Below are 72,089 nucleotides of genomic sequence, written 5' to 3'. Positions count from 1 at the left end.
CACTTTTCACATTTACAGGTCTCTCCTGCAGTATAAATCCTCTGATACTTAACAAGTAACTTTTCACTAAAAGTTTTTTCTCATTCTTTAAATTTGTATAATTCATCACTGTCATAGTATCTGCTGTGTTTAAAAAATATGTCAAAGCATTTGCTTGCTTAATATCTTCTATACATATTGGGCTTTCTTTCTCTATAAATTTTGTTGTATTAAGCAAGCTCTCCACTGTGGTTATGAGCCCTTTCACATATCTTCCACTTGCAGGTTTTGTCTTGGCTATGAACATTTTAATGAATACTAGTTTTTGATCACTAAAGCAAGACTTTCCTACATTTTTCATCTTGGTAAATTTCCTTTAGAAAAGGACAAGGATTTCCCTATATTCATAATTTTTATCACCAATGTAAATATACTTGTCATTACTCAGGGTACAGACATGGCTTATTATGTTACTTCTAGCATCATCTATAAAGTGCACTTTCCAGAAATCTGTATCAAAATTGTCATTGAGCAATAGTGGGGAAGTAGAAACTTTTCTAAAATTTTTAATATTGTCCATTTGGGCACAAGGAGAAATTAATCTTTTGTTTCAGAAAAATGGACATTTTATAAAGAAACTCCCAAAAGGATCACTTTTAGAAATATCTTTTCTGTGCAAATGTTTGACTGGAATTTTAACTCAGTGCTACTTTTATAATTGGTCAAGTTAAAAACTGAAACATGGGTTAGATTTCAAATTTTCCACATTGCCTTTAATTTCAAAAATGGCTGTGGATTTATTCTTAAAGACATATAAAACTCCTAAAAATATTTGTAATGCATTGAATTTTTGTTTCAGATATTAATTGTCTCTAGTGTCTTTTGATCATAAAATTTTTATCATAAATAGGGACTACTGATTGATTTTGTCTATTATAATACAATTTTTGAACGTTACTCTCACCTATATTTTCCCATTGTTTTCTTGGTTGTAAATAGTCAAAGTCACACTTTCCATATCTTCCCTCTCTGTATTTTATTCCCTGCTCTGATAAAATTTGTCTAGGATGATGAGAAGTCATGGCTGTAATAAATAAAAAATAACAAACATGTTTACTTACTGTACTAGGGTGAGTATATTTTGCAGACCTTAGAAATTACAGCAAAAAATAACATCAGAAGGGGAGTGGATTATTAAATCCAAGTCTATTATTACTGTAGAAATATATATATCAAATAAAAATACACACAGAAAATTACATTGAAAATTTTCCTAATCATCTTTGTGTTCACAGTATCTAAGATGAGTACATTACTATGGAGAGTAATATAGTAGAGAAAAAAACATTGTGTTACACAAAGATTTTCCTCCTTCAGAATATATTTTCAAAATCTACCAACTTTTTTCTGTTTCATGTAAATATAAAAATATAAAACATGTGAATATTTGGGGACTGTTCAAAAAGGGCTTCCTGCTTACCAACAGAAAAAGAAACATGGCTAAATAAACTGTAAGCAAAGTTATGAATTACTCAATGGGAATAGTCAATTATCATTTAAAAGAAGTTTACTGAACTAACCCAACACACAAAAAACAGAATAAAAATTAGTCAAGAATTGTTAATAGTAATAAGCAGAGAATGTATGTTTAAAGACTTTCTTTAGAAAAATGTCTGAAAGAGTCAGGGGTGGTTGTACATAGCAACATAGGAGGTTGATCTAGAGCATCAAAATTTGAAGGCCAGACAAAGTAAAAAATGCAAAGTGCTAAATCGCCCTTAAATTCCTTTCCAGTACTAATAAACACATATCAGAAAATAGGAAAAATGAAACATCCAAGCAGCTCAGTTTTCTCCAAGTGGTAAAGACTCAAAGTAGGTTGTAATCCAAGTTTAAAAACTCAGGATACTGACAGCATCCAAGAGAATAAGATGGGTCACCTAGAAATGTGTAATTATATAATTGTGAAATCCTTAGTCGAATCTTCACAACACAGAAAGGAATTTGAGTCTATCTATATTCAAGGGATGAAAGAATAAAAGTATCAACCAAGACATTATATTCACAGCTACTACCTTTCAAAAGAGAAGGAAATAAAGACTTTAAACATATAAAAATACACACACTATTCATCAACACTGGATCTCTTCTCCAAAATGTACTAAAGGTAATCCTTCATAATAAAATGTAAGTGCACAGCATCATAAGTCATATGAAATTTTAAAGATTTCTTCGCAAAAACAATTCTATTTTATTGTAATGAAGGGTCTCCAAACATATAATTTTGCAATAGAATTTAAAAGAAAAAAGCATAACAACAATACTGTTAATAGGCATATATATACCTGTAACAATAATATAATTTTAAAAGGACATATAAATATATTCAGTTTTTTAATAAAGTGAAGTCAAGTTGATACTCATACAAAGTATGAGTAGGAGATTCTTCATTTTTAGAGTTTTTTGTTGGCAAATGCAAGATTACAAAATTCTGATAAAAACAAAACTTGAATATCTGAAATAACTGTAAATATTGCAACTGTGGTTAGTCTACAGGATACTCTAAATCTAAGAACGCACACATACTGAAAGCAAAAGGATATAATAATGGCACATACAAAAGTGATCAAACAAAACCTGGGCTGTCTAAATTATAGTACAAAAAACATAGTTTAATAAAGTTATAGGACACAGAAGACGTTTGAAATTAAAAAAAAAAAACTTTGAAAAGAAGCAAAAGAGAGAAAAGGACCCTTTCTCTAGGTTCTGAATTAAGAGTAAATGCATTCGCTATGTACTTCATACTTCCAAAACACACAAAGAAAACACTGAGAGGGTTGAATGAAAACAAAGAATCACTGTCATACTAAGAGACATAAATCCCCACTTACTGAAAAGGGAAATACAGTGAAGCAAAATGGTAATTGCAAAGCATAAAACTTTGAAAATATTTTGAAACTACTATAGACTTATAGAATCCCTTTTCTTAATAACAAGTGGGATATTATCCTGGTTAGATCAATTTTATATATTAAAACAAAGGTTAATAAATATTTAAGTGATAGCTATTTTTTAACCAATATGGAATGAATATTTGAAGTCAAAAGTGGTAGGGTTTTTCAAAAGTCCCTAAATATGTGTCAGTTGATTGAACACTCTTTTGCATGCTGTTGTTCAAAATTGAAAGATTAAATTTAAAGATGTTTATGCTGCTTAAAGTTAACTAGAGTCCCCATGTAGTATTCATCAACCTCCCATTGCTAATTTTTTTTGCAGAGAAATCTATACTTTAAATTGTAAGAATATCCCCCCAAAACACAAATAAGACTATTTCCCTGCTAAAAAAAATATACTGTAAGTCACAGCATTCAATTGTAAATGCAAACATAGAGTCAGGTAGATGGAGTTCTTAGTGAGTGTGGCAAGAAGCCCTCGCATCAGTAGCAAATTAAAAACATTGCACACCAGTGTTGTTACATTGTTATTCAACAGTGCCATCATGGGGAATGCAAACCAAATATCCCTTGAAAAGAATGATGAGCCATATTGGAATATAGAAACTATAGAACTTTGAATTTATTCTAATTATATATTTTACAAAATGTATGTACATTAGGTTAACTGAAATGTCACAGAAAGAATACTGCAGAATTCTACGAACATGACATCTCTAAACTAAAAAAGAAGCTTTCTGAAAAGAAGATAATAGTTTTGTGATGAGGAGACAGAATTGAGTCCTTGATTTCTAGGCATTATTTTTTTTTGAGATGTAACCTTTGTATAGATATATAGCATAACAATTTAAATTAATGATACTGAAGTGTATATTTAAAATTTTGAAGACAGTATGTTTTATTTTGTGGTTTTGATTACAATAAAAATTAAAAGATAAAGAGAATTGCAACATTTCTCAAAGCTACATTTAAAATAATGTGGTCTTTATTGTATAAATAGAACAAGCTCATCCATATACAAATGATGGGCATGCATGTAATCTCAGCTACTAGAAAGTCTGAGGCAATTGAATTGCAAATTCAAGACATCCTCAATAAGTTAGTGAGAACCACTCTCAAAATATGAATGAAAAGAAGCTTGGGGTGTAGTTTAGCATGAGAGTATCACTGCCATCAATCCTCATTACACTTATACATAGAAAACTTCAATTTTATATACATGAGCAGAATGAAAAGCCAATCAAGATACAATACAAAAGTCATGGAAAAAAGAGGCTTAATATTTATACAAGCAAAAGCACATATAATATTATTGGCAATACAAACAAGAATCATACATATCTTAGTTTGTGAAGCAATTAACTGATATGAGGAAACCCAGTCCTTAACATGGATCCTACAGTAAAACAATTAAAAAAAACAAGCAAATTGTAAATATCTACCAATGTATTATTTTACAAATTCTCTAACTCAAATAAAGCTTACACCATCTCTCGAAACAGCTGTCTTTGTCCAACTTGACATTCATTCCATGGCAGATAATTTCACAGAAAATCCATTACACTTATCAGAAAAAACACTGATAAAGAAATTTTAGTGAAAAATGTACAAATAAGATTAGAGAAACTGACTTATGATAGTAATGTATTACAATGGGTGGACCTAGTGGTCTCCAGAAATGTGAAAAACTTTCCTGCAAATAATGGAAGAAGGGCTTGAGTTGTAGAGTAGTGTTAGAGAGCTTGCCTAGCATGTGTGAGGCCCTGGGTTCAATTCTCAGCACCATATATGGATAAATAGAAAATTCATTAACAACTAAAAATATTTTTAAATTATGGAAGAGCTGTCAGATAATATTGACACTCACAAGGCAAGGGGAGTGTTTTGTTGTGAACTTGAATGTATGGAGACATTACTGGAGGAAAAGCAGGATACTACATAATTTTAAAGCACAAAACACAGGACAAGTTTTTCTGATAACAAGAGAAAGAATTCAAAGATTCTCAAAAATATGTTCTGCTGGATAATGTCTCAATGAACCTTTCTGAATATAGGCTTTCTCCCCTACCTCAACCATGTCCTCTGCTATATGCGGGCCACAGGATTTGACATCACTGCATTCCTCTAAGTCAACCATATGTCAAGTGAAAGATATATATCATGCCACCAAAGGAAAACATTAAGGATGAAAATAAACACCATTAACATTTTCTTATCAGCACCAAGAACTACCCCATCTTCTTTATTGAAAGCATAAATCTGCAACACATTCTTGTGGAGAAGTTCCCAAAATATATACTTCAAGTGAAGAAAACTAAATAATGATAATTAGGAATTTTGAAGGATTGTTATGCTCACCCACAAAGACTAGGTTGCTGTAGTTCTCCAACATCACTTCTCTATATAAATTCTGATGAGCAGAATCCAGGCATTCCCATTCTTCCTCAGAAAAATCAATAGCCACATCCCCGAATGTCAATGGCTCCTGAAATAAAAATTGTTAGATCAACAGAACATGGACCAAACCATTATTCAGTTTTTAATTTGAATTAATAGTTTGTAAAACTCAGTGTCATGTAGGATAGTGACTTTAATTATGTAATAAGATATTTTCCATTATCTAATTCAGAGGAAAATACATAAGTCCAAAAACAGTATATATATTCCATATCAGAGTGAAGTGAAAGATATATACCATAACCAAAGCACTGAATAAAAACCCAACTCCTAACTTTTCTGCCATCAGGGAATGTGATATTTGGTGGACATTCCAGATACAAATCAGACTTGTAAAAGATATTCTCATAAAGAGATTGTGCACAAGGGATAAAAAAAGACTGGTAAAAAAGCTTTTGAAAACAGTCTGTTTCCTATTCTCTCTGCTTTCTATCTATGAGATAGATTGAGATCCCCAATACAATTAGTTTCAAGTATCATCCATGACAAATTCCCAATGTGTAAAATATTCATGAAATATTAATGTTTGGAGACATAAAAAGTGACACTTCCACCTTGTGAAAAGACAAACTTGAAATATTTCAAGTTCTATAAGCAGTTCAATGAGTGAATGAATTTGATACAATAGAATGAACAATGGGTTACAGAAGACTTCTAGGAGGAGATTTAAAAATTCTTAGAGGTAAACAAGAACATAGACACAACATATCAAATTCTCTTGAAGTATGTACAATGAAAGCAGTACTAGGAGGATACTTCATTGCATGGAGTTCATTCATTAGAAGAAGAAAAAGTCAATAGTTGATCTCATACTTCATGTCAAAGCCCTAGAAGAACAAATCAACAGCAAAAGCAGTCAAAGGCAAGAAATAATTGAAATTAGAACTGAAATTAAATTAAAAGAAACAAAATAAACCTTTACAAAAAGTTGGTTCTTTGACAGATCCCTAGCTATGCTAATAAAAAGAAGAAGAGAGAAAATTCAAATTACCACCATACATGATGAAAAAGGCAATATCCCAACAGACACTACAGAAATAGAGAGGATATTTAGAAATTATCTTGGAAATGTATATTTTAATAAAATAAAAGAAACTAAAGGCATAAACAAATTTCTTAAGTCATATGACATGCCCAGATTGAATCAGGAAGATATAATTTAAGCACAATTTAAACAGACCAATATTAAATGATGAAATACAAGATTCCATCAGAAGCTTATCAACCAAGAAAATCCCAGGCACAGATGGATACACTGCCGAGTTAAAACGACTTTTAAAGAAGAAATTCAAAATTCCAATATTCTTCAATTTATTTCAGAAAATACAAAAAGAACGAGAACTTCCAAACTCATTCAAGGAGGCCAGTATCACCCTGATTCACAAACCAGGCAGGGACAAATGAAAGAAAGAAAACTTAAGGCCAATATCTTGAATGAACATAGATACAAAATTCTGAATAAAATTCTGCCAAATTAAATACAAAAACATATTTAAAAAGTCGTGCACCAAGATCAAGTGGGGTTTGTCCAGGAATACAGGATTGATTCAACATATAGAGATCAATAAAGGTAATTCATCATCAATAGGCTTAAAAATAAAAATCATATGATCATCTCAAGAGACACAGAAAAACCATTTGACAAAATACAGCACCCTTTCATGTTCAAAAATAATACTGGCTATCTACATTAAGCATAAGGCCAATATCATTCTAGAGGGAGAAAAAAAACACTAAAGACATTCCCTCTGAAAACTGGAACAAGACATGGGTTCTCTCTCTCACCATTTCTTTCAACATATTTCTTGAAACATTGGCCAGAGTAATTAGATGAAAGAAATTAAAGGAGTAACTACAGGAAAACAACTTAAATTAGCACTATTTGCTGACAATATGATTCTATACCTAGAAGACCCCAAAAGCACCACCAGAAAACTTCTAGAACTAAAAAATGAATTTAGCAAAGGAGCATAATATAAAATTAACACACATTAAAAAAGGCATTTTTGTATATCAGTGACAAAGCCTCAAGAAAGAAATAAGAAAAACTACCCAATTTACAGTAACTTCAAAAAAAATAAGATATTTAGGAATCAACTTAATGAAAGAGGTGAAAGATCTATACAAGGAAACCTACAGAACCCTAAAGAAAAAAGTCAAAGAAGACCTTAGAAGATGGAAAGATATACCTTACTTTTGCATAGGCAGAATTAATATTATCAAAATGACCATACAACCAAAAGCAGTATACTGATTTAATGCAATTCTGATCAAAATCCCAATGACATTTCTCATAGAAATAGAAAAAGCAATCAAGAAATTTATCTGGAAAAATAAGAATTCCAGAATAGCTAAAGCAATTATAAGCAAGAAGAATAAAGCAGGTGGTATCACTATACCAGACCTTAAACTATTCTATAGAGCAATAGTAACAAAACCAGCATGGTATTAGCACTAAAACAGGCCGTTAGACCAATGATACAGATTAGAGGACACATAGACTAACTCACAAAATTACAATTATCTTACATTAGACAAAGGTGCCAAGAACATGCATTGGAGAAATGATAGCCTCTTCAACAAACGGTGCTGAAAAAACTGGAAATCCATTTTCAAAAAAATGAAATTAAAACCCTATTTCTCACCATGCACAAAACTCAACTCAAAGTGCATCAAGGACCTACAATTTAAACCAGAGACTCTGCATCTAATAGATGAAAAAGTAGGCCATAATCTTCATCGCATGGGGCTAGGCTGCCCCAACGTCCTTAATAAGAGGCCTATAGCACAAGAATTAAAACCAAGAATCAACAAATGGAATGGATTCAAATTAAAAAGATTCTTCTCAGAAAAAAAAATCTGAGGTGAACAGAGAGCCTACATCCCGGTAGTAGATGTTTACCCCTCACACATCAGATAGAGAACTAATATCTAGTATATAAAGAACTCAAAATGCTAAGCACCAAAATATCCCAATAATCCAACCAACAAATTGGCCAAGGACCTGAACAGACACTTCTCAGAAAAGGATGTAGAATCAATCAACAAATATTTTTTAAAAAGTTCATCATCTCTTGCAATTAGAGAAATGCAAATCAAAACCACTCTAAGATATCATCTCTCTCCAGTCAGAATGGCAGCTATCATAAAGACAAACAACAAGTGTTGGAAAGGAAGTGGGGAAAAAGGGACACTCATACACTGCTGATGGGACTGCAAATTGCTGCAAAGAACATGGAAAACTGTATAGAGATTTTTTTGAAATCTGGGAATGAAATCACCATTTGACCCAGCTATTCCTCTTCTCGGACTATTCTCAAAGGACTTGAAAACAGCATACTACAGGGTCACACCCATGTCAATGTTTATAGCAGCACAATGCAGAATAGCAAACTGTGGATCCAACCCAGATGCCCTTCAGTGGATGAATGGATAAAAATATGAAGCATATATACACAATGCAATTTTACTCAGCAATAATAAAATCATGGCAATTGCACATAAGTGGATGGTATTGGAGAATTGAAGTTAGGCAAACCCAAAAAATAAATGTTGAATGGTTTCTCTGATATAAGGAGGCTGACTATAGTGGGGTAGGGAGGGGGAACACGGGAGGAATAGATGAATTCTACATAGGGCAGAGGGGATGAAGGGGAGGGGGAGAGGCAGGGGATTAGCAGTGATTGTGGAATGTGATGACACCATTATCCAAAGTACATGTATGAAGACATAAATTGGTGCCAACATACATTATATACAACCAGAGATATGAAAAAATGTGATATATATGTGTATTAAGAGTTGTATTGCAGGAAGAAATGGGTACATATATAATGGCATAAATTAGCATGAATATACTTTCTATACAGGGATATTAAAAATTGTGCTTTATGTGTGTAATAAGAATTGGAATGCATTCTGCTGTTGTCATGTATTTAAAAAAAATAAACAAAATTTTTTTAAAAAAAATGTATTGAAACACATTTGGGACACTATAAGCCTACATGACTATATATCTTAAAAACACAGAGTTGAAAGGGAAGATGCATGTACAACATGAGATACCAAGAAAGAACGTGCCACAAACAAAGATGCTATATTATTAGAATCCATGGTCAGAATAGCAGGATAAATAGGAGAAGGTACATAATTTTCTGTGAATTAAAGTATGATATGAGAGCAAATACAGGCAGCAAAGGATCATTTTGATAAAGAGCTACATAAGCAAATAGAGAAAGCAAATATTCCTTCAATAAGGAGATAGACATTTTGAAAAAAAAAACAGAGATCCTTGAAATGAAGGAAAGAGTAAACCAAATTAAGAACTCAATAGGAAGCATCTCCAACAGAATAGATCACTTGGAAGGCAGAACCTCTGACACTGAAGGCAAAATATATAATCTTGAAAAAAATAAAGTTGAACCCAGTGAAGATGGTAAGAAACCATGAGCAGAAGATTGAAGAATTGTGAGATAATATGAAAAGACCAAATTTAACAACTATTGGGATAGATGAAGGCATAGAGGTGTAAACTACAGAAATGGTCAATTTATTCAATGAAATAATACCAGAAAAATTTCCACACATGTAGAGTGAATTGGGAAATCAAATACAAGGATCATACAGGACACCAAATGAAGAAGATCACTACAGGTCTACACCATTGCACATCATAAAGAAAATACCTAGCATAAAAAGAAGCAGAGCATTTCAAAAGCCACGAGAGAAAGGAATCAAATTACACATGGGGGAAAACCAATCAGGATCTCTGATTTCTGAACTGAGACCCTGAAATCTACAAGATCCTGCAACAATATAAACCAAGCCCTGAAAGAAATGGATGCCAATCAAGAATAATACCCAGCAAAATTAAATTTTGATTAGCAATTAGATTTCGATTCAGATGTGATTTTATGACAAAATATAAACTTTCCATCATAAGAAAATTGAAAAGAATTTACAACAAGAAACCTGCACTTCAGAACATCCTTGGCAAAATATTCCATGAGGAGGAAATGAACAATAAAATATCAGAAGAGGGTCGTATCACTCTAAAGTGTAATCCTATCAAAGAGAAACTGACTTAGTTAAATACCAAAACTAAAAAAAAGTAACTGGGAATTCAAATCTTGTCTCAATAATAACCCTGAAAGTTTAGTTCCAACTCAGCCATCAAGACAGGCAGATTGGTTAAAAAAAAAAAAAAGACCAACAATATGCTGCCTCCAAGAAACTCATCTCATAGGAAAAGACACCCACAGACTGAAGGTGACAGGTTGAAAAAAAATATATCACTCTGGCTGTGGCTGGGGCTCAGTGGTAGAACACACACCTAGCACATGTGAGGCCCTGAATTCGATCCTCAGCACCACATAAAACTAAATAATAAAGGTATTGTGTCCATATACAAAAAAATAAACATTAAACAACCTACCACTCACATGGACTGTGGAGGCAAGCAGGGGTTTCCATTCTTATATCAAATAATGTGGACTTCAAGTGAAAGTTAATCAAAAGGAATAGAGAAGGACACTACATACTGCTTAAAGGAACCATACACCAACAAGACAGAACAATTATAAATATACACACCCCCAAAACAATGGAGCATTTTGTTCAAGCAGACTCTTCTCAAGTTTAAGGGCCATGTAGACAATAAGACAATAATTCTGGGTGATTTAACACACCTCTTTTACCACTGGATACATATTCCAAACAATATCCAGACAGAAACTAGAGAACTCATAATACAATCAACAACTTAGATTTAACTGACATACATAGACTATTTCATCCTTCAACAGGTAAAGACACTTTCTTCTCAGCAGCAAATGGATCCTTCTCTAAAATACACCATATGTCCATGCCAAACATGAACTCTAAGCAACACAGAAAAGTAAAGATACTACCCTGCATTCTATCAGATCATAATGGAACGAAATTAGAAATCAATGATAAAAATAGAAGTTACTCCTATACCTGAGACTAAATAATATGCTACTGAATGAACAATGGTTTGCAGAAAACATCAAAGAGGAAATTTTAAAATTCTTAGAGGTGAAGGAGGACAGATACAACATATAAAAATTTCTGGGACACTATGAAGGCATTACTAAGAGGAAAGTTTATTGCATGGAGTTCATTCCTTACAAAAAAAATGAAATAAGTGACATAAAATTACATCTCAAAGCCCTAGGAAAAACAACTAATCAACACCAAAAGCAGTAAAGGACAGAAAATAATTAAAATCAGAGCTGAGATCAATAAAATTGGAACAAAAGAAGCAAATAAAAATTGACAAAGTGACTAGGAATGGAACCACCATTTGACCCAGCTATACCACTCCCCGGTCTATACCCAAAAGGACTTAAAAACAGCATACTAGAGAGGCACAGTAACAATGTTTTTACCAGCACAATTCACAAGAGTTAAACTGTGGAGCCAACATAGATGCCCTTCAGTGGATGAATTGATAAAGAAAACGTGGAATTTGTACACAATGGAATATTACTCAGCAATAAAAGAAAATAAAATCATGGCATTTGCAGGTAAATTGATAGCACTGGAGAAGATAATGCTAAGTGAAGTTAGCCAAACCTGTAATAATAAATGCTGAATGTTTTCTCTCATATAAGGAGGCTGACTCATAGTGCGGTAGGGAGGGCGAGCATTGGAGGAATAGATGAATTCTATTTAGGGCAGAGTGGTAGGAGGAATAGGGAAGGGAAAGGGATTATCAAGGATGGATAATGTTGTCTATTATATTCCACCAAAGTACATGTATGAACACACGAATTGATGTCAACCTACTTTATATACTGAGATATGAAAAATTGTGCTGTATATGTGTAATAAGAATTGTAATATATTCCGCTGCCATATATTTTTAATATTTTTTAAAATTTTTCAAATGAAAAGTTGTCTCTTTGAAAAACAAATACATTTGATAAAACCTTATCCATACTACTGTAGAGAAGGAGAGAAATACTCCAATTACTAAAATCCATGGTGAAAAAGGAAATATCACCATGAACACTAGAGAAATACAGAAGATAATTAGAAATTATTTTGAAAATCTGTACTGCAATAAAACAGAAAATATTGAAGTCATCAACAAATGTCTAGAATTATGTGACTTACCCAAACTGAGTATGTTAAACAGATCATTTTCAATCAATGAAATAGAAGACACCATCAAAAGCCTACCAACCAAAAAAAATAAATAGATAAAGCCCAGAACTCAATGGATACAAGACCTTCAAAGAAGAACTAACACCAATACTCCTCAAATTATCCCATGAAATATAAAAAGGGAAAGCACTTCCAAACTCACTGTATAAGGCCAATATCTCCTTGATTCTAAAATCAGACAAACACAGAAAAGTGTACTTCAGACCAATACCTCTAAAAAGCAGAAGCAAAATTTCTGAATAAAATTATGGCAAATCAAATACAAAAACATATCAAAAAGATGGTTCATCATGATGAAGTGGGATACATCCCAGGGATGCAAGGTTGGTTCAATATACATAAGTGAATAAATGTAATTCATCACATCAGTATATTTAAAGATAAGAACCCTATGATCACCTCAACAAATGTAGAAATAGCATTTGACAAAATACAGCACCCCTTCATGTTCAAAACAGTACAAAAACTAGGGAGAACAAGAACTTACCTCAACATTTTCAAGGCTATCTATGCTAAGTCTCAGGCCAACATCATTCTAAATGGAGAAAAACTGAAGGCATTCCTGCTAACATGAGAAAAAAGACAGGGATGCCCTCTCTCACCGCTTCTATTCAATATAGTTCTTGAAAAACTGGCCAGAGCAATTAAATAGATGAAAGAAATTAAAAGAATATATATAGGAAAAGAAGAACTTAAACTAGCACTATTTGCTGATAACATGATTCTGTACCTAGAAGACTAAAAAAACTCCACTAGAAAACTTATAGAAATAGAATTCAGCAAAGTAAAAGGATATAGAATCAACACCCACAAATCAAAGGCATTTCTGTATATCAGTGACAAATCCTCTGAGAGAGAAATGAGAAAAACTACCCCATTCACAATATCTTCAAAAAATAAAAAGAAACTAGGAAATCAACAAAAGGTGAATAATCTATACAATGAAAACTACGACACACTAAAGAGAAATCAAAGACCTTAGAAGATGGAAAGATTTAACAATATTAGTTCTGCCTATTCAAGATCATCAAAATGGAACTACTACCAAAAGCACTCTACAGATTTAATGCAATTCTGATCAAAATCCCAATGGCATTCTTCATAGAAATAGAAAAAGCAATCATGAAATTTATCTGGAAAAATAAGAGACCCAGAATAGCTAACGCAATCCTTAGCAGGAAAAGGGAGGCAGGTAGCATTGCTATACCAGACCTTAAACTATACTACAGAGCCATAGTAACAAAAACAGCATGGTACTGGCATCAAAACAGGCTGGTAGACCAATAGTACAGAATAGAGGACACAGAGACCAACCCACAAAACCACAATTGTCTTATATTAGAGAAAGGTGCTAAAAATATGCACTGGAAAAAAGATAGCATCTTCAAAAAATGGTGCTGGGAAAACTGGAAATAAATAGGCAGCAAAATAAAATTGAATCCCTCTCTCTCACCATGCATAAAAGTTAACTCAAAGTGGATCAAGGGTCTAGGAATTAAACCAGAGACTCTACAAATAGAAGAAAAAGTAGGCCCTAATCTCCATCATGTGGGATTAGGCCACTACTTCCTTAATAACACTCTTATAGCACAGGAATTAAAATCATGAATCAACACATGGGATAAATTTAATCTAAAGATTTTTATTTAAAAAAAATAGAATAGAGAGCCTACTTTCTGGGAGCAAATCTTTACCGCTCACACATCAGTTAGAGTTCTAATCTCTAGGGTATATAAAGAACTCAAACATCTTAACACCAAAAAACCCAAATAATCCAATCAATAAATGAGCCAAGGACCCGAACAGACAATTCTCAGATGAGAATACACAATCAATCAACAATTATATGAAAAAACGCTCATCATCTCTAGCAATCAGACAAGTGCAAATTAAAATCACTCTAAGATACCATCTCACTCTAGTCAGATGGGCAGCTATTATGAAGACAAACAACAATAAGTGTTGCCAAGGATGTGGGGGAAAGGTACACTCATACACTGCTGGTGGTACTGCAAATTGGTGCAGCCAATTTGGAAATTAGTATGGAGATTCCTTGGAAATTGGAGAATGGAACCACCATTTGACCCAACTATTTCTCTTCTCGGACTATACCAAAAAACTTAAAAACAGCACACTACAGGGACATAGCCAGGTCAATGTTTATAGCAGCACAATTCACAATAGCTAAACTATGGAGTTAACCTAGATTCCCTTCAGTGGATGACTGGATAAAAAATGTGGCTTATATCCACAATGGAATATTACTCGTCATTAAAAAAAGAACAAAATCATGGCACTTGCATGTAAATGGATAGTTTGGAGAAGATAATGCTAAGTAAAATCAGCCAACCCCCCCAAAAAAAATGCCAATAGTTTTCTCTGATAAAAGTAGGCTGGCTCATAGTGAGTTAGGAAGCAGGAGCATGGGAGGAATAGATGAATTCTAAATAAGACAGAGGGGTGGATGGGAAAGTGAGGGCACAGAGGATTAGCAAGGATGATGGAATGTGATGGACATCTTTATACAAAGTTCATGTATGAAGACTTGAGTTGGGTGTCAACATACCTTATATACAAAGAGAGATGAAAAATTGTGATATATATGTATATTAAGAGTTGTAATGCAAAAACACATGTATAATGGCATAAATTGATGTGAACATACTTTATATACAGAAAGATGAAAAATTGTGCTCTATGTGAAATAAGGATTATGATGCATTACACTGTTGTCATGCATTTTAAAAAAATAAAACCCAGAAAAAATTCATGATATCAAAAACATCAAGAAAGAGAGAAAGAAAGAAAGAAAGAAAGAAAGAAAGAAAGAAAGAAAGAAAGATACTGAGATAAGATGCATTTGGTGCTACATACCTGATATATCCAGTGGTCTGGAGGCTGAGGGAGGGGGATCACAATTGTGAAGCTTACCCTAGCAACAGAGTGAAACTCTGCCTAAATTTAAAAATAAATAGGTAGTAATAACTTTTAAAAAATTAAGAAAAAATTAAATTTTTTAAATAAAATTTTTAAAAGGACTGAGGATAGTGTACAGTAATAGCAGACCCTGGTTCCAATCCCCAGTTTCACAAAAAAAAGAACAAACAAAATCCTTTTCAAAGTTGCAGAAAAAATATTTAAAAATTTATAAATTGTATATATGAAAACAAAAATCTATTCCTCAAATGACTCCATTAAAGAGAACAAGGAGAAGTGACAGATGAAAGAAACAAATTGTCTCACCTTTAACCAAATTCTTCTAAGAAAGTAGAACAGAGACTACAAGGTAAATGCAGGAAAGAGCCGTGAACAGCCCCTTCAAATAGCAGGTATCTAAATGTCTCTTCATCACAAAGCAATCAACGTCTTTAGAAAGGAGGGACTGTACATTAAAGTCACATGGAACACAAATTGAGACAGTCTTGAAGAACATGTGGGGTTTTCATGAAGGTCCACAGAAACAGATTTGGGCCCTATAGCACCTGTTCATATGAGGACACAGCATGATCCTCCAGAGCTTTGTGACAGAGGATGTCCATTTGGTAATAGATAAATAATAAACTATGGAAAATAACCATTTCTGGCAATCAGCCACATTTTGTTTGCCATATTTCATACAGTTTGACAAATACCATGAAACACCATGTCAGTTTTATATAGCTGTCACATAAATGTCACATTTCACATATAAGCATACTTAAATAGTACATCTGCAGAATTTGAAAAAATGCAAATACAGATCAGCATATAAAAGACTGAATTACACATCCTGGGTATAGATGATAGGACTCCTCATTATACAGAGGACAGCTTCCCTCAGGTTCATCTATGAAAACACCCCATCAAAATTTCACCATTATTTCCTTTTCATTGTAGACAGAACCAAAGCAAACAGATTGAAAATTCTCCTGGAAGGTTGAATTGATATGAAATTAGCCAGGAATCCTGAACTCTAAGAGGAAAAGCAGGAGCTATCATCACCAGGCACTAATGCATGTTATAAAATTATCATATTGCAGTAATTTGAGGACCAAAAAAATCACAATGCATAAATTTCATAGATGAGTCTACATGTATGTAAATGTCAATTTTATTATAAAGTGCAATGAAAAGGCCTAGCTAAATGCAACCATCTCTAGCAAAGGATTTAATGTGAATGAATAAGACAATCCAACATGAAGGGAGGTGTGGGAACTGGAGGCGCAGAGCACTGGTAGGACTTGGGAGCAGGACGTGTGTGGTACTGGATTATACTCCAGCACCCTGAAGAAGCACATATTGAGGAGGATTATGTTTCAAAATTATACCAGAATAGGAGGCTCCTGGATTCTCTTCACACATGGATACACCAAATAAACACCTACTTCTGTTTTGAGTCCCCCTAAAATAAAGTTATACACAGATTGAGAGACATACGCATTGGACCACTGAGAAAATCTCTAGCATTCAAAGGGCAGGCAAAGTTGAGGGACACGTAGGCTTTAGTCCTGCCTTGAGCAATGTGCCCCATAATTGGGACAGAATACCCAATCCAATGTCACCCAGGGTACAGGAAGACTGATTGGGGTCACAAATGGAGCACATTGAACACTAAATGACTTGTAGCTGGAAACGCAATTTGTCTGGTGCTCATAGAAGAAAGAGCTGGATATACACAAGTATCAGGAGGAAAGGAAAGGGGTGGTTTTCTATGGCTGTGGAGGGTCATGAGCTTTATCCTAGGGACCAGGGCAAAAGGGGAGTGAGGTCTCAAGTATCCCAGTTTATCCCTAGAAGAGATTTGCCAGCATGATCTGTAAACTGTAGTTGCTAACATCCCTCATACTATTTATGATTTATCTTGAGACAAAGGCTGTGTCTGGCCTTGAACTTGTGCTCAGCCTCCCGAGTGGCTTGAATTACAGCCACTCAGCAGCCCTGCCTGAGTCCTCTCCCCCCTACCTCAGTAATAACTCCAGGCCTGAACAGTTCTTTCTGGAAGGAGTATGCCCAGGCACTCAGAGTCCAACATTTTTCCCATCTCATGGACTCCATCCTAACCCACCAAGCTTTGGGAGCAATGGCAACTGTGCATGTGCAAATCTCCCTGGATCATAAAGGAGGGGCTTCACATTGATGTCTGAGTATTTCTCTGTGCTACAATCCACATCAGGAGTTAAGCAAAAGGGGTCAAAACCCTGTTTCTTTCTAGAACAAGCACACACCACCTTCTTGCAGTGAGCACAGGCAGCCTGGGTTCTATCCAATTGCATCAGGAATTGAGCCCCCAGCCAAGTAGGAGAGCTTCTGCAGCCTGAGTCTAGCTGTGGGAAAGGCTCCTATCAAACAGGCAAAGGAGCTAGTTCTTCAACGACCAGGGTATGGAGAAAGAGACCCGCTCAAATGGGCCTAGAATATCAGTTTAGTGCAGCCATTTTTAAAAATAGCATGGAGTTCTTTAAAAGCTAACAACCACTCTGGAAGCATTTCCAAAGGAACTTGAACCCATGTGTTAATAAATGGCTGCATGCCTACTGATGTTTCAGGATCCACAGGAGCCAGGAGGAGGGAACATCTGAAGTGGCTTCTGGGTAAGGAGACTCCTCCCAGCCCCAGAGTAGTCACCTGCTCCCCTGAGAAACTACTTCCCCTAAATGCACCTGCTCATAGGTCAACAGGTGGCTGAGATTTACCAGATGCTCAGGATACCTCAGATGTGCCAGTTGTGGGATCCTCGAGTCAGGCAGAGCCAAACCAGGACCAGGTAAATATCACAGAGGGCATGAGACCCCTGGGACATGCAGTCCACAGGGGGGACACTGAGCCAAAGATATTCTGACAAGGTGTTCGGCCTGGGAGAGAAAGAGGGAGTACACATGCGCAGCGCACGCACACACACGTGTACACCCCCCCCCACACACACACACACTCACAAATATTTACTGGGAATGGGGACAGCGGGCTGGAATTTGAGGAATTGATATATTTGTACAGCTTTTGTCTGGGAGACGGGGTTCTGGATCTGACATTTTGCTTCCCTTACATTTAGAACATTCAGGGAGACCCAGGCAGGAGGGCACACACCTGTAATCCCAGCCACTTGGGAGCCTGAGCACAAGTTCAAGGCTAGACTCAGCCTTTGTCTCAAGATAAATGATAAAAAATAGAAGGGATGTAGCTCAGTGAGAAAGGAGCTCTGCATTCAATCCACTATGCCACCCATGCCCCACAAAAAATGAATGCTCAGGAGAAAAAAAAACCTGAGACCCCTGCAGATCTCAGCCCCCTTGGGTAGGAAAGGGGCCACGGTCCCAACACTCTGAAATCCATCAAAGAAGAAATTCAGGGAAGAGACGTGCCAATTTGTACAGGAGATACCCATATGTTCAATAATAAGAATAAAAAGAATCCAACATCTTTAGTAAACTAAAACCTATCAGAGAGAAAATTAAATAGTATCAATGAAGATAGGAAACAAAAGAATTCTAATAAACTCAAGGAGTTTAAGTGCTTCTTAATTATTTGTGGAAACTGTTTTGCTATTAAAGACACATGATAGTCCCCCACCACAGGGACTTGCCGAAATTAGTTCATATGACCAGGATAATACATTAATAGTCATGGTACAATCATCTTAAAAATAGTATAAAATACCATGGGTAAGTTTTATACGGGTGTCATATGCATGTGGCATTATGTATAACTCTGATGCACTAATAAACAATCCAGCATGCTTTACTCAATGGAAGCATCCAGTCCTAAAATTCATCCACAAAGTTAAATATATGTAAACTTGACCAAGAAACTTTTGAATTATAAGAGAAAAAAAAAAGTTATTACCTAACATGTGCATTGTGAAGTGGTACTGTTACAATTGTCATCAAGGAATTACGACGTCAACAAAGTCCATCCACGAGCCCATGAGTGTGTAAAAATCGTACACTTGATTGCAATGGAAAAGTCATTATCAATCAAACCTTAACCAGGCCAATCTCAGCAACTTAGCTAGACCAGGGGTCAGAATAAAAACTAAAAACTACCAGGGACAGAGTTGAGTGGTAAAGCACCCTTCTGTTAACTACAAAACAAAAACAAACAAACAAAAACAAATAAACTCAACAAGGTAGCTCAGGAATAAGTGAGGTCCCTGTACACCGCAGCTCCCCTCCTGCAGAAAAACGGTGTTTGGAGATTTTTTTTTTTTCTTTTGGTACCTGGCATTGAACTCAGGGGCATTTGACCACTGAGCCCCATCCCCAGCCATATTTTGCATTTTATTTAGAGGCAGCCTCTCCCCGAGTCTCTAATTGCTTCACCCACTTGCTGAGGCTGGCCTTGACCTAGCAATCCTTCTGCATCAGCCCCCACCCCAGCCACTCGGATGACAGGTTTGCAGGATACCCTGGCTTGGAACTGGATTCTTATCCTGGTCCCACCTGTCAATCACCACAGCCCTGGAAGATGCCAGGCAGCTGCGCTCACTTCCCAGATAGATAGGACTCAAGCAGGGGCTGAGGCTGCCCCAGGGGATGGGGAGGCTGCAAGGGGTCTCTGCCACTGTCACGCTCTCCACCCCGCTGGCCAGGGGGACTGAGGGGCGCTGTCCACAATGGGCTCAGACCTGTGGACGCAGAGAGCACCCAGAGTCCAGGTCAGCCAACTCGGATTCCCGCCACAGCAGGACCCGCCAGACCGCCTCCCTGCCCCATCTCCCTCCGGAGCCTCCCTGTCCAGGCACCAGGTGCCACTGCACACTCACCATTTCCTGGTGCCCAGCAGCCAAGCTTGCCCTGAGGAGCTTCAGTCTCTGCATGGCAGGGCCACCTGGGATCCTGGGCAAGAGCGAAGCCTGGAGTCCAACTGCAGGAATCCTAGAAGCACGGAGCACAGAGAAATAAATCCCATCCCAAGCGCGGAGGCCCGCCCCTTGCTCGCTGGCTGCGCTCAGGATTGGACAGCGCTCAGCACGGGGGATTCTGATTGGACAGGGCGTCAGTCAGTCTTCTCTCTCCCCAGCCTGAGCCCAGGGAGCCTTCTTTTTGAGTGACAGCGGGGTGATATCCGCTTCAGGCAAGAAGGAGGTCAGAATGGCAGGGTTTGAGTGCAGCTTTTTTTCTTTTCCTTTTGAGGTCTGGGCATTGGATTAGGGTTAGGGTGAAAAGAATTCTAAGTTATGCTGGGTTTTGATGTTAGGAAATTGAAGTCATTTCTTGAAAGTTTCACCATCTGGGCCTCCTCCTATAATAAGACCACCTAGAGCATCTTTGGGAGGCTGACTTGTCCTCTGTTCATCTGTGCAAAATTCTCCAAGTAGAACTGGCCTTTCGCCCTGTGGGAACTGTCCAGTGCGTCATGGCCAGCGTTGGTGGAGGCTCACTGGGGGCCTGGCAGGCGCCCTGGAGGAGTTTGCCACCCAGTTGGCAGCCTGAGAGCTGATGTTCCTCCAGCTGAGTAGAATCTATCTTCTGCCCACATGGAGGCTGGAGGCAGAGTAAGGAGATCAGCACAGAAGAGACCCCAAGAACGCAGACCTGGGTAAACCCCAGCTGCACCCAGGCTCCCTTGCTCCCTGATGTACTGGGGGTTGAATTCAGAGGACTCGACCTCTGAGCCCCTTACCCAGCTCCAGTTTAAATTTTATTTACAGACAGTGTCTCACTGTGTTGCTTAGCATATTGCTTTTGCTGATGCTGGCTTTGAATTTGCCATCCTTCTGCCTCAGCCTCCCCAGCCACTGAAATGACAGGCATGTGCCACTTTTTCTTTCTTTCTTTTTTTTTTTTTAAAGAAATGCCTGCGGTGGCCGAAGGATAACATCCTTGCACAGATCAAGGCCACCCTGGGTGCTCTCCCTGGCTCCAATCAGTCCCCTGGATCCCAGGCAATGGAATCCTGCCTCCTCCAAAAACCAGAGACCCCCTGCCCAGGTGTGCATCCTTATATCAGCTGAATACTCTGCACTTGAAAAAAAAAGAAAAAAGTCAGACCCTACCTGCTTGTCTTGATGCAAACAAAGCCAATGTGTTTCCAAAGCGAGCTCTCCTCTTGTCCCCCCAATTCAGTGGTGCAAAAAGTCACATAATACAGAGAAGACTTCTTGTTAAGGGGGGCTCTAGGGTCTGTCTCTTAATGAAAAACAAATTGGGTTTGATTGGGAGTTCAGGAAAGCCAATTCCAGGGTTTCCTAATTTGGTAAATAACTCCATAGATTTGAATGCACCCTGCTCCTCTCTGCCTTAATTAATCGTGGAGGCCTGGAGGTTACCTGCCCCCTGGGAGCCCAGCTCCTGCAGATGAAAGTGGGGGGGGTCCTTTGTTCCCCATGCATCACCCTGAACCTCCACCTTCCCTTCAGACTCCAACACCTTTGGCAGCATCCAATGGGGAAACGATTAAGAAAATTCTGTAATGTACCTAAAGACATTGCCTCCTCCGAGTGTGATGCTATCAATTTGGTCCTATGTTCTTGTTTAGTATGTTTTATGTTTTTTCTATTTTATTGGTTATTCTTAGTTATACATGACCATAGAGTCCACTTTGGTAAAATTATCCAAATATAAAATATACCTTATGCTTCTTTGGACCCCATTCATGTGGGTTAGCATGATTGTTACTGTATTCTGGATAAATGCCATTTTGACTTGAGTGAAAGGGAATCTCAGTGCAGTTTTAACTTGCATTTCCCTAATTGCTAGATACATTGCCTTTTCAGTATTTTTTTAATATATTTTCTAGTTGGAGTAGACCCAATAGCTTTAATCTATCCATTTTTCTTCCTGTGGTGCTGAGAATGGAACCCAGTACCTTGCACGTGCTAGATGAGCACTCTATGGCTGAGCCCCAGTCCCAGCCCCCATTTTCAGTATTTTTTACTTTTATTTCTCAGTAACAGAAGACCAGGTCTTTGGGGAACCAGTTTTGATGCATTTGTGAATTGGGGACATTTCTCTTGAAGAAAGACTGAGAAGGTCAAGGCACATGCCCAGGATTCCAGGGATGAGCAGCACATGGTTGTCTTGCACAGGATGAGGAGAAGATTATGTGGGTGAGAAGAGGGAAAGAGCTGGGGACACCTTTGGGCCAAAACATCTCCTTCCCCCATGAGGGAATTTATTCTTGCTTTTAGTTTTCATAACCCAAATGAGAGATTTTCCTAAGCTACCAGTTCCACTAGATATAGTTCCCTGATGAAGCTCAGATTTGTCTTGAGAGGCAAGTAAAAGTAAATAACCAACCTACTGGTTCCAATAAACAACAAGCTAGACCTTGGGCTACTTGGGGGCAAAACACTGGGTTTTACCCAATAATTAACAATCCAACAGCACCCAACACCCAATTAATGGGGGAAAGAGAATTGGATAAGTGGATGTGGGGGTCTGTGGGTGGCCAGCTGCAGGAGATTGCCTCTGGGTGCATTCCTTGCATCTGGAAGGTTTTTCAACACCAATGAGAGAAGCGGAGTGGTGAGAAAACTGGCAAAACACTCTACAATATTCTAGTCAGGAAAATTCGTAAGCACTTTAAAAGCATCTTAATGTTTACCCTCAGTCAAATGTGCCTCAATCCAAATGAAACCATTAGAAAAGAGTTGTCAACATGAAAAGTTTCTGAAATCTGCTGGTTTGTGAATCACTGCAAATCCATATGAGTCCATGGCTAAATACATAAGTAAAAATAGAAATCTAACAATGAGCATTCTCTTAAGACTCTCATCCTGAAAACACTGCCCTATTTGCTTTGATAACTAAATGATCACTTATTCATTCCTCTAGCAACACTTGAGGTCCATAAAGAACTGTGGAAGATTTCTGGTTGGGACAGAAATGTCGGGATACCAACAAGAAAGTTTCACTGAACCTCAAAGGAGAAGGTTCATAAATCAGAATGCAGGAATGCCCACAAAACTTGAAATTAAAAACAAGAGACTGGGGTTGTGGCTCAGTGACAGAGCACATGCCAAGCACCTGTGAGGCACTGGGTTCAATCCTTGGCACCACATAAAAAAGAAATATATAAAATGAAGGTATCCTGTCCAAATAAAAACTATTTTAAAAAATAAAGATCAGATTTAAAATAAAAAAGAAAAGCAACTCCCTGAAATGGAGCATTTCTCCTAGACCAGCTTCCTGGACCCCCATATACTAGCATGATATGACCAAGCTTAGAAAAATGGGTGAGAAATTACAGAACTCTGCTCTGGCCCCAACTCTAGTCCAGCCCCACTTAAATGTCCCTCTCCAAATAGCAACACCTCAGACCACGTATTTGCTGTTTCTACCTTTAGAGCTTTCTCACATTTTTCCTTTCTTTTTTGTTGTCGTACGGGGGATTGAACCTAGGACCTTGTGCATGCAGGGCAAGCACACTACCAACCTCACTGAATCCCTGGCCCCTCACTTTCTTCCCTGGATGTGCATCTGTTTTCAAAATAGGTCTGTCCGCACACCTGACAATGATGAAGTTGTTTTCTGCTTTGAAAACCAAGGAACCTACTTTTTCTGAGCTGATGTCCCTCTCTCTCTCCCTAAAATCCCTTTCCATTGCACAACCTCACACAGAAAAGTCAGACTTGAGCTTTGTAATTGTGTGGGGTTTTATATTGTTTGGGGTCTTATATCACATATATCACTCGAGGGAAGTAACTAGCAGCCATGCACTTTTTGTTAATAAGTAAAGGACAAGGTTTGATAGCACATGTCAGTAAGGCCAGGAATTTGGAAGGCTGCTTCAGGAGGATATCAAGTCAGAGGCCACAGTTGGCCTCTTAGCAAGACCCTGCCTCAAAATAAAATATTCAAAGCTCTGACACTGGGTGAGTCTTCATGAACAATGAAGGGTCAGAATTCCTGTTTCAACAGTCTCCCCTTAGGATGCTGTGTGTAGGTATGTGACTGTTACCTTCCAACAGGACCCAAAGCTGTTGCTGGTGTCCACCTGTATTAATAAATAGATCAAATGAAGTGAGTAAATAAGTAAAGCAATAAAAAATATGACATTGTTGCTGGTTGTGATCCCAGAGATACAAAGGTTATGTTGTGTTTTTTGGATCTGGTGTTGTTGCAAGAGTGAATTTTAGACAATACATAAAATGTAATCAAAGTAGAGCAAAGTGTATTGGCCAAGAAATCACTATCAATAAAGGGGAAGAAAAACAGTGAGGGTTCTCGGACATCTCTAGGCCTCACACCCCTTTGATCCTCAGGTTTATGGGAGTTTCTGTGGGTGATTCCAGAGGCCTGCCAAAGGACCAATTCCTACTCTTAACTGGCAGTAGGATGACATCGTGTTTGTAGGTTCCTAGTCCACTAGGTCTTGTCCAGAGACACCAAAGCAAAACCCGAGTGTGTGTGTGTGTGTGTGTGTGTGTGTGTGTGTCTTTGTAAATTTTACTATAATAAAAATTTTATTATGGCAGCTATTATGAAGACAAACAACAACAAGTGTTGGCGAGGATATGGGGAAAATGGTACACTAATACACTGCTGATGGGACTACAAATTGGTGCAGCCAATATGGAAACCAATATGAAGATTCCTTGGAAATCTGAGAATGGAACCACCATTTTAAACAGCTATCCTGTGGAGCCAACCTAGATGCCCTTCAGTGGATAAATGGATAAAAAAATATGCATTATATATACACAATGGAATTTTATTCAGCAATAAAAGAATAAAATCATGTGTGTGGGGGAGATTATGGTCTTGTTCTCTTGGTTTCTGACTTTTAGGGAATAGTGTTTTTCTGAGATTCTCACCAGTATCTTTGCCTTTGTCAAAGGGGTATTGCAACTTACTTCTGTTTCTTGCTGTCTAACTTTTGTGGTTTTCCAAAAGGAGGTATGAGGTAGAAGTGAATTTTAAGTGGATATTTTTAATGTAGGAGTTCACTAATTACTATTAGAAGCAACAGATGAGCTCGGTACAGTAATAAAATTTAATATCATCAGTTATTTATGTGAATAAGAAAGTAAGTAGCAAACATAAAATTAAAGACAGTAATAATGACCATAATATCAAAAGCAAAATACTTGGGAATATTTCAAGAAATGTGAACACTTGAACATTTAACGTGGCTTGTTTTTATAAAATATACCATTATCCCTAAGCCACCTTCTTTTTTTGTGGTGACCTTAACTCATAGAAAAAAGATAGGAATTAAAAGTTTCCCCTGTGATCCTGAGGTCAGGACTTAGGTATGGTCTACCATTTAGCCTTATCATCATCCCATTCTTATTTTTCTTTGAGATATGGTCTTCCCAAGTTAGTGAGGCTAGACTCAAAGTTGTGACCCTCAAGGCTTGGCTTTCATGTCAGCTCAGGTTACATGCATGTGCCATCACAACCCTGGTAGGGATTCGTCTTTTTTGTTTTCTATAGTTGAAGTGGACAGAGTAAATTTATTATTTATATTTATTTTTATGTAGTGCTGAGGATTGAATGCGGTGCCTCACATGTTCTAGGCAGGTGCTCTCACCCTGAGCCCCAACCCCAGGGATTAAATACTTGACTTTCATATTACAAGATGGCTCAGGATAATATCTACGTTTGCACACGTGAATAATGTCCACATTTTGTGAGTAGAAGATAGAGGCCACAATGAATGAAAATGTCTATCCTTATCCTTGGAAGAGGAACATCAGCTGTGGATTCACCTGCAACTTAGTATTTGACAATTTCCCAGATATTACAAATATAAGCAAAAGAGAAATGAGGTCAAGGCTCTGAGGAAGGGGAACTAGGTATTTCAAATTGTGAGGCATCAGACTGAGAAATACAATGCTAAGGTAACTGGGTATGGAGAATAGGGTCCCTCATATTTAACTGTAGGATCAGGATCACAGAAGATATATAAGAAAACAAACCATTTACTGTTTACATTTTTAAAAGATGATCATGGGTAGGACTTGGTCAGAAGTCATCATTATCACACCCCACCCACACACCCACACACATTACTTCCCTTTTACCTCTTCCCCACTTTAGCAGTCAAGTGAACATCCACTCCTCAAGGTGCATCCTTGCATGTATTTAAAGGACTGAGCCACAGTACCCTGGGGATCACAATGGGCACATCTTTGCCTAGCTTATGGCAGAAACAAGCAAAGGAATGGCAGAGTTCAGGAACATCTCTGTCTCTTTTCTCACACAAACAACTAGAGATTTCAATTATAAATTGATGGATGAAGTGAACTTGGGAGTATTGGGCCAAATATTTGAAACACTAAAAGTATAAATGTTCAGCAGCCTAATGTCTTATTTCTTTTTTTATCTTTGTTTTTGTTTTTAATGCTGTGGATTGAGCCCAGGGGCACTCAACCTCTCAGCAACATTCCTGAACATTTTTTGTAATTTAGTTAGAGACAGGGTTTCACTGACTTGCTTAGCCCTTCCCTAAGTTTTTGAGGCTGGCTTTGTATCAGCCTCCAGAGACACTGGGATTACAGTCATGCACCACCACATCTGACTAAGGTTTTATTTCATTATTTGCACAAGAGCAGTTTTTCATGTAATATAACCTACTGAATGCTCTCAAAATATTGCACTTTGTGAAAGACTCAAAGAGATAGTTTATTAACTTTATATTAACAAATTTAAAGAATGTGATTTTTCTTATGCCTTGGCTTTTTTTCATTTGATAAAATCAGGTTAGAACATAGTTTTCTAGTTTCTTTATTCTCTTTCTTTTGGGGGGTATACTAGGGATAGGTTCCAGTATCACTCAACCACAAAGCCACTTCCCCAGTCATGTTTAATTTTTTTTAGAAACAGGGTCTCACTGAGTTGTATAGGTCCCTATTAATTTGCTGAGTCTGTCTTTGAACTGGTTAATTTCCTGCCTCAGCCTCCAAAGCCATTGGGATTGCAGGGATGTGCCCCCACTTGCAGTTTCTTCATTCTTTTGTAGTTGTTGCTTACTTTTGTTATATAAATTCAAGTTGAATAACAGTATATTTAACAATACAGATATAGAGAAAAGCCAGTGATGTAGGTAAGCAATTGAACATATCCACCAGAATGTAGATTATATATTCACCATGGTGTATTACTCAGCTATCAATACAAACTCCTCTAATGGTCAGCAAAATAGATGAAATTGGATGATGTCATACTAAGTGAAGAAATACACAATATTGTCACATCTCATATGTTAACTAATATAATATCATGAGCAAGTACACTAGTGATTAGTATGGCTGAGGAGTGTGTGGGGGGCATCAAGGGCAGAAGAGGGTGTTTGGATTTATGAATACATGTATCTGTATATATATAAACATCACACTGAATCCCATTAGTATGTGCAATTGCTATGTGATGATAAAACCCACCATCTCTCATAATTATCAAATTCTGCACTAAAAACAGAATCCTACTGTCTTTTGGAATTTCCAATATATGATGCGATATTATTGATGATGCTCCCTGATAACAACCTGGCTCTCCCTACACATCCATTCTATTTTCTTCCAGGCTCTGAACATAGAGTATACAATGTATTTCTGCATCTGGAATCATCTCACTTATCCTAAAGTCCTCCAGCTTATCTGAGTTATTGGAGAATATTTTTTTGTTTCAGGGGTTTCGACCCAGAGTTGCCTTACCAGTGAGAGAGATCCACCCTCATTTTCTTTTTCAGTTTTAAGACAGAATGTTACTATACTACTAAGGCTGGCCTTCAAATTTTGGCAACACTGCCATATACATCATCCTTATTTTAAAGTTGAGTAATAAGTGAGGTGTGGAGGCATATTTATTTTGTCATGCTAGGGACTCGATAGGCTGAGGGATAAGAATCACTATCTTGGAGCCAGCCTTGCATCTTGGTGACACCCTCTGCACCTTAAAAGTCCTTGTCTCAAAATAAGTAAAAAAAATGAAAAGGTTATATATGTATGTTGATACATTTATGTGCAAACACAATTAAAAATCTCTTTCTCTATTATCTGTAATATAACATAGGTTCTTCTTCCTGAGTTACTCTTTGGAAATTTAGGTTGTGGATAGTATAGTAGTTAATTTGGGAGGGTAGGTATTCCTAAAGATGGATTTTATTTCCTTCAATTGTTAAAGTGGTTAATGTCAGCTGTCCATTTGAGTGGACTGAGATACCCAGAGAATTGGTGTGGACAATCTCTGCAGGTGTCTGTGAGTGTGCTTCCAGAAGGCTGAGTCAGAAAGCATGGGGGATACCTGTAATGAACATATATATTGGTGTTCAATAGGTTTGATTTGGAAAAAAGAAAGAGAAGCAGTCACTTGCTTGTGCTCCAAGCTTCTTAAAGTCCTCTTTGGGGACTTGCACCATTGGCTCTACCTGGGTCTTTTTAAATTTTTTATTTGTTTTAATTAGTAATCCATGACAGTATAATGCATTCATATACTTTAATATATCATACATAGATGGGATATAATTTCTCATTTTTCTGAGTATACATATTGTAGAATCACATGGGTCATACAGTCACATACATACATAAAGTAATATAGTCTGTTTCATTCTCTTTCTTATCCCCACATCCCCTGCCTTCCCCTCCTTTCACTTTCCTTTACCTAATGTAAGTTAATGCAATTTTTTCTTTTGCATTACAATTTTTAACACACATATATACCACAATTTTTGTATCTTTTTTTATGCAACGTATGTTGACACCCAATTCAAGTCTTCATACATGTGTTTTGGATGTATGACACATTCTACCATCCTTGCTAATCCCCGTCTCCCTCTCTTTTCTTCCCATCCCTCTGCCCTATCTAGAATTCATCGATTCCTCCTATGCTCCCCCTATGTACTCCACTATAAGTCAGCCCCTTTATGTCAGGAAAATATTCAGCATTTGTTTTTAGAGGGCAGACATTGATAACTTCACTTATTATTATCTTCTCCAACTCCATCCATTTACATGCAAATGTCATGATTTTATTTTTTTATTTCTGAGTAAAATTCCATTGTGTATATATGCCAAATTTTTTTTGATCTATTCATCCACTAAAGGGCATCTGTGATGGCTCCATAGTTTAGCTATTGTGAATTGTGGTGCCATAAACATTGATCTAGCTGTGTCCCTGTATTATGATGTTTTTAAACCTTTGTGCTTAGACTGAGGAGAGGGATAGGTGGGTCAAATGGAGGTTCCATTCCCATATTTCCAAGAAATCTCCATACTACTTTCCAAATTGGCTGCACCAATTTGCAGTCCCACCAGAAGTGTATGAGTGTACATTTTCACCACATCCTTGTCAACATTTATTTTTGTTTGTCTTCATAATAGCTGCCATTCTGACTGGAGTGGGGTGATATCTTAGAAGAGTTTTGATTTGCATTTCTCTGATTCCTAGAGATGATGAGCATTTTTTTCATATATTTATTGATCGCATATCCTCTCCTGAGAAGTATCTGTTCAGGTCCTTAACCCACTTGTTGATCAGGTTATTAGTTTTTTTCATCTACCAGGACCATTTAAGTCCTCTGTCCTGGACCACAGCTCTTTCATTTGCTTACTCATATTGTGAAGCCTCCATCTTCTTGGACTGAGCTGTTACCAGTTTCCCAGTGTTGCCATCCTGCAGGCAAAAATTTGGTGACTATTACTCCCATTATTATGTGAGTAAATATAATAAGCTCCCTTCTGTATACATTTTTATGTATCCTATTTTTCCAAAGAATCCTAAAATTGCAGGCATATTCTCAATATTTGGGTCATATTGCATGTCTATTTATAATTTTTTGAAAAAACCCTTATAGTTTTTTAAATGTCTATTCAAATTTATATTCCTGGCAAGGATGTCCAAGTGTCTCCTTTTTGTCATATCCTCTGCAGTATGTGCTACCTACTAACATTTTGAGTATTGAGCCCACAAGTGTGTGGCTATATCTCATTGTGATATAACCTGAAAGCATAAAAATTCCAGAGAGAAATGAGAATTTTTTTGCCATTGGTGTTGGCAACGGTTTTAGATAGAATATGCAGAGACTGGGCAAGGAAAAACGGCTGAGATTATGTAAAGCTAAAAATGCTTCTATACAGCAAAAAAATCAATCAATGAAATGTAAAAGTAGACTGGGTCAAAGAAACTGATTCTAGCCCCATGTCTGAAAAAGCTCAAGATCCAAAATATAAGAAACTTACACAACTCACCAAAATTCAATATAGACCCCTCATAACCTAATTTAATTATGGTAAACTACTTAGATTCTGCCCTAAAAATTAAACAAGTGTGTAAAGACATATGAAAGTTACTCAAGATCACGTATAAGGCTACATAAAATGATAATTTAGCTTTTCTGCTTCATTTGTCTCACAGGATTATGGGTGCACACTCTCTTTCCTTCACAGGGCATCTGGAGATCAATTAGCAAAATGCCAGGTTCTCATTTTCCCACATTATGCTTCCTCATTATTCCATCTTACTTGCCAAGAAAATCTCGAGCTGGAAAACAACAAAATATAGATAAATTGCTAGATCATCATCAACTTTGAAAATTACTTCAGAAATCAGTAAATACATTAGTAGACCCAGATGTGAAAAAATGTAAAATAAACCTACAAATCAACATTTAACTTTACAACTGCTCAAAAAATTCTTGCACTTATGCTGATATGGGAGCACATGCCATTAGTCTTCACTACCTCCAGGCCACAGCAGGAGGAGGATTTAGGCTAAGGAATTTGAGGCCAACCTGGCAAAAACCCAGCTCTAAAAATTGACCCACCAAAAAACCAAACAGTAATCACATTTTTAAAAAGGAGCCTTCATGAGTGATTTCTATGAAACATGTAATAAGGATCAGTAACAATAATTCATGGTTACATCTAAATGTAGAAGAAAATTGACCAATTCTTTCTGTAAGGCCAGAAATATCAGATAACAGCATAAGAATGGAAATTGCAGGCCATCTTTTTATACATGTTGATGCAGATATTCAAAACCCCTAGGAAACTGAGAACAACAACTAAAAGAATGACCAAGAGGGACATTGTCATATGGGAAGTTTCCAAAAATCATTTTGATAGAGCAAAGCTCTGGCAAATCACTTACCAAATTACTGTAAAACCTATGCCCAATTATGAACAGAGGAAAATTCTTTTTCAATCCACTTAACGGCAGCTATGAACTGTTTTTATATTTAAAGGTGTGAACTGAAGTGTTTCACAATCTAGTTTTAGAAAAAGAAAAATGTTTGCTTTTCTGACTTCTAAATATTGTTTGAAAATATGAAATGGTATTTTCATCAAAAATCAAATAGCATATGCAGATGATACTATTATTTCTATAACGTTTCTAAGCAATTTCCATGAACTAATGAAACATAAGAATAAGTTCAATAATGTCATGGGTTAAATGGTCAACATTAAATCATTTAAATTATATACAGTAGCAATGAGCAGTGTTAAAATGACAAAAATAGGAAAAATAATCTGAATGAAAGTATCAACAAAAGAATTGTTCACTGCAAAGTAAAAAGTAAAGGTGACAGTAAAATGCAAAAAAGATCATGGAAATGAAATGGGAAAACTGTTAATATTCAATGATTAAAAGTTTGATTTGAGGGTTTAAGGGTTGATAGGCTTCCTCTAGACTAGCACATGGGATGGAGCCAGCCTTCCTCCTCCTTCTGGCCTGGCATGGTGCAGAGCTTGCTCCTCCAGTCTGATATATATTCTATATATGTCAGTTAAGTTATTAATTGAGTTATTGCGCTCTATAGTTTTTTTATTCAACTTTTGTTTGAAGATCTATCCAGTGGTGAGAGAGGTGTGTTAAAGTCATCCCAGATTATGTTGTGGTCAATTTCACTCTTATACTTGAGGAGAGTTTGTTTGAATATAGGTGCACCATTGTTTGGAGGCATATATATTGATGATTGTTACATCTTGTTGGCGTGTGGTTCTCTTGAGCAGTATGAGGTGTTCTTTATCTATTTTGATCAACTTTGGCTTGAAGTCTACCTTATTTAATATAAATAAATAAATTTAATATAAATAAAAAATTAATTTAATATAAATAGATAAATTTAATATAAATAAATAAATAAATACTTGCTTTCTAAGTTCATCTCAGTGGTATGTTTTTTTCCCAATCTTTTACCTTCAGTCTGTCTTTTCCTGAGTCTCCTGGAGGCAGAATATTGTTGTATTTTTTTAAATCCAGGCTACTAGCCTATGTCTTTTGATTGGTGTGTTCAAGCCACTAACATTTAAGGTTATATTGAGACATGGTTTGTATTTCCAGACATACTTGTTTATTTTTGCTACTTGACTTGAAGTGTTAATTACTGATTAATTTTTAATTGGTATCTACATATAAAATCCAACATTTTAATTGAATATGTGTAGTGTTCAAATTAGTGCAATTTCTACCTTCTAAAATATCATTTTGATGTTTGAAATGTGTGAACTCTTTTTAGAGTGTCCACAGTCTAATAATTACTTATACATTTCAAACTATGTGCTATAAACTCTAAGAGTTACTTTTTCCTCTTAACTGCTTTTTGGCACTCCTTGCCAACTGTCTCTTATAACAGATATAAAAAACTTTTTTCTTTTGTGGTTCTTTGTGATCTACTTTTTCAGCTTTAATATATTAGTGCAAACATACAGGATTTGTGAAATATGAAAAATCACTAGAAAAAGACAGTCTCCCATGGTAAATCCAAAAAAATATATAAATTTAAAAATTGTAAACTATAATCCCAGTGTTTTGTAACAATAAGACAGGAGGATGCCGAGTTCAAATCCTGCAACGGCAAGGCCCTGAGCAACTTGGTGAGATGCTGCTTCTAAATAAAATACTAAATAGGAGTGAGGATGTGGCTCAAAGGTTGAGTGCCCATGAGTTTAATCCCTGGTTCTCCCCAAATATTTTAGGGATCACATTTAATCACTAGGCCTTAGTTATTTTTGGTGAGATCTATATATAAATGTCATATGCCAATTCTTATGAATTTATTTTATGTAAGTTAAATATTATATAAATATTTTTATAGTATAGGCTTAAATTGATCTATATTATCATGTAAAAAATAACTTAAAAATTGTTTTAGATGTAGCTGAATGCCTGCAATCCCATTGGCTCAGGAGTCAGAGGATTGCAAGGACAAAGTTCAGTAAATTAGCAATAATTTTCCCAAATATACAAAATGGCTGGTGATATAGTTTAATGACTAAGTGCCCTGGGTTCAATCTGTGCTACAAAAAAAGGAGGAGGGTTTTATAATTGCCTTGTTTCAACAACAAAAAACAAATGTGAAGTGTAAATCCAAAAACTGCATTCTATCATTTTTCTGTGACACACAGAACCTGTTTTATTTCATTTTAAAAATTCGAATCTTCCATAATCCAAGTTTTCTAACACTCAATAAATGACATGTTTTAATCACGTGGGTTTCCAGGATATTAGATGAATTTAAGATCAGTGTAGCTGAGGAAAATGCAGTCATACAAACTGGAGTGTGCAGGTGACATGAATTTGCAGTAATATTCAATAACTCATGGATGGGTTGTTCATTGCCTTGAAACTGTTGGAAAATTGTTTTCTGATGGTAAATTTCTGTATCAGCATTGGGAAGAACTTAGACCCTTTCATGATAGTATGCTTCAAAGAAAGGGACAAAATTTCATGCAATAATTAGAACTAATATTCATACAGCTAGTGGCCAGGAGAAACACAGTATGGTCATTCTGCTAGCTCCAGTTTTGAACTCCAATCATGACTAAATGATGTGCATCAAGTATGATTAAAATTGTGTAAATGTACCATGGTAGTGTTGTGAAAAAATATCTATAGTAATGTCCATGCTGAGGCTCCATTGTTGTTAGGAAGCATCCTGGGAAATGGGAATGATTCATAGATGACTGAAATCCTGAGCTATGTACCTCCCCAGCTGTGCACATTATGCCTGGCACAACATAGTCCAGGAGATCATGAGACATAACACAAACTCTCTGACATCAAGGAGGTAATCTGAGAAACACCCCTCAAACAAGAGTCTACGGAGTGATACTTCCAGCTTGGTCCAATGATGCCCTATTGTACTGGGCACTCATCTCCTTTATGCAATGGAAATCAAGCTGCCCCCTAGAGTGGGCATTCTGTGTGGAAGGATATGTAAACCACAGCGAATCTAACATAGATTTCTGAAATAGGTTACATTTGAAGAATTCACATATGGTAAGAAGAAGGAAAGGCCAAATGAGGAGATGAGAAAAAACAGATCACACATGAAAAACAAATTTTCAAAAAAAATCACAAGTTTTGTTTGTTAGAGCTGATAGTAAAGACTCCCTCAAGTATCTGGATCCATAAAAGAGTCATGTAAGATATGGTGCTCTCACTAAAGTTAGGGGAGGCTGTATGATACATGCACCATCATCTGTGTGGCAACCATCTAGTGAAGACTGCTCAGGCAGTGGACACGAGCTGGTGGTCAGGACAGAAGTAGAGAAAATTACAGGAGAAGGATACTCCACTGCAAGTTAGGGTTATCTGGACCCTCTGGGTGGGCACATTCCAGGGTAAAAGAGAGAGGAAGAAGCATCTCTTCTCCCATATGCAGTGTCAGCACCATCCTGTTCATAACGGGAGAGTAAATAGAATCTGCCACCCCTAACAACACATGTGCAGACTTACAGCTTGGGGTTGTGCTCATCTCACAGCTCAGCTTCACTACTACTGCCAACCCTCCCCATGTTCTCTTTGTGTAAACTAACAGACAAAAGGAAGATGGAGAATTGAGACTGGTCTGGCTTCAAGCAAGTGGGCTTGGGACTGATGTCAGCCTTGGCAGAAACCTCTTACTTGTGCCTCTTTGTGTGCTGGGAATCTATAAATAGTACTAGGAAGAAATGACTGACACCTCAGAGAGGGCGACACCATCACCCAGCCCCTCTGTTGCAAAACACATTCTCCAGTAACAGGATGACCAAACCCTGGGCAAGAACTGACGTAATGGCAGCTCTTTGTGAGAAGTAGATATGAGAACCATGGGTTGCTTTTGTAAATTGTCAGGGTTTGAAAATACAGCTCAGGGTTAACACAACTATGATATTTATATTACTATTATTTTAAATTTCTCATGAAAAAAAACAACTAGAAGAGAAATTGTTCTTTAATTAGAAGAGAATAGAAGAGAAATAGAAGAGAAATTGTTCTTTACAGCATAGGAGGTGGCCTGCCACTCATCCGCAGTTAACCTATGCCCTATATGCAGTACTCCATGCACTTGTGCTCACAGAGAAGCACCACCAGAAAACTTCTAGAACTAAAAAATAAATCCAGCAAAGGAACAGGATATAAAATTAACACACATTTAAAAAAGGCATTTCTGTATATCAGTGACAAAGCCTCAAGAAGAAAATAAGAAAAACTACCCCATTTACAGTAACTTTTAAAAAAAGAAAATATAAGATACTTGGGAATAAACTTAAAGAAAGAGGTGAAAGATCTATACAAGGAAACTTACAGAACCGTAAAGAAAGAAACCAAAGAAGACCTTAGAAAATAGAAAGATCTATCTTAGTATTCCATAGGCAGAATTTATATAATCAAAACAACCATACAACCAAAAGCACTACACTTATTTAATGCAACTCTAATCAAAATCCCAAAGACATTTCTCATAGAAATAGAAAAAGCAATCATAAAATTCATCTGGGAAAATAAGAATTCCAGAATAGCTAAAGCGATTATAAGCAGGAAGTCAAAGCAGGTGGTATCACTATGCCAGACCTTAAACTATATTACAGAGCAATAGTAACAAAAACAGCATGGTATTGGCACTAAAACAGGCCAGTAGACCAATGGTACAGAATAGAGGACACACAGACTCACTCACAAAATTACAATTATCTTACATTAGACAAAGGTGCCAAGAACATGGATTGGAGAAAAGATAGCCTCTTCAACAAACTGTGCTGTGAAAACTGGAAATCCATTTTCAAAAAAAAAATAAATAAAATTAAAACCTCTCTCTCACCATGCACAAAACTCAATTCAAAGTGGATCAAGGACCTAGGATTTAAACCACAGACTCTGCATCTAATAGAAGAAAAAGTAGGCCATAATCTTCATCACATGGGGCTAGACGCCCCAACTTCCTTAATAAGATGCCTATAGCACAAGAATTAAAACCAAGAATCAACAAATGAAATGAATTCAAACTTAAAAGTTTCTTCTCAGAAAAAACATCTGAGGTGAACAGAGAGCCTACATCCTGGGAGTATATTTTTATCCCTCACACATCAGATAGAGAACTAATATCTAGTATATAAAGAACTAAAAATGCTAAGCACCAAAAAACCCAATAATCCAATCAACAAATTGGCCAAGGACCTGAACAGACACTTTTCAGAAAAGGATGTAGAATCAATCAACAAATATTTTTTAAAAATTTTTCATTATCTCTTGCAATTAGAGAAATGCAAATCAAAAGCACTCAAAGATATCATTTCACTCCAGTCAGAATGGTAGCTAACATAAAGACAAACAACAAGTGTTGGCAAGTAGGTGGGGAAAAAGGCACACTCATACACTGCTGGTGGGACTGCAAGTTGGTGCAAACAACTTGGAAAACTGTATAGAGATTCCTTCAAAATTTGGGATGAAAACATCATTTGACTCCACTATTCCTCTTAGACTATTCTCAAAGGACTTGAAAACAGCATACTACAGGGTCACAGACATGTCAATGTTAATGGGAGCACAACGCAGAATAGTAAACTGTGGAGCCAACCCAAATGCCCTTCAGTAGATGAATGGATAAAAATATGGGGCATATATATACAATACAATTTTACTCAGCAATAATAAAATTATGGCAATTGCACATAAATGGATGGTATTGGAGAAGTGAAGTTTGGCAAACCCAAAAAATAAATTTTAAATGGTTTCTATGATATAAAAAGGCTGACTATAGTGGGGTAGGAGGGGGAGCATGGGAGAAATAGAAAATTCTACATAGGGCAGAGGGGTTGGAGGGAAGAGGCAGGGGATGAGCAGTGATTGTGGAATGTGATGACACTATTATCCAAAGTACATGTATGAAGACACAAATTGGTGCCAACATACCATATATACAACCAGAGATATGAAAAATTGTGATATATATGTGTATTAAGAGTTGTATTGCAGAAAGAAATGAGTACATATATAATGGCATAAATTAGCATGAATGTACTTTCTATACAGAGATACAAAAAATTGTGCTCCATGTGTGTAATAAGAATTATAATGCATTACACTATTGTTGTGTATTTAAAAAAATAAATTTTTAAAAAAGAAAGGTATTGAAACCCATTGGGGACAGTATAAGCCTACATGGCTATATATTTTAAAAACACAGAGCTGGAAGGGAAGATGCATGAACAACATGAGAAACCAAAAATGAATGTACCCCAAACAAAGATGCTACATTATTAGAATCCATGGTCAGAATAGCAGGATACATGGGAGAAGGTACATAATTTTCTGTGAATTAGAGGATGATATGAGAGCAAATACAAACAGCAAAGGATCATTTTGATAAAGAGCTACATGAGAAAATAGAGAAAGCAAAAGATTCCTTCAATAAGGAGATAAAGATTTTGAAAAAAAATCCTCGAAATGAAGGAAATAGTAAACCAAATTAAGAACTAAATAGGAAGCATCTCCAACAGAACAGATCACTTGGAAGACGGAATCTCTGACACTGAAGGCAAAATATATAATCTTGAAAAAATAAAGTTGACCCCAGTGAAGATGGTAAGAAACCATGAGCAGAAGATTCAAGAAATGTGAGATAATATGAAAAGACCAAATTTAACAACTATTGGGATAGATGAAACACAGAGGTCTAAACTACAGAAATGGACAATCTATTCAGTGGAATAATACCAGAAAAAATTCCAAACATGTAGAGTGAATTGAGAAATCAAATACAAGGATGAAATAGGACACCAAATGATCAAGATCACTACAGGACTACACCAATGCACATCATAATGAAAATACCTAGCATACAAAAGAAGCAGAGCATTTCAAAAGCCACAAGAAAAAGGAATCAAGTTACATATGGGGAAAACCAATCAGGATCTCTGATTTCTGAACTGAGACACTGAAATCTACAAGATCCTGCAACAATATAAACCAAGCTCTGAAAGAAATAGATGCCAACAAAGAATCATACCCAGCAAAATTAAATTTTGATTAGCTATTAGATTTTGATTCAAAGTTATTTTATGACAAAATAAAAACCTTCCATCATACACAAAAATAAAGAATTTACAACCAGAAACCTGCACTACAGAAAACCCTTTTGAAAATATTCCATGAGGAGGAAATGAACAACAATAAAAAATCAGAAAGGGGTAGTATCACTCTAAAGGAAAAACCTATCAAAGAGAAACTGACTTAGTTAAATACCAAAAATAAACAAAAATAACTGGGAATACAAATCTTGTCTCAATAATAACCCTGAAAGTTTGGTTCCAACTCAGCAATCAAAAGACAGGCAGATTGGATTAAAAAAAAGACCAAAAATATGCTGCCTCCAAGAGACTCTTATCATAGAAAAAGACACTCACACACTGAAGGTGAGAGGTTGGAAAAAAATCTATCACTCAGGCTGGGGCTAGGGCTCAGGGGTAGAGCACTGGCCTAGCACATGTGTAACCCTGTATTGGATCCTCAGCATCATATAAAACTAAATAATAAAGGTATTGTGTCCATATACAAAAAATAAATATTAAAACACATACTACCACTCACATGGACAGTGGAGGAAAGCAGGAGTTTCCATTCTTATATCAAATAATGTGGACTTCAAGTGAAAGTTAATCAAAAGGGAAAAAAAGGACACTGCATACTTCTTAAAAGAACCATACACCAACAAGACAGAAAAATTATAAATATACACACCCCCAAAACAATGGAGCATCTATGTTCAAACAGACTCTTCTCAAGTTTATGGGCCATGTAGAACACAAGACAATAATTCTGGGTGACTTTAACACACCTCTTTTACCGCTGGATACATATTCCAAACAATATCCAGACAGAAATTAGAGAACTCATAATACAATCAATAACTTAGATTTAACTGACATACATAGACTATTTCATCTTTCAACAGGCAAAGAGACTTTCTTCTCAGCAGCAAATGGATCCTTCTCTAAAATAGACCATATGTCATGCCAAAAAAGGAAATCTAAGCAATACAGAAAAGTAAGAATACTACCCTGCATTCTATCAGATCATAATGGAACAAAATTAGAAATCAATGATAAAAATGAAGCTAGTCCTATACCTGGAGACTAAATAATATTCTAGTGAATGAACAATGGGTTTCAGAAAACATCAAAGAGAAGATTTAAAAATTATTAGAGGTTAATGAGGACTCAGATACAAAATCTCTGGGACACTATGAAGGCATTACTAAGAGAGTAGTTCATTGCTTGGAGTTCATTCCTTAAAAAAAGAAAAAGTCAAGTAAATAACCTAAAATTACATCTCAAAGCCTGAAAAACAATTAATCAACACCAAAAGAAGAAAATAATTAAAATCAGAGCTGAGATCAATGAAATTGGAACAAAAGAAGCAAATAAAAATTGACAAAGTGACTGGGAATGGTACCACCATTTGACCCAGCTATCCCACTCCCCGGTCTATACCCCAAAGAACTTAAAAACAGCATACTACAGGGACACAGTCACAATGTTTTTAACAGCACAATTCACAAAAGTTAAACTGTGGAGCCAACATAGATACCTTTCAGTGGATGAATGGATGAAGAAAACGTGGCATTTGTACACAATGGAATATAACTCAGCAATAAAAGAAAATAAAATCATGGCATTTGCAGGTAAATGGATGGCATTGGAGAAGATAATGCTAAGTGAAGTTAGCCAAACCCAAAATAACAAATGCTGAATGTTTTCTCTGATATAAAGAGGCTGATTCACAGTGGGGTAGGGAGGGAGAGCATGGGAGGAATAGATGAATTCTATTTAGGACACTGTTGTGGAAGGAATAGGGAGGGGAAAGGGATTAGCAAAGATGGTGGAATAAAATACACATCATTATCCAAAGTACACGTATGAACACACGAATTGATGTCAACCTACTTTATATACAGAGATATGAAAACTTGTGCTGTATGTGTAATAAGAATTGTAATATATTCCGCTGCCATATATTTTTAATTTTTTAAAAAAAAATTTAAAATGAATAGTTGGCTCTTTGAAAAACAAATACATTTGATAAAACCTTATCCATGGTACTGTAGAGAAGGAGAGAAATACTCCAATTACTAAAATCTATAATGAAAAAGCAAATATCACCATGAACACTAGAGAAATACAGAGGATAATTAGAAATTATTTTGAAAATTTGGACTGCAATAAAAAAGAAAATATTGAAGTCATCAACAAATGTCTAGAATCATGTGACTTACCCAAACTGAGTAAGTTAAACAGATCATTTTCATTCAATGAAATAGAAGTCATCATCAAAAGCCTACCAACCAAAAAACAAAATAAAATAAAATAAAGCCAGGACTCAATGGATATAAGACCTTCAAAGAAGAACTAACACCAATACTCCTCAAATTATCCTATGAAATATAAAAAAGGCAGCACTTCCAAACTCACTCTATAAGGCCAATATCTCCTTGATTCTAAAATTAGACAAGCACAGAAAAGAAAGTGTACTTCAGACCAATACCTATAAAAAGCAGAAGCAAGAATTCTGAATAAAATTCTGGCAAATTAAATACAAAAACATATCAAAAAGATGGTTCATCATGATGAAGTGGGATTCATCCCAGGGATGCAAGGTTGGTTCAACATACAGATATCAATAAATGTAATTCATCACATCAGTAGATTTAAAGATAAGAACCTTATGATCATCTCAACAAATGCAGAAAAAGCATTTGACAAAATACAGCAACCTTTCATGTTCAAAACACTAGAAAAACTAGGAATAATAGGAACTTCCCTCAACATTTTAAGGCTCTCTATGCCAAGTCTCAGGACAACATCATTCTAAATGGAGAAAAACTGAAGGCATTCCCTCTATAACTGGAAACAAGACAGGGATGCCCTCTCTCACACTTCTATTCAATATAGTTCTTGAAACACTGACCAGAGCAATTAGACAGATGAAAGGAATTAAACGAATAAGTATAGGAAAAGAAGAACTTAAACTAGCACTATTTGCTAATGATATTATTCTGTACCGAGAAGACTCAAAAAGCTCCAATAGAAAACTTCTAGAACTAGAATTCAGCAAAGTAGCAGGATATAAAATCAACACCTGTAAATCAAAGGCATTTCTGTATATCAGTGACAAATCCTCTGAGAGAGAAATGAGGAAAACTACCCCATTCACAATATCCTCAATAATAAAAAAGATACTTGGGAATCAACAAGAGGTAAAGGATCTATACAATGAAAACTATGAAAAACTAAAGAGAAATCAAAGACCTTAGAAGATGGGAAGATTTAACTTGATCTTGAATAGACAAAATTAATATTATGAAAATGACCATATTACCAAAATCACTTTACTGGATTAAAAAAAATTTGGCTTATATACACAATGGAATATTACTCATCATTAAAAAAGAACAAAATCATGGCACTTGCATGTAAATGGATGAAGTTGGAGAAGATAAATCTAGGTGAAGTCAGCCAATTCCTCTCCCCCAAAAAATGCCGAATGTTTTCTCTGATATAAGGAGGCTGACTCATAGTGGGTTAGGGAGGGGGAACATGGGAAGAATAGATGAATTCTAAATAGGGCTGAGGGGAAAGGGAGGACACAGGGGATTAGCAAGGATGATGGAATGTGATGGACATCTTTATACAAAGTTCATGTATGAAGACTTGAATTGGGTGTCAACATACCTTATATATCACAATATTTCATCTCTCTTTGTATATATGTGTATTAAGAGTTGTAATGCAAAAAAGTACATGTATAATGGCATAAATTGATGTGAACATACATTATATACAGAAATATAAAAACTTGTCCTCTATATGAAATAAGGATTATAATGCATTCTACTGTTGTGGTGTATTTAAAAAATAATAAAAACCATAAAAAATCATGATCTTAAAAACATCTAGAAAAAAAAGAAACAAACAAACAAACTAACTGAGATAGGATGCATTTGGTGCTACATACTCAATATATCCAGTGATCTGGAGGCTGAGGCAGGGGGATCACAATTGTGAAGCTTACCCTAGCAACTGAGTGAAACCCTGCCTAAATTTAAAAATAAATAGGCAGTAGTAATTTTAAAAAATTAAGAAAAAATTAATTTTTTTGAATAAAAATTTTAAAAGTACTGAGGATAGTGTTCAGTAATAGGACACCCTGGTTCAAATCCCCAATTTCACAAAAGGAAATAAAGAACGAAAAAAAGTCCATTTCAAAGTTACAGAAAAAATATTTTTAAATTTATAAATTGTATATATGAAAACAAAAATTCTATTCCTCAAATGACTCCATTAAAGAGAACAAGGAGAAGTGACAGATGAAAGAAACTAATTGCCTCACCTTTAACCAAACTCTTCTAAGAAAGGAGAACAGAGACTGTGAGAGAAACGCAGGCAAGAGCCATGAACAGCCCCTTCAAATAGCAGGTATCTAAATTTCCCTTCATCACAAAGCAATCAATGTCTTTAGAAAGGAGGGACTATACCATAAAGTCACAATGAACACAAATTGAGACAGTGTTGAAGAACATGTGGGGTTATCATGAAGGTCCACAGAAACAGATGTGGACCCTATAGCACCTGTTCATATGGGGACACAGCACGCTCCACCAGAGTCGAGACCCAGGGCCTGGTGACAGAGAATGTCCATTTGGGAATAGATAAATAATAAACTATGGAAAATAACCATTTCTGGCAATCAGCCACATTTTCTTTGCCATATTGCATACAGTTTGACAAATACTATGAAACACCATGTCAGTTTTATATAGCTGTCACATAAATGTCACATTTCACATATAAGCATACTTAAATAGTACATCTTCAGAATTTGAAAAAAATACAAATTCAGATAAGCTCATAAAAGACTGAATACACATCCTGGGTATAGATGATAGGACTCCTCAATATAAAGAGGACGGCTTCCCTCAGGTTCATCTATGATAACACCCCATCAAAATTTAACCATGGTTTCCTTTTCATTGAAGAAGGGACCAAGGCAAACAGTTTGAAAAATCTCCTGGAAAGTTGAATTTATATGTAATTAGCCAAGAATTCTGAACTCTAAGAGGAAAATAGCAGGAGCTATCATTACCAGGCACTAATGCATGTAATAAAATTATCATATTGCAGTAATTTGAGGACCAAAAAAAATCACAATGCAGAAATTTCATAGATGACTCCATATGTGTGTAAATGTCATTTTTATTATGAAGTGCAATGAAAAGGCCTAGATAAATGCAACCATCTCCAGCAGAGGATTTGATGTGAATGAACAAGGCAACCCAACGTGAAGGGTGGTGTGGGAACTGGAGGCACAGAGCACAGGTAGGGCTTGGGTGCAGGACGTGCATGGTACTGGATTACACTCCAGCATCCCAAAGAAGCACATATTGAGTAGGATTATGTTTCAAAATTATACCAGAAAAGGAGGCTCCTGGATTCCCTTTACACATGGATACACCAAACAAACACCTACTTCTGTTTTGAGTCCCTTTTAAATAAAGTTATAATGGACTGAGAGACCCATGCATTGGACCGCTCAGAAAATTTCTACCATCCAAAGATCAGGCAAAGTTGGGGAACACATGGGCATTAGACCTGCCTTGAGTAATGTTCCACATAATTGGGACAGAATACCAAAATCCAGTGTCACCCAGAGTAGAGGAAAACTGATTGGTGTCACAAATGGAGCACATGGGACACGAAATGACTTGTAGCTGGAAACAGAATTTGTCTGGTGCTCATATAAGAAAGAGCTGCATATACACAAGTATCAGGATGAGAGAAAGGAGGTGATTTTCGATGGCTGTGGAGGGTCATGAGCTTTATCCATGGGACAATGGCAGAAGGGGAGTGAGACCAAGGGTCCCAGTTTATCCATAGAAGGGGTTTGCAACATGATCTGCAAACTGTGGTTGCTAACAGTTGAGCTCCTCCCTAGCCAGTCCCAAAGCGTAGACAGGACAAATGCAGTCCACCCAGCAGCCCTGCCTGAGCCCTCTCCCCCCCCCCACCTCAGTAATAACTCCAGGTCCAGCCAGCTCTTTTCCATTCCATGGACTCCATCCTAACCCACCAAGCTTTGGGAGCAGTGGCAACTGTGCATGTGCATATCTCAGAAAGGAGGGGCTTCACATTAGTGTGCAAGAACTTCCCTTACATTTAGAACATTCAACGGGACCCAGGCAGGAGGGACACACCTGTAATCCCAGCAATTCAGGAGGCTGAGGCCCAAGTTCAAGGCCAGAATCAGCCTCTGTCTCAAGATAAATGATAAAAAGTATGAGGGATGTAGCTCTGTGGGAAAAGACCTCTGCGTTCAATCCACTATGCTCCCTATGCCCCCCCCCAAAGAAAGAAAACCTCAGGAGGGAGAAAACCCTGAGACCTCTGCAGATCCCAGCCAACTTGGGTAGGAAAAAGGCCCACAGAGTGGTGATTCTCATGGTCCCAACACTCTGAAATCCAGTACAGAAGATATTCAGGGAGGAGACTTGAACTACCAATTTGTACAGGAGATACCCATGTGTTTAATAATGAGAATAAAAGAAACCAACATCTTTTGAAACCCGAGAGATGTAAACTAAAACCCTATCAGAGAGAAAATGAAATAGTATCAATGAAGATAGGAAACCATAGAATTCTAATAAACTTAAAGAGTTTAAATGCTTTTTAACTATTTGTGGAAACTGTTTTGCCATTAAAGACACTTGATAATCCCCAACCGGAGTGCACTTACTCAAGTCAGTTCACAGGATAATACATTAATAAAAATGGGATATTCAGATTTAAAAAATGGTATAAAATACCATGGGTAAGTTTTACACGGTGCCATATGCATGTGGTATTATGTATAACTCTGATGCACTAATAAACAATCCAGCATGCTTTACTCTTAATGGAAGCATTCAGTCCTAAAATTCATCTACAAAGTTAAATATATGTAAACTTAGCCAAGAAACTTTTGAATTATAAGAACAAAAAATTATAAAAGCAATAAAAGTTATTACCCAACAAGTGCATTGGGAAGCTGTACTGATACAATTGTCATCGAGTTATCACGACGTCAACAGTGTCCACCCAGGAATTCATGTGGAAGTGAAAATCATACACTTAATTGCAACGGAAAAGTCATTATCAATTAAACCATAACAAGGCTAATCTCAGCAACTTAGCTAGACCAGCTGGCAGAATAAATACTAAAAACTACCAGGGACATGGCTGAGTGGTAAAGCACCCTTCTGTTAACTACAAAACAAACAAACAAACAAAAACAATAAAACAAACTCCACAAAACTAGCTCAGGAATAAGCGAGGCCCCTGTACACTACAGCTTCTCTCCTGCAGGTGTTTGGGGATTTGATTTATTATTATTATTTTTTTTTTATTTTGGGGTACCAGGCATTGAACTCATTGGCTCTCAACCACTGAGCTCCATACCAAGCCCTATTTTGCATTTTATTTAGAGGCAGGGTCACACTGAGTATCTAAGTGCCTGGCCAACTTGAAGAGGTTGGCCTTGACCTCCTAATCCTCCAGCCTCTGGGAAGACAGGTGTGTGTCATCGCGCAGCTTGGAAACTGGATTCTCCCTGTTGTTCCCACCTGTCAATCACCACAGCCCAGGAAGATGGCCAGGCAGCAGCGCTCACCTGCCACATAGGACCTGACCAGGGGCTGATGTTGCCCCCAAGGGATGGGGAGGCCCCCAGGGGTCTCCGCCACTGTCACACTCCCCACCAGGGGGACTAAGGGGCGCTGTCCCCAATGGGCTCAGGCCTGTGGACGCAGAGAGTGCCCTGAGTCAGGGTCAGCAAGCTCAGGTTCCCACCACAGCCTGTCCTGCCAGACAGCCTCCTTGCCCCTCCTCCCTCCTGAGCCTTCCTGTCCAGGCACCAGGTGCCACTGCACACTCACCATCTCCTGTTGCCCAGCAGCCAAGCCTGCCCTGGAGAGCTTCAGCGTCTGCCTGGCAGGGCCAACCGGGATCCTGGACAGGAAGCAAAGCCTGGAGTCCAACTGCAGGAGTACTGGAACCAGGGACCCCGAAGAAATAAATCCCAAACCACGCTCGGAGGCCTGTCCCCTGCTCGCAGGCTGTGCTCAGGATTGGATAGCGCTCAGCTCCGGGGCTTTTGATTGGACAGGGCGTCACTCAGTCTCCGCTCTTCCCCCCGCCCCCTCCAGCCCAGAGAGCTTTCTTTTTGAGTGACAGCGGGCGGATATCTGCTCCAAGCAAGGAGGAGGCCAGAATGGCAAAGTTTGGGTGCAGCTTTTTTCTTTTTTTTCTTTTCCTTTTGAGGTCTGGGCTTTGGGTTAGGGTCAGGGAATTTCTGTTGGGTTTTGATGTTAGAAACTTGAAGTCATTTCTTGAAAGTTTCATCACCTGGACCTCCTCCTATAATAAGACCACCCAAAGCATCTTCGGGAGGCTGACTTGTCCTCTGTTTATATGTGCAAAATTCTCCAAGTAGAACTGGCCTTTCGCCCAGTAGGAACTGCCCAGTGCGTCATGGCCAGAGCTGGTGGAGGCTCACTGGGGGCCTGGCAGACGCCCTGGAGGAGTTTACCACCCAATTGGCAGCATAAGAGCTCATGTTCCTCCAGCTGAGTTGAATCTATCTGGAACCCATTTTGAGGCTGGAGAATGAGTAAGGCGATCAGCACAGAAGAGACCCCCAGAGAGCAGACCTGGGTAAACCCCAGCTGAACCAGGGCTCCTGCACTCTCTGGCGAACTGGGGGTTGAATTCAGAGGCCTCGACCTCTTGAGCCCCTTCCCCAGCCCTAGCTTGAAGTTTATTTAGAGACAGGGTCTCACTGAGTTGCTTATCACCTTGCTTTGGCTGAGGCTGGCTTTGAATTTGTCATCCCTCTGCCTCAGCCTCCCTAGCCTCTGGAATGACACGCATGTACCCCCCCCCCTTTTTTTTTTTTTACCTGCAGTGGCCACAGGATAACAGCCTTACACAGATCAAGGCCACCCTGGTTCCTGACAGTAAACTGCATCCCAGGCAATGGGATCCTGCCTCCTCCTAAAACCAGAGACACCCTGCCCAGGTGTGCATCCTTAGTATTAGCTGAATACTCTGCACATGACAAGAAAAAAGAAACAACAAAAAAGACAGAACCTACCTGCTTGTCTGGATGCAAACAAAGTCAATGTGTTTCCAAAGACAGCTCTGGTCTTGTCCCCCCAATTCAGTGGTGCAAAAAGTCACATAATACAGAGAAGACTTCTCGTTAAGAGGGGCTCAAGGGTCTCTCTCTTCAAGGAAAAACAATTTGCTTTTGATTGGGAGTCCAGGAAAGACAACTCCAGGTTTTCCTAATTTGGTAAATAACTCCATAGACTCCAATGCACCCGGATTCTCTCTGCCTTTGTTACCATAGAGGCCTGGAGATTACCTGCCCCTTGGGACCCCTGCACCTGCAGATGAATGGGGGGGTCCTATCTTCTCCATGCAGCGCCCTGAACCTCCACATTCTCACAGATTCCAACACCTTTGGCAGCATCCAATATGGGGATGGTTTAGTAAATTCTGGAATGTACCTAAAGACATTTCCTTATCTGGCTAAGATGCTATCATGTTGGATCCATGGTCCTTTTAAGTACTTTTTATCTTTTTCTGTTTTATTCATCTTTTTTAGTTATGCATGACCATAGAGTCAATTGGTTAAAATTATCCAAACATAAAATATACCTATATACCTTATTCTCCTTAGTATCCCATTCGTGTGGGTGTGCATGATGGGCTGATTCATTTAGGTATTTTCATATATTTAAATAGTAACATTATGGTTGATTCATTCTACTGTCTTTCTTGTTCTTATCTCCCCTCCCTTCCTGTTGTTCCCCTTTGTCTAATCTACTGAACTTCTCTTTGTGCCCCCCATTCCTTGTGATGTAGATATCACATATCAGGGAAAACATGTGACTTTTGGATTGGGGGGATTGCCTTATTTTACGTTAGAATGATAATCCCCACATCCATTCATTTACTGGCCAATGTTATGAAGTAATTCTTTTTTAAAGCTGAGTAATATTCCACCATGTATATATACCACAATCCCTTTATCTATTCATCTGTTGATGGGCATTTATGCTGGCTCCACAGCTTAGCTATTGTGAGTTGTGCTATCATAAACATTGATGTGGCTGTGTCCCTATAGTATTGTGATTTTATCCTCTTTATGCTGAGAAGTGGGATGACTGAGTCAGATGGTTGTTCCAGTCCTAGATTCTTAAGGAATCTCCAACCTGCTTTCCAGAGGGGTTGCACCAACGTGTAGTTTCTGTAACAAGGTGTGAGCATTCCCTGTCCCCCACTTCCTCACCAATTTATTGTTACTGTATTCTTGATAATTGCCATTCTGACTGGAGTGAAAGAGAAGCTCAGTGCAATTTTAATTTGCATTTATCTAATTGCTAGATACATTGCCTTTTCTGTATTTATTTTTTAAAATATGTTTTCTAGTTGGAGTCGGACCCAATACTTTTATTCTATCCATTTATTTTTCTGTGGTGTTGAAGATGGAACCCAGGGCCTCACACGTGCTAGGCAAGTGCTCTATGGCTGAGCCCGAGACCCAGTCCCCATCGTCAATATTTTTACTTTTGCTTCACAGTAACAGCAGCCCAGGTATTTGGGGGACCAGTTTTGCTGCATTTGTGAAATAGGAACATTTCTCTTGAAGGAAGACTGAGAAGGTCAAGGCACATGCCCAGGATTCGAGGGATGAGCAGGACCCAGTTGTCTGGCCCATGATGAGAAGATTATGTGGGTGAGAAGAAGGAAAGAGTTGGGGACATCTTGGGACCAGAAACCCTCCTTCCCTCATGAGGGATATTATTCTTGCTGTTAGTTTTCTTAAACAAAATTAAAAATTTTCCTAAGCTACCACTGTCAGTAGATATAGGTCCCTGGATGAAGCTCAGATTTGTCTTGAGAGGCAAGGAAAAGTGAACAACCAATCCAGTGGTGCCAATAACCAACAAGCTACACCTTGGGCTACTTAGGGGCAAAATACTGGGGTTTACCAATAATTAACAATCCAACAGCACCTGACACCCAATTAACAGGGGATGGACAATTAGATCAGTGAGTGTGTTGGTCTGTGGGTGGCAAGCTGCAGGAGATTGCTGATGGGTGCATTCCTTGAATCTGGGAGATTTTTCAACACCAATGAGATAAACAAAGTGGTGAGAAAACTGGGAAAACCCTCTGCAATATTCTAGCCAGGAAAATTCATGAGCACTTTAAAAGCATCTTAATGTTCACACTCGGTCAAATGTGCCTCAATCCGAATAAAACCTTTTTAAAAGAGCTGTCAACATGAAAAGTTTCTGAAATCTGCTGGTTTGTGAATCACTGCAAATCCATATGAGTCCATCGCTAAATACATAAGTAAAAATAGAAATCTAATAATGAGCATTTCTTAAGACTTCTGTCTTGAAAACACTGCCGTATGTGCTTTGATAACTAATTGATCATTTAATCACTCCTCTAGTAACACTTGAGGTCCATAAAGAACTGTGGAACATGTCTGGTTGGGACAGCAAAGCTGGGATACCAAGAAGAAAGTTACTCTGAACCTCAAAGGAAAAGATTCATAAATCACCAGAATGCAGGAATGACCACTAAATATTTGAAATTAAACACAAGGGACTGGGGTTTTGGCTCAGTGACAGAGCACCTGCCTAGCACCTGTGAGGCACTGGGTTCAATTCTCAGCACCACATTAAATAGAAATATATAAAATAAAGGTATACTGTCCAACTAAAAACTATTTTTAAAAATAAAGATCAGATTTTCATTAAAAAAGCAACTCCCTTCAATGCAGCATTTCTCCTAGACAAGCTTCCTGTACCCCCAAATACGAGCATGCTGTGAGCAAGCTTAGAAAAATGGGTGAGAAAATACTGAAGTCTGATCTGGCCCCATGTCTAGTCTAGCTCCACTTAAATGTCCTTCTCCAAATAGTAACACCTCAGACCACGTAATTGCTGTCTCTCTCTTTAGGGCTTTCTCACATTTTTTTTCCTTTCTTTCTTCTTGTGGTGCTGGGGATTGAACCTGGGAACTTGTGCATGCAGGGAAAGCATGCTATGGACTTCACTGAATTCCTGGCTCCTCACGTTCTTTCCTGAATGTGTATCTGCTTTTCTAAATAGGTGTATCCATGCACCTCACAAATGAAGTTCTTTTTTGCCATGAAAACCAAGTAACCTACTTTTTCTGAGCTGTTGTCCCTGTCTCTCCCTGGAGTCTCTTCCCATTACACAACCTCACACAGCCAGAGTCAGACTTGAGCTTTGGAATTGTGTGGGTTTTTATTGTTTGGGGTTTGATATCACATATATCACTGGAGGATGGTAACCAGCAGCTATGCACTTTTTTTAATAAGCAAAGGACAAGGTTTGGTAGTACATGTCTGTAAGGCCAGGCATTTGGGAGGCTGCTTCAGGAGGATCTCAACTCAGAGGCCACAGTTGGCCTCTTTTTTTTATTGTTGGTTGTTCAAAACATTACATAGTTCTTGATATATCATGTTTCACATTTTGATTCAAGTGGGCTGTGAACTCCCATTTTTACCCCGTATACAGCTTGCAGGATCACATCACTTACACTTCCATTGATTTACATATTGACATACTCATGTCTGTTGTATTCTGCTGCCTTTCCTATCCTCTACTATCAACCCTCCCCTCCCCTCCCCTCTTCTCTCTCTACCCCCTCTACTGTAATTCATTTCTCCCCCTTGTATTATTTTTCCCTTTCCCCTCACTTCCTCTTGTATGTAATTTTGTATAACTCTGAGGGTCTCCTTCCATTTCCATGAAAATTTCCCTTCTCTCTCCCTTTCCCTCCCACCTCTCATCCTTGTTTAATGTTGGTCTTCTTCTTGTGCTCTTCTTCCCTAGTCTGTTCTTAATTACTCTCCTTATATAAAAGAAGACATTTGGCATTTGTTTTTTAGGGCTTGGCTAGCTTCACTTAGCATAATCTGCTCTAATGCCATCCATTTCCCTCCAAATTCTATGATTTTGTCATTTTTTAATGCAGAGTAATACTCCATTGTGTATAAATGCCACATTTTTTTTATCCATTCGTCTATTGAAGGGCATCTAGGTTGGTTCCACAGTCTTGCTATTGTGAATTGTGCTGCTATGAACATCGATGTAGCAGTGTCCCTTTAGCATGTTCTTTTTAGGTCTTTAGGGAATAGACCGAGAAGGGGAATAGCTGGGTCAAATGGTGGTTTCCATTCCCAGCTTTCCAAAAAATATCCATACTGCTTTCCAAATTGGCTGCACCAATTTGCAGTCCCACCAACAATGTACAAGTGTACCCCTTTCCCCACATCCTCACCAGTACTTGTTGTTGTTTGACTTCATAATGGCTGCCAATCTTACTGGAGTGAGATGGTATCTTAGGGTGGTTTTGATTTGCATTTCTCTGACTGCAAATGGGATGGTGAGCAATTTTCCATGTACTTGTTAATTGATTGTATGTCCTCCTCTGAGAAGGGTCTGTTCAGGTCCTTGGCCCATTTGTTGATTGGATTATTTGTTATCTTATTGTCTAATTTTTTGAGTTCTTTATATACTCTGGATATTAGGGCTCTATCTGAAGTGTGAGGAGTAAAGATTTGTTCCCATGATGTAGGCTTCCTATTTACCTCTCTTATTGTTTCTTTTGCTGAGAAAAAAAACTTTTTAGTTTGAGTAAGTCCCATTTGTTGATTCTAGATGTTAACTCTTGTGCTATGGGTGTCCTATTGAGGAATTTGGAGCCGGACCCCACAGTATGTAGGTCGTAGCCAACTTTTTCTTCTATCAGATGCAGAGTCTCTGATTTGATATCAAGCTCCTTGATCCATTTTGAGTTAAGTTTTGTGCATGGGAAGAGAAAGGGATTCAGTTTCATTTTGTTGCATATGGATTTCAAGTTTTCCCAGCACCATTTGTTGAAAATGCTATCCTTTCTCCATTGCATGCTTTTAGCCCCTTTATCAAATATAAGTTGTAGTTTTGTGGGTAGGTTTCTGTGTCCTCTAATCTGTACCATTGGTCCACCTGCCTGTTTTGGTACCAGTACCATGCTGTTTTTGTTACTATTGCTCTGTAGTATAGTTTGAAATCTGGTATCGCTATACTGCCTGATTCACACTTCCTGCTTAGTATTGTTTTTGCTATTCTGGGTCTTTTATTCTTCCATATGAATTTCATGATTGCTTTCTCTATTTCTACAAGAAATGCTGTTGGGATTTTGATTGGCATTGCATTAAACCTATAGAGAACTTTTGGTAATATCGCCATTTTGATGATGTTAGTTCTGCCTATCCATGAACAGGGTATATTTTTCCATCTTCTAAGATCTTCTTCAATTTCTCTCTTTAGGGTTCTGTAGTTTTCATTGTATAAGTCTTTCACCTCTTTTGTTAGGTTGATTCCCAAGTATTTTATTATTTTTGAGGATATTGTGAACGGAGTGGTTGTCCTCATTTGCATTTCAGAGGATTTGTCGCTGATATACAGGAATGCCTTTGATTTATGCGTGTTGATTTTATATCCTGCCACTTTGCTGAATTCATTTATTAGCTCTAATAATTTCTTTGGAGACCCTTTTGGGTATGCTAGGTATAGAATCATGTCATCTGCAAATAGTGATAATTTAAGTTCTTCTTTTCTTATTTTTATGCCTTTAATTTCTTTCCTCTGTCTAATTGCTCTGGCCAGTGTTTCGAGGACTATGTTGAATAGAAGTGGTGAGAGAGGGCATCCCTGTCTTGTTCCAGATTTTAGAGGGAATGCCTTCAATTTTTCTCCATTCAGAATGATGCTAGACTGAGGCTTAGCATAGATTGCTTTTACAATGTTGAGGGCCTCTTATCAAGACCCTGCCTCAAAATAAAATATTCAAAGTTCTGATATTGGGTGAGTCTTCATTAACAATGAAGGGTCAGAATTCCTGTTTCAACAGTCTCCCTTTAGGATGCTGTGTGTAGGTGTGTGACTGTTACCTTCCAACAGGACCTAGAGCGGTTGCTGGTGTCTACCTGTATTAATAAATAGATCAAATGAAGTGAGTAAATAACTAAAGCAATAAAAGAATCTGACACTGTAGCTGGTTGTGATCCCAGGGATATGGAGGTTAGGTTGTGTTTCTTGGCTCTTGTGTTCTTGTAAGAGAGGATTTTAGATAATACATAAAATATAATCAAAGTACAGCAAAGCTCATTGGCCCAGAAATCACTACCAAAAAATGGGGAGGAAAACAGTGAGGTTTCTCTGACATCTCTAGGCCTCAAACCCCTTTGATCCTGAAGTTTATGAAAGATACTGTGGGTGATTCTAGAATTCTGCCCATGGACTAATTCCTGCTCTTAACTGGCAGTAGGGTGACATCGTATTTGTAGGTTCCTACTCCACATGGTCTTGTCCAGAGACACCAAAGCAAAACTCGAGTGTGTGAGTATGTGAGTGTGTGTGTGTGTGTGTGTGTGTGTGTGTGTTTGTGAATTTTACTATAATAAAAATTTTATTATGGCAGCTGTTATGAAGACAAACAACAAGTGTTGGTGAGGATGTGGAGAAAATGGTATACTCATACACTGCTGGTGGGACTGGAAATTGGTGCAGCCAATATGGAAAGCACTATGGAGATTCACTGGAAATCTGAGAATGGAACCACCATTTTACCCAGATATTCTGTGGAGCCAACCTAGATGCCCTTCAGTGGATGAATGGATAAAAAAATATGCATTTTATATACACAATGGAATTTTATTCAGCAATAAAAGAATAAAATCAGGTGTGTGTGGGGGGGAGATTATGGTTTTGTTCCCTTGGTTTCTGACTTTTAGGGAATAGAGTTTTTCTGAGATTCTTACCAGCATCTTTGCCTTTGTCAAAGGGGTATTGCAACTTACTTCTGTTTCTTGCTATCTACCTTTTGTGGTTTTCCAATAGGAGGTATGAGGTAGAAGTGGATTTTAAATGGATATTTTTAATGTAGGAGTTCACTAATTACTATTAGAAGCAAAGGATGAGCTCAGAACAGTAATAAAATTTAATATCATCAGTTATTTATGTGCATAAGAAAATAAGTAGCAAATGTAAAATTAAAGATAGTAATAATGACCATAATATCAAAAGCAATATACTTGGGAATTTTTCAAGAAATGTGAACACTTGAACATTTAACATGGCTTGTTTTAGAAAATATAACATTATCCCTAAGCCACCTTCTTTTTTGTGGGGACTTTAACTCATAGAAAAAAGATAGGAATTAAAAACTTTCCCCTGTGATCCTGAGGAGATGACCTAGGTGTGTTTTACCAGTGAGCTCTATCATCATCCCATTTTAATATTTCTTTGAGATATGGTCTTTCCAAGTTAGTGAGGCTAGACTCAAAGTTGTGACCCTCAAGGCTCGACTTCTAGGGCAGCTGGGGTTACATGCATGTGCCATCACAACCCTGGTAGGGATTTGCCATTTTGTTTTCTTTAGTTGTAGTAAACAGAGTACCTTTATTTTATATATTTATTTTTATGTGGTGCTGGGGATTGAACCCAGTTCATCACATGTGCTAGGCAGGTGCTCTAACCTTGGCCCCAGCACCAGGGATTAAATTCATGAGTTTCATATTACAGGTTGGCTCAGGATAATTTCTAGGTTTGCAAACATGAATAATGACCCCATTTTGTTAGTAGAAGGTAGAGGCCACAATGAGAGAAAATGTCTATCCTTATCCTTGGAAGAAGAACAACAACTGTGGATACACCTGCAACTTAGTATTTGAGGATTTCCCAGATATTAAAAATATAAGCAAAAGAGACATGCAGTCAAGGCTCTGTGGAAGGGGGAATAGGTATTTCAAATTGTGAGGCATCAGATTGAGAAATAAAATGCTAAGGTAGCTGGGTATGGAGAATAGAGTCCCTCACATTTAACTGTAGGATCAGGATCAAAGAAGATATATAAGAAAATAAACCATTTACTGTTTACATTTTAAAAAGATGATCATGGGTAGGACTTGGTCAGAAGTCATCATTATCACACCCCACCCACACGCCCACACACATTACTTCCCTTTTACCTCTTCCCCACTTTAGCAGTCAAGTGAACATCCACTCCTCAAGGTGCATCCTTGTATGAAGTTAAATGACTGAGCCACAGTACCCTGGGGATCACAATGGGCACATCTTTGCCTAGCTTATGGCAGAAACAAGCAAAGGAATGGCAGAGTTCAAGAACATCTCTGTCTCTTTTCTCACACAAACAAATAACTTGAGATTTCAATTATAAATTCATGGATGAAGTGAACTTGGGAGTATTGGGCCAAATATTTGAAACACTGAAAGTATAAATGTTCAGCAGCCTAATGTCTTATTTCTTTTTTTATCTTTGTTTTTGTTTTTAATGCTGTGGATTGAGCCCAGGGACACTCAACCTCTCAGCAACATTTCTGATCTTTTTTTGTAAATTAGTTAGAGACAAGATTTCACTGACTTGCTTAGTCCCTCCATAAGTTGTTGAGGCTGGCTTTGCATCAGCCTCCAGAGAAACTGGGATTACAGTCATGTGCCACCACACCTGACTAAGGTTTTATTTCATTATTTGCACAAGAGCAGGTTTTCATGTAATATAACCTACTGAATGCTCTCAAAATATTGCACTTTGTGAAAGACTCAAAAGATAGCTTATTAACTTTATATTAACAAACTTAAAGAATATGATTTTTCTTATGCCTTGGCTTTTTTCCATTTGATAAAATCAGATTAGGACATAGTTTCAAGTTTCTTTACTCTCTTTTTTTTGAGGGGGGGTTATATTAAGCATAGGTCCCAGTATCACTCAACCACAAAGCCACTGCCCCAATCATGTTTAATATTTTTTTTAGAAACAGGGTCTCACTGAGTTGTATAGGTCCCTATTAATTTGCTGAGTCTGTCTTTGAACTCGTGGATTTCCTGCCTCAGCCTCCAAAGCCATTGGGATTGCAGGTATGTGCCCCTGCTCCCAGGTTCTTCATTCTTTTGTAGTCGTTGCTTACTTTTGTTACATAAATTGAAGTTGAATAACAGTGTGTTTAACAATACAGATATAGAGAAAAGCCAGTGATGTAGGTAAGCAATTGAACATATCCACCAGAAGATACATTATATATTCACCATGGTGTATTACTCAGCCATCAATACAAACTCCTCTAATGGTCAGCAAAATAAATGAAATTGAATGATGTCATACTAAGTGAAGAAATACACAATATTGTCACATCTCATATGTTAACTAATATAATATCATGTGCAAGTACAATAGTGATTAGTATGGCTGAGGTGTGTGTGGGGGGCATCAAGTTCAAAAGAAGTTTATATATATGCAGATACATGAATACATGTATCTACATATATATATAAATATCACACTGAATCCCATTAGTATGTGCAATTGCTATGTGATGATAAAACCCACCATCTCTCATAATTATTAAATTCTGCACTAAAAACAGAATCCTACTGTCTTTTGGAAATTCCAGTATATGGTGTGATATTATTGATGATGCTCCCTGATAACAACCTGGCTCTCCCTACACATCCGTTCTATTTTCTTCCAGGCTCTGAACATAGAGTATACAATGTATTTCTGCATCTGGATCATCTCATTTAGCCTAAATTCCTCCAGCTTGTCTGTGTTATTGTAGAGTATTCTTTTTTTTTCTAGGGTTTGGACCCAGGATTGCTTTACCAGTGACAGAGATCCACCATCATTTTTTTTTTTCAGTTTTAAGACAGAATGTTACCAAACTATTAAGGGTGGCCTTCACATTTTGGCAACACTGGCATATACATCATCCTTATTTTAAAGGTGAGCAATAAGTGAGGTGTGGAGGCACATTTCTTTTGTCATGCTAGGGACTCGATAGGCTGAGGAAGGAGAATCACTATCTTGGAGCCAGCCTCACATCTTGGTGACACCCACTGCACCTTAAAATTCCTTGTCTCAAAATAATCTTAAAAAAAAACCTCAAAATGTTATATATGTATGTTGATACATTTGTGTGTAAACACAATGATGAATCTCTCTTTCGCTATTTTCTGTAAGATACCATAGGTTCTTCTTCCTGAGTTACTCTTTAGAAATTTGGGTTGTGGATATTACTGCTGTTAACTTGGGAGGGTAGATATTCCTAAAGATGGATTTTATTTCCTTCAATTGTTGAAGTGGTTAATGTCGGCTGTTCATTTGAGTGGATTGAGATACCCAGAGAATTGGTGTGGAAGATCTCTCCAGGTGTCTGTGAGTGTGCTTCCAGAAGGATGAATCAGAAAGCCTGGGGAATACCTGTAATGAACATATATATAGGTGTTCAATAGGTTTGATTTGGAAAAAAGCAAGAGAAGCAGTCACTCATTTATGCTCCAAGCTTCTTGAAGTCCTCTTTGGGGACTTGCACCATTGGCTCTACCTGGGACTTTTTAAAAATTTCATTTGTTTTAATTAGTTACCCATGACAGTAGAAAGCATTTATATACTTTGATATATCATACATATATGGGATATAATTTCTCATTTTTTCTGAGTATACATATTGTAGAATCACATGGGTCACACAGTCACATATATACATAAAGTAATAATGTCTGTTTCATTCTCTTTCTTATTCCCACATCCCCTGCCTTTCCTTCCTTTCACTTTCCTCTACCTAATATAAGTTAATGCAATTCTTTTTTTTCTTTTGCATTGCAATTCTTAATACACATATATACCACAATTTTTGTATCTTTTTTATGTAACGTATGTTGACACTCAATTCAAGTCTTAATACATGTATTTTGAATGTATTACACATTCCACCATCCTTGCTAATCCCCGTCCCCCTCCCTTTTCCTCCCACCCCTCTGCCCTATCTAGAATTCATCTATTCCTCCTATGCTCTCCCTTCTTACTCCATTATGAGTCAGCCCCCTATGTCAAGCAAATATTCAGCATTTTTTTTATTTTAAAGGGGAGGCATTGGCTCACTTTACTTCTCATTATCTTCTCGGACTCCATCCATTTACATGGAAATGCCACGATTTTATTCTTGTATTGCTGAGTAAAATTCCATTGTGTATATATGCCATGTTTTTTAATCTATACATCCCCTGAAGGGCATCTATGTTGGCTCCATAGTTTAGCTATTGTGAATTGTAGTGCCATAAACATTTATGTGGCTGTGTCCTTGTAGTATGATGTTTTTAAACCTTTGTGCTTAGAATGAGGAGATGATAGGTGGGTCAAATAGAGGTTCCATTCCCATATTTCCAAGGAATCTCCATACTACTTTCCATGTTGGCTGCACCAATTTGCAGTCCCACCAGCAGTGTATGAGTGTACCTTTTCCCCACATCCTCACCAACACTTATTGTTGTTTGTCTTCATAGGAGTTGCCATTCTGACTTTAGTGAAATGACATCTTAGAGTAGTTTTGATTTGCATTTCTCTGATCCCTAGAGATGATGAGCATTTTTTAAATATATTTATTGATTGTATATCCTCTCCTGAGAAGTGTCTGTTCAGGTCCTTAGCCCACTTGTTGATCAGGTTATTTATTTTTTCATCTACCAGGATCATTTAAGTCGTCTTTCCTGGACCACATCTGCTTCATTTGTTTCCGCATATTGTGAAGCTTCCAGCTTGTTTGACTGAGCTGTTACCAGTTTCCCAGTATTACCATCCTGCAGGCAAACATTTAGTAACTATTACTCCCATGATTATGTGAGTAAATAAAATAAGCTCCCTTCTGTATACACATATACATTTTTGGTGTATTCTATTTTTCTGAAGAATCATAAAAATACAGGCATATCTCAATGTCTGGGTCATATTGCATCTCTAGTTATAATTTTTTGAAAAACCCTCTTAGTTTTTTAATGTCTATTCAAATTTATATTCCTGGAAAGGATGTCCAAGTGTTTCTTTTTCTGCATATCCTCTGCAGTATGTGTTACCTACCAACATTTTGAGGATTGAGTCCACAAGCCTGTGGTTATATCTCATTTTGATATAACCTGAAAGCATAAAAATTCCAGAAGAAAATGAGAATTTTTTTTCCTTTGGTGTTGGTAATGGTTTTAGATAGAATATGCAGAGACTGTGCAAGGAAATACAGCTGAGACTATATAAAGCTAAAAATGCTTCTATACAGCAAAGGAATCAATCAATGAAATGTAAAGTAAACTGGGTTAAAGAAAACCGATTCTAGCCCCATGTCTGAAAAATCTCAACATACAAAGTATAAGAAACTTATAAAACTCACCAAAATTTAATATAAACCCCTCATAACCTAATTTAAATATGGTAAAATACTTAAAGACATATGAAAGTTACTCAAGATCACGTGTTAGGCTACATAAAATAATAATTTAGCTTTTCTGCTTTATTTGTCTCACAGGAGTATGGGTGCACACCCTCCATCCTTCACGGGGCATCTTGAGATCAATTAGCAAAATGCCAGGTTCTCATTTTCCCACATTATGCTTCCTCATTATTCCATGTTAATTGCCAAGGAAATCTCGAGCCTGGGAAACAACAAAATATAGATAAAATGCTAGATAATCATCAACTTTGAAAATTACTTCAGAAATCAATAAATACATTAGTAGACCCAGATGTGAAGAAATATAAAATAGACCTACAAATCAACATTTAACTTTACATCTACTCAAAAAATACTTGCAGTTGTGCTGATATGGGAGCACATGCCACTAGTCTTGACTACCTTGAGGCCACAGCAAGAAGAGGATTTAGGCTAAGGAATTTGAGGCCAAAATGGCAAAGACCTAGCTCTAAAAATTGACCCACCAAAAAACCAAACAGTAATCACATTTTTTAAAAGGAGCCTTCACGGGTGATTTCTATGAAACATGTAATAAGGATCAGTGACCATAATTCATGATCCTGTCTAAATATAGAAGAAGAAAATTGACTAATTCTTTCTGTAAGGCCAGAAATACCAGCTAACACAGCATAAGAATGGAAATTGCAGACCATCTTTTTATAGATGTTGACCCAGATATTCAAAACCCCTAGCAAACTGAGAACAACAACAAAAATAATGATTGGACTTCATGACCAAGAGGGACATTGTCATATGGGAAGTTCTCAAAAATCATTTTGATAGAGCAAACCTTTTGGCAAATCACTTATCAAATTACTGTAAAACTTATGGCAAATTATGACCAGAGAAAAATTCTTTTTCAATCCACTTAAGGGCAGCTATGAACTGTTTTCATATTTAAAGGTGTTAAATGAAGTGTTTCACAATTTAGTTTTAGAAAAAGATAAAAAATGTTTGCTTTTCTCACTTCTAAATATTGTTTGAGAATATTAAACAGGATTTTCATCAAAAATCAAATAGCATATGCAGATGATACTATTATTCTTATAATGTTTCTAAGCAATTTCTATAAACTAATGAAACATAAGAATTAGTTCAATAATGTCATGGTCAACATTAAATCATTTAAATTATATACAGTAACAACCAGCAGTGTTAAAATAAAAAATATAGAAATATAATCTAAATGTAAGTATTAACAAAAGAATTGTTCACTGCAAAGTAAAAAGTAAAGGTGAAAATAAAATGCAAAAAAAGATCATGGACACAAAATTGGAAAACTGTTATTATTAAATGATTAAAAGATTGATTTTGGGTTTTAAGGGTTGATGGGCTTCCTCCAGATTAGCACTCAGGGCAGGGCTGGCCTTCCTCCTCCCTCTGGCCTGGCATGGTGCCGAGCTTCCTCCTCCTGTCTAATATACATTCTATATATGTCAATTAATTTATTAATTGTGTTATTGAGCTCTATAGTTTCTTTATTCAACTTTTGTTTGGAAGATCTATCCAGTGGAGAGAAATGTGTGTTAAAGTCACCCCAGATCATGTTGTGGTCAATTTGACTCTTGAACTTGAGAAGAGATTGTTTGAACATAGTTGCGCCATATTTTATGGCATATATATTTATGATTGTTATGTCTTGGTGGTGTATGGTTCCCTTGAGCAGTATGAGATGTTCTTCTTTATCTATTTTTATTAACTTTGGCTTAAAGTCTACTTTATTTAATATAAGTATGGAGACCCCTGCTTGATTTCAAGGTTCATGTGAATGGTATGTGTTTTCCCAATCTTTCACCTTCAGTCTGTCTTTTCCTGAGTCTCCTGGGGGCAGAATATGGTTGGATCTTTTTTAATCCAGGCTACTAACCTATGTCTTTTGATTGGTGTGTTTAATCCACTAACATTTAATGCTATTATTGAGTCATGATTTGTATTTACAGCCATCTTTGTTTATTTTTGCTACTTTAAGTGTAAATTATTGTTTAATTTTTAATTTGCATCTTCATATAGGATCCACCATATTAATTGGACATGTGTAGTGATCAAATCCGTGCAACTTCTGCCTTCTAAAATATCATTTTGATGTTTGAAACCTGTGAACTATTTTTAGAATGTCCACAGTCTAATAATTACTTATACAGTTCAAATTATGGGCTATAAATCCTAAGAGTTACTTTTCCCTCTTAACTGCTTTTTGGCACTTCTTGCCAACTGTCTCTTATAACAGATATAAAAAGATTTTCTCTTTTGTGGTTCTTTGTGATCAACTTTCTCAGCTTCAACATATGAGTGCAAACATACAGGATTTGTGAAATATGAAAAATCACTAGAAAAAGACAATCTCCCATGGTAAATCCAGAAAAAATAATATAAATTTAAAAACTGTAAACTATAATACCAGTGCTTTGTAAGGCTAAGACAGGAAAATGCTGAGTTCAAATCCAGCAACAGCCAGGGCCCTGAGCAACTTGGTGAGATGCTGTCTCTAAATAAAATACAAAATAGGAGTAAGGATGTAGCTCAATGTTTGAGTGCCCATGAGTTTAATCCCTGGTACCCCCCAAATATATTAGGGTTCACATTTAATCACTAGACCTTACTTATTTTTGGTGAGATCTAGATATAAATGTCATATGCCAATTCTTATGAATTTATTTTATGTAAGTCAAATATTATATAAATATTTTACACTATAGGCTTAAATTGATCTATATTATCATGTAAAAAAAGAACTTAAAAATTGCTTTAGATGTAGCCGAATGCCTGCAATCTCATTAGCTCAGGAGTCAGAGGATTGCAAGGTCAAAGTTCAGTAACTTAGCAATATTTTTCCCCAATATAAAAAATGGCTGGTGAGATAGTTTAATGACTAAGTGCCCTGGGTTCAATCTGTGCTACAAAAACAGGAGGAGGGTTTTATAATTGCCTTGTTTCAACAACAAAAAACAAATGTGAAATGTAAATACAAAAACTGCATTCTATCACTTTTCTGTGACACACAGAACCTGTTTTATTTCATTTTAAACATTTGAATCTTCCACAATCCAAGTTTTCTAACACTCAATAAATGACATGTTTTAATCACGCAGGTCTCCAGGCCATTGAATGAATTTAAGGTCAGTGTAGCTGAGGAATCTGCAGTCATATAAACTGCAGTGTGCAGGTGCCATGAATTTGCAGTAATAGTCAAGAACTCATGAATGGAATGTTCATTGCCTTGAAACTGTTGGAAAATTGTTTTCTGATGGTAAATTTCTGTATCATTATTGGGAAGAACTTAGACCCTTTCCTGATAGTATGCTTCAAAGAAAGGGACTCAATTTTATGCAATAATGAGGAGAACTAATCTTCATACAGGTAGTGGCTAGGAGAAAGCACAGTCTGGTCATTCTGCTAGCTCCAGTTTTGAACAACAATCATCACTAAATGATTTGCATCAAGTATGATTAAAATTGTGTAAATGTACCATGGTAGTGTTGTGAAGAAATATCTATAGTAATGTCCATGCTAAGGTACCATTGTTGTTAGGAAGCATCCTGGAGAATGGGAATGATTCATAGACAACTGAAATCCTGAGCTATGTACTTTCCCAGCTGTGCACATTATTCCTGGCACAACATAGTCCAGGAGATCATGAGACATAACACAAGCTCTCTGACATCAAGGAGGTAATCTGAAAAACACCCATCAAACAAGGGTCTACGGAGTGATACTTACAGCTTGGTCCACAGATGCACTATTGTACTGGGCACTCATGTCCTTTATGCACTGGAGAAATCAAGCTGTCCCCTAGAGTGGGCATTCTGTGTGGAAGGATATGTAAATCACAGCGAATCTAACACAGATTTCTGAAATAGGTTACATTTGAAGAATTCACATATGGTAATAAGAAGGAAAGGCCAAGTGAGGAGATGAGAAAAAAACAGATCATACATGAAAAAGAAGTTTTCAAAAAAACATCAGAAGTTTTGTTTGATAGAGCTGATAGTAAAGAATCCCTTTAGTATCTGGATCCAGGAAGGAGTCATGTTAGATATGGTGCTGTCACAAATGTCAGGGGTGACTGTATGACACATGCACCATCATCTATATTGTAACCATCTAGTGAGGACTGCTCAGTCAGTGGACACGAGGTGGTGGTCAGGACAAGAATTATAGAAGAAGGACACCCCACTGTAAATTAGGGTTATTTGGATCCTCTGGGTGCGCACATTCCATGGTGAAAGTGAGAGGAAGAAATATCTCTTCTCCCATATGCAGTGTGAGCCCCATGCTGTTCATAAGGGATGAGAAAATAGGATCTGTCACCCCTAACAACACATGTGCAGACTTACAGCTTGGGGTTGTCCTCATCTCACAGCTCAGCTTCACCACTACTGCCAACCCTCCCTATGTCCTCTTGGTGTTCACTAACAGATAAAAGAGAAATGGAGAATTGAGACTGGTCTTGCTTCAAGAAAGTGTCCTTGGAACTGATGTCAGCCTAGGAAGAAACCTGTTACATGTGGCTCTTTGTGTGCTGGGAATCTATGAAGAGCACTAGGGAGAAATGACTGACACCGCACAGAGGGCAACACCATCACCCAGCACCTCTGCTGTAAAACACTCCCTCCAGTAACATGATGAGCAAACCTTGGGTAATACTTGACTGAATGAATGGCAGCTCTTTGTGAGAAATATATATGAGAACCATGGCTTGATTTTGTATATTGTCGGGGTTTTAAAATACAGCTTTGGATTCACACTTACATCTATAATATTTATAATACTATCATTTTAAATTTCTCCTGAGAAAAGCAAGAGAAATTGTTCTTTAAAGTCAAGAAAGAAGAAGCCCCAGAGGTGCTGCTCTGTGGGCACAAGTGCATGGAGTACTGCACACAGGGCATAGGTTAATGGCGTCTGCGTGGCAGGTCACTCCCCATGCTAGGCATGCGAGTGGCAAACTGCTTACCCCAATCAGCACAGCTCTGGGCAAGAGGCCACGTGTTGCACACCCACTCTTCGATTGTTCACCGCAAGGACAGTTAGCAGACATTGCATTGGTGGCTGTCTATATTTTGCTTAGGCATATACATAGTAACTGCACAATAAAATCAGGCCAGCTTCCTGATTGGTCTCTGGAGGTCTTGATTAGACACTCCACAGCCACACTCTCCTCTACTCTGTTCTGTGGACACCCTCAGGGATGAGAGAGCCCATGCACTTCTCTGCAGACCCCAAGCTCTCATTACTGGGAAACCCACAGGCTCCTGCAGGAGCGTCTGTTTTCCCTAACTGATGTTGTGATGAAAGAGTCAAGTTCTTCTTTCACCTTTTCTGCTTTATCTTCTTCTGCGTGTCTTAGGGTCACATATATCTGTGCATGCTAATGACATGAAAAATTGAATTTTGAAAAAAGTTCTGAAAGTGACCAGGGCAGGATGGATGTCAAGTGTCCTGAATGTTCCTCTAAGCAAAAATTGAATTTACACATTTCCATTATTAGATATTACAAAAGGTTTTTAGTGATAAAAACAGAATGGACTAATACATAAAAACATTCTTCCAAATTCTTATGAATTATATTCAGAAGCCTATAATTTGGCACCATGAATTGGAACTTACCAACACATTTATATGATTTTCTAAAATATTTAATGTACTTCCTTCTGATCACGGTCCCTTGTTTGACACTTACAAACTGAAAGTTCTTAACCATGTGAGATTCCATTCTATAAAATGAGGTTTTGAACATAGAACCTCATTTCCCTCTAAAGATTTCAAAATGTACAATTACTGAAACCATAATTGTTCTATGAGTTATGAAGATGAACAAAGCAAGATTATCAATCAAAATATTAAAACTTATTAATTCCCTGGTAATAAATATACAAATTAGTAATGTTTAAAATCTCTACATGACATACCATATGTAAGTTATGTCCCATGAAGTTATTAAATTGAAAAATGAAGAAGTAAAACTGACATTCCCTATAAGAATAATTGACTCATTTTAGCAGGATCTCAAAGAAGCAAACATCTTTAGAAGACAATATCCTCATTACACCATACAGAACATGGTCCTCTGGGCTCCAACAGTCCTAATGAGTTCACAGGACCATGTTCTGTATGGTGCAATGAGGATATTGTCTTCTAAAGATGTTTGCTTCTTTGAGAAGCAAAGAAGCTACTGGAAAAGCTCACTAGTAGATTTAATTCCCTCCTCCAATGCCCTTTTTAGAATCCACACTAACTCTGCATCTGAGGACACAGAGGTACTTTGTCACTTGAATAAGCTGAGCAGAGCACAAACAATTGTAAGTTTTATGGAAAGGATGTGTTTAAGTTCTGTCTCTGCAGATTTGTAATTGTAATGTCTATAGAAAGGCAAGAAGTTCCCACTGGAGAACACAGAACTGTGGCTTCTCCAGTGGAACATCTCATCTCTCTTAATTGTATTGTCTTCTCTGATGGATAACAGCAATCCAAGAGATTTGGGCTTCAAACTCTTAAAGTTTCCCGGAAACATCTGGATAAAGATATTGATTGAGATTAATTTCTCATGTTGATTAGGAAACTTAAATTAGTCTAATTCTGGTCCTAAAATCAAATTAGTCCAAACCTGTCCCACAACCTATAATGCCTCAACTTTCATGTGAGGGACTCCTGGCACCCCCACAATTTCCCTGAAGCCCTAAAATGTGTGATGGTTCTCTCTTTCCTATTTTGTACATGGAGCACACCTTCTTGGGCGTAGTGATGGTTTGGTAAGTCATCCTTTTGAAAGTGACAGTCCTGTGGCTCAAGCTCTAAGTGAAATCTTAAAATTAAGAAAAGAAAAGGAAGACCTATAGGTCACACGTAGAAATCACAGGCAGATGGAATCTAGTCAGAGCCAAGGCAGAGTCTGAGCTGGAGTCCACTTTAGGAATCCTACATGATGGTTTTCTCCACCATCTCTGAGAGAAAACCATGTAAAAGAAGGCTCAGTCTCCTGGGTACTCTACATAAATATACATAAAAGCAAAAGCACTATATTAAAAAGGATCCCCATTATCTGGAGTCAAAAGAAAGGATAGTCATTTCAAGCAGACCCACTTATGTTCCAGTTGTAGAAATCAGAAGATAGTTCTTAAAAACTGCCATTATCCACATGTGAAGGGTTAGTACAGGCATGATAATGAATTAAACATTAATTTTTTCTAGAGGTAATGGAAATATGGACTAATTGGAAATATATAAAATGAAAACTAATATCCACATACAGAAATTCCACATGGATGGGATGAGGGAGGTTGGAAAACTGAAGAATAAAGTCACAATAATTGCCAAAGCATGAGACCTCCAAAGCCACATTAGAGGGAAACATAAAACAGAAAAAGAGTGCAAGTCATTGGACAAGTATTTCAGCACATGAACGATTAGGAAAGACACATCAAGGGTGGAGGAAAAGAATCGCCTCATGCAGCCCCCATCCTGGACCAACCACATGAAAGTTTTGTGCCTTTGCTGAATTGGGCTCTGCCTTAATACCTGGCGTAGCCTATTAATCACCAACGTGCAACGTGGAATTCTCTCCCTCATACACACTGACTTCCTTGGAGGCTTCTGAATGAGCCATGGCAGAAGGTTGGCCAGTACTCTCAACTTTGTGGAGCCAAGAAGAGCTCTTTGGAGAGGTGGAGAATTGCACACCACACCTTTTTTTGTAATGTGGACATGCTGTGTAACTAGGTGTTGTTGAGTCCAATCTCTTTGTAGCCATGATTTTTCATAGAATGGAAAATAATTTCATCTCTAATTGTGAGGATTAGGCCAAAACATACTGAACAAGTGGGTTCCAACCAGTTAAAGAAGGCTCTCTGGGGACCTGGGCATGGTGGTATTTGCCTGTAATCTCAGCAGCTTGGAAGGCTGAGGAAAAAGTTTCACGAGTTCAGTGCCAGCCTCAGTTAAAAAAAATTACTAAGCAGATCAGTGAGATCCTGTCTCTACATCAAATAAGGATAGGGATGTGGCTCAGGGATTGAGTGCCCCTAAGTTCAATCTTTGTCATCGTACCATTAGAAAAAAAGAAGAATGTCTGGGGAGTGAGTCTCAGGCTTTTGATTTATAAGAGCTTTCTTGGAGGTTCTAAAGTGTAGAACTAGTATAGAATAAGTGTTATGGGCCACACTCTGGGTTGGATGTGCATGCATTTGAATCCAGGCTTTTATGTATATTTATATATATTATAGATTTGATGTTGATCTATTCATGGAATATTTCCTACACAAGGCATGTATATGTTTTATTTAAAGTCTGAAATAATAGATTTATATTTGAAACAATCTGCAGCTACATATTGAAAAATAACAGTCATCAGAAAATCATGTATGTGAAGCTAGATCATTTCATGTCTCTTTAGAACATGTAGATCTATAAGGCAAGATAGTAAGAGAAACAATAAAACTGAAACATTCATGAACTTTGGATGCCATTTAAAAATCCATGGGGAATGTTGGTACACAATCTGACTTCCATAACAAGACCCCTAGAGCACAAAAATTAAAAATCAAGAATAAATAAAGGAGATAGATTCAAACTAAAAAGCTGCTTCTCAGCAAAAGAAACAATAGTGTGAAGAAAGAACCTACAGATTTTATACAAATCACTTCAGTCAGAATGGAAATCATTAATAATACAAGAAACAATAAATGTTGGTGAGGTTGTGGGTGAAAAAGAACACTCACACATTGCTCATGAGATTGACTCCAAATGTGTGCAACCACCATGGAAAGCAGTATGGAGACGTCTTGAATAACCAGAATGGAAACATTATTTGACCCAGCTATCCCTCTTTTTGGACTATACCTAAAGGACTTAAAAACAGGATACTACAGGAAAACAGCTTCACCAATGTTTATAGCAGCACAATTCACAATAGTTAAACCATAGAACCAAGCTATGTTTTCTTCAACAGATGAATGGATAAATAAAATGTGGTATATATATATATATATATATATATATATATATATATATATATATATATATAATTTTCCCCACCAATGGAATATTACTTAGCTTTAAAGATGAATGAAACTATGCCATTTGGTGGTAAAAGGATAGAGTTGAAGAATATCATGCTAAGTGAAATAAGCCCCACCCACCCACACACACACAAAAACACAAAGGCCAAATGTTCCCTCCAATAAGTGTATGCTAATTCACAATGGGGGTGGGGAAGAATAATTATTTAGATTAAGTAGAGAGGATTGCAGGGAGGGGAGGGAATATAGGGATAGAAATGATAATAGAATGAAAAAGACATTACATATAATACATAATATACAGAGATTGTAAAGCACTAAACAAGGGTGCGGGAGAGAAAAGAAATTCAGTGGATTAGACAAAGTTGGATTGAAAAAAAGAAAAGGGAAATAGGAGTACAAATGACAGTAGAATGAATCAGACACAACTTTTCAATGTTTATATATAAATACACCTCCAGGGAAGGTCCACAACATGTACACCTCACGAATGAAATGCTAAATAAAATGAGTTTTACTCCATGTATAATATGTCAAAATTTGCTCTACCTAAAAAGAGTAAGAAATTTTAAAAATGACAAGGGAAAATTTGTATACCAAGAAGGTTTGTGAGTTCAAAACTCTTCAATGAATTGTAATGTCATTAAGGTTAAATAAAAGTATAAATGAGTACCTTGAGCCTATACAAAACAACAATGGTAAATACAGTTGCCCAAGTAAGTCTGCGCAACTAGCTATACTCACAAAATTTTTGGTTTACAACTCTTTTCTATTTGTTTTACAAAGCAGCACAAAAAGAATACTTACAATTTGAGAAGAGAGGAAACATTACATAGCAGTGTTATGAATACTATGAATAGTGCTGTAGACACTCAAAGAAAGCATTCTAAATTTCCTCCCCCATGAAATAAAAAATCATGCAGTTGGAAAATACACTACTTACTGGTTAGATAACACATACATGTGTTTGTGACATTCAGTTTGTGGACAGCTGCTCAACTTCACAGGTCAGATCCAATAGATAAGGAAGACACTCTCTTCACACAAGACAGTGTTTCCTTGAGTAATACTATAAAAGCAGAGAGAAAGCAAAAGTAACAGACACAGACAACTGTATTGCCAGACTAGGAAAACCCAAGAACTGAACCTATGAACTGGGGAGTCCCAAAGAGCTTTTCAGGGTCCTGACTGGGAAGTGCTGGGCAGAGCATCCTCTCCACAGGTGAGAGTGTGAAGTCTTGTTCTAACTTGTTTTGAAAGTGAGGCCGAATAAATACAAGTTAGAACAAAGAAAACTTCATTCTAACATCTTGCATGACCTGGTGATCCCCTGAAGCACACCAAGTCCTCCCAAGAACAGGTCAGATCCTAGAGGAGGGAGTGATAGCATTGAGATGACTAAATAAATCGGGATTCCAATGTGTGAGCCACCAAGCCACATGCATTTAGAAATCAGCATTGTTAAGCTGTTTCATCAAAGATTGCAGACATCATTCAATCAAGAAAAGGGAAGATCTTTAGTATTTTCCTTAGACATCTAGGACTGAATCTTCCCTCCGGGCCTTATAAATAGTTTAAACTCTCATATGTAAAATGAAGCCAGTTTTCTGCATAAAATAATGTGGAGATAAGCATGAAACCTAGATATTTACCCTTTGGAATAAAGAATGGTGTGAATATTATTCTCCTAGAACTTATCATTATATTTCAATATTTATTTTCCCAAATAAAGTTAAATGCAATGTTGGTGGGTGGTGTTTTGTTTACCCAAGAGGCTCACGTATAAAGAGAATATTGTGTTTTTAATTTTTGAACAGGACTTGTAGATGAGAGTCTAGAGGTTTATTTCAATCAAAATTGTGTTTATGTCTCTGTAGTGTCATGGGCTCTTGGAGCTATAAGATCTGAGGAAGGACATGGTTAGTTTATAGTATCTTATAATTACTGCTTTGCAGAGGATTCTGGGAGACCATGACATATGCTCTCTATCATATAATCCAATAAGTATAATAAACATTATATTGTAAATTATTAAATAGAACCAAAGGGTTTATAAAATGAAAACATATAATAAAATTAAAAATGTGGGGGCATAAATGCTCCTATAGTATGTCTTTTTTCTTTTTACATTCATCATTTTACATGTTTCTAGTTACACTTTTTTACTGGGTATGCAAATTAAAAAGTGGTCCCAAATTGTGATGTTTTTCCTACACTAGAGGTGACTATAGTCACCTCAGTGATGAAAGTCATAGAATTCATCAGGAACTGCATAGTTTATTCAGTCCAAGAGTCAGGATGGGCCTATGAACCATGTGGATTCCCCAGGAAACACTAAGACTCTTTCCCCTTCAGCAACCCTCCTTTATTGCCTGAATATGCACGTTGGCTCCTAGTCTCTAGGGTCTTTCTTTTCTCACTGATTGGGAGATTGTATAACTCTCCGGAGTTATAGATCCCTTAGGGAGTACTGCTACTGTATAAGGTGAAATGCTAAACTCATGATTCAAACTAGGGACATCTAGGCATTATTTTAGTATCCCTAGGTCCTTCCTATAACTCTCTTAATATTCTCATAATTACAAACAAGAGAGTATATAATTTACATAAATAATATTATCCAAATAATACTTGATTAAACATATGTAATAATTAATGGAGACGTTATAGCATTATTTAACCAATAGAATGTTTTACTATTGCATCGATCCATTAGCAAAGTCAATCGTGGGAGATGTGTGACCTAATAACATCATTAAATGCATGACAAGGTTAACATTAAGAAATCCACACTTTATTTAGTATCAAATTGCATCTGTAATGAAATATAAGTAAAAATGCTATATAAAACAGGCATGGTGGACCATGCTGTGACCCTAGGGATGTGAGAAGCTTTGCAAGTTCAAAGTCAGGCTCCATTACTTAGTAAG

This window comes from Ictidomys tridecemlineatus, chromosome 3 (genome assembly GCF_052094955.1).
Source record: "Ictidomys tridecemlineatus isolate mIctTri1 chromosome 3, mIctTri1.hap1, whole genome shotgun sequence".
Lineage (NCBI taxonomy): Eukaryota > Metazoa > Chordata > Mammalia > Rodentia > Sciuridae > Ictidomys > Ictidomys tridecemlineatus.
The sequence above is the reverse complement of the archived record's forward strand: the minus strand, read 5'-3'. Positions refer to the sequence as shown.